This window comes from Anoplopoma fimbria, chromosome 4 (genome assembly GCF_027596085.1).
Source record: "Anoplopoma fimbria isolate UVic2021 breed Golden Eagle Sablefish chromosome 4, Afim_UVic_2022, whole genome shotgun sequence".
Lineage (NCBI taxonomy): Eukaryota > Metazoa > Chordata > Actinopteri > Perciformes > Anoplopomatidae > Anoplopoma > Anoplopoma fimbria.
In genome coordinates, this window is record NC_072452.1 from 5,362,105 (window position 1) to 5,434,193 (window position 72,089).

Genomic DNA, 72,089 nt, shown 5'->3' on the forward strand with positions numbered 1-72,089 from the left:
GATATAATATATAATGATATAATGATATAATATAATAAAACGAAAATTATATAATATATAATGATATAATATAATATGATATAATATATAATATAATGAAACAAAAATGATATAATATAATATATAATGATATAATTATAATATAATAATATCAAAAATGATAAGGACATCAAAATGGATCAGAGGCTGGTTGCCGTTGCTCTCGGTGCGCTTTATAGAGAAGCTGAAGAGGACGGGCCATATTAGCCTGTCTCTCTAGCTTTGTACGTTTGTCTAATCATCCTATGCTTTTTAACCTGTCTACTATCATTTATATGTAAACTTGACAGTTTACTTGGCACACCTAGGCATGATTAGGCATACCTAGGTTAAAAACTAATGCAGTTTAATATTGTATAAAGTCTTTATTTAATGTTTTAACCTTGCTGAAGTTAACATGTATATACAGGGCTGTTATATTAGACTACATTAGCTTTATCTAGGCCTACCTGATAAACTGGCAAGTTCAGGGGAGGTTTGATACTTTAGTTTAATATTGGAATGGATTAGCACACATTCCACATACAGACCTGCCATTTGTCTTCTTGGTACTCAACATAAAGAGGCTGATACTCAGTCTGACAGGCCTTGTACAGTTAGGCGCACAAACATCACAATACATCAATGCAAGAAGTAGCCTACCTGTACTTCATCTGTGCCACGATGTATGAACCTTGCATGGCTCCTGTCATCAGTGTATGAATGGGTGAAATGATTAGTAATGTAAAAGCACATCATTAGTCATTAACCATGGACAGACATCAACAGAAACAGGACATTTCATGTCTATAATACAGTAATCATGTAGGCTACTGTAACTTTTTGACTCAGAACCTGGGAAGATAGGTGTGCTCTTACACTGCCTATCAAGCAATGAAATAAATAGATTACATTAATAACAGTAAGCACCGGATCAAACAGGTCAGAGGTTAGAGGGAAACTTTATTCTGGTAGACTTCAACAATTGATAGACAATTCATATTTATAAAACAGTTTAATAAATATCAAATAGTAAAAACACATAAATAAGCAATAAATATAATACATAATAAAAATAACAATTAATAAACAATGTAAAGAAATTCTAAAAATATATATATTATTTTTTTTACAGGACCAAAGTCCCTTACAAAGGTATGCACAAGTGCATGACCATGTGCCTATCCTCGCCATGTTGCCCAGTTTTGTATTACTGAGAGAGCCTTCCTTAAATTCCTTGTGGCTAAAAACAGCCGTAACTGGAGTGAAAACAGAGCGGTACACTGAGTATAGCCATGCTAGTGTTATTTTCAGAAAACAACTTAGATGTTTTGGGGACCTCAGAGACCTATATTAACTTGTTGAAAAGGATTATAATACATTCAAACAATCAGTTTCACAGTGTAGTGATTAATACCCTATTTCAGGAGCTTAGGGACCCACCCACAGGCAAAGGGGTAGAGGCCGGTAGTGTGACTGCTGCCACCTGGCAGTGGTACAGTCAGATTGTTATTTCCAGGTCAGAAGTGGTTACAAAGTCCCTGGAAAAAACATAAACAAAGAGTGACACAGAGTGACACACTGCCTCTTCAATAAGATATGAATCATGATGGATGGAGACAGCACAAAACCTGTCTCCATCCCTTACCCAGTCATACAGGCAATGAGGGCCTGGGTTTCCTCAGTTGTCCCTTGAATAAAATATTGCTTTAATGTTAGTTTGATTGCACAATAATAGCAATTATAACAAGTGTGTACAATGGGGAATAAAGACAAGCAAAACAAATCGGTCAAAAGCACAAAGGCAGGGCTCTAACTTGGTGCAAAGTTAAAGTTGAACAATATATATGTAAAGTTATGAAACTTAACTTTGCCCTCTGCCAAACCAGTTTGCACGGGAACTAATAATATATGTAAACTAGAAATCCCCCAAACGAGTTATATCTCATGTTTAACTACAGAGACACCAGAGCGGCACATCTGGAAAGGCCTTGCCGAGATAAGGCTGTTGTCAACGGGGTACATGAGCATCACCGCCCGGTCATCTATCTGGAACTCTCATATCTATAAAACATCGGAGCTATTTTCAAACAGGCTCTATCTTGATAAATCGACCGCAGATTTGAAGTCTTAACAACTACATTCTCGCTTAAAAAAATCTTAAAACTAAATTCCGTTACACAACAACAGCAGTATTTAGAAAATGATAACTTACAATTGTGAGTTGTCTCCGCCATTGTTGTCTCTTTTTTGCTGGTGCGAAATGCATTCTGGGATACTTGGTTGTCCAAAGTCCACACAAGTCTCCTCCGATGCATCCCCGATAGGATGGAGCAGGAACATCTCCGGGCATTTGGCCTGTACCTGTACCTGTACTTGTACTTGGCTGGATGAACTTGTGTTTTGGAACAGAACTTGGGCCGCGCTAGATGACGTTTTTTGGTTCGCTCGTAGTATGACATTGTTGAAATGCTGCTATTAAGAGGTAAATGTCAGCACATTGATTAGCTGAACCTGTAAAGCCCTGTCACACTTTCATCGCTCTTTTCTCTTCCTAGTAGCGACAAGTCATGTGTGATGGAGTCACATGATTTGTCGCTACTAGGAAGAGAAAAGAGCGATGAAAGTGTGACAGGGCTTTACAGGTTCAGCTAATCGTGAATATGATGACTTTAGACTCAAAACTCTACTTTGACTTCTCCTCCAGGGACTCTGCACTTGGCCTTATGAGAGGGAACGACTTGATATCCTCCAAAGCCAGGAGATTAAATCATTTTGAAGGAAGCCAATTGCTTTGCAGGAGAGATGCATTTATTAGAGTAGAGCAACAGAAGATATCTCAGATTATCACATTAAAACATGTAAACACACAGGCAGCCGGCCTTTTGTTTCCAGCCAGCACTGACCGCTGGCTTTTGCATATTATAAAAGACAAATGTCCCTGGTGGCAGGTCATATCAGCTGTAGATAATTAACATTAATGCCTTTAATTACTTGCTTAAAGCCTAAAATGAAACTTTTGGCTGTTATCTGGTTAATGCTCTGATAGTGCTATGAGTGCCTGACTAACTGTAAGTGAAGTGAAATAGTGGACTATTCTGGGTCACCCCTAGTGCACACACCACCCTCTAACATCATGAGGGGACAATGTGTGAGACCAGCAGTGATGAGTCTTTTCAATGTGACTTTTGTCATCCGAGCTTGCCAGGAGTCATCAACTGTCAAGTGTCTCCAAGATCTCACAGCGATCTCAAGAGTTCAGATCTCAGTGGGGTGTGGACAGCATGTACTTACTCTCCTGTGGAGAGAAAAGGCAATAGAGGAGTCATGCTGATAAAAACATTTACACATTTAAACATTTCCTGATTGTGCTGCTTAATCAATGAACTCAATAATTGGGGACCTTATTGTAAAGAATTGTATATTTATCTGTATATCACAGAATTGGCGGAGCTTTGTTAGTGGCTACTCATACTGCAGTGAGGAAGAATAAGCAGCAAAAATAACGGGGGGACTTTTATTGTGAAGAAATGATAGGAACATGTGTGTATCCACCGTTTTACAACCGCACGGAATATTTATCCGATCGCCATCTGATCCGGCAGGTCGCACTGAAGTGTCCCGTGTGGACGGGTATGCGGACGCAGCTGAGATCTCATCTATATCATCTGATCACAAAGTGTCACTGCATGTAGCTGCTTGTTCAGATCATATCAATGGAAATATTCTAATCGTATTACTTTAGTAGTTCTCATTCAGGACCTCCTGTGTTTAGAACAGGTAGCCTGTGTAAGAAGGGCACAGATACACATGTATCATCTCCCGTCTACCTTCATATACATGAACAAGGGTGGAATTCTTTTTGCATGTAAACAAACAAACTCTTATCTTGAGGTGGTTAAACCCCAGACTGTGTTTTCACATTCATTTTGATATGATCTCGTCTATGTCATGCCACATTCTGCTGCGTCGTTGTTTGACGATTGATCTGTTTTCTCTCCAGGCGGGCCATATACGATACATTCGACAGATTCTGCCTCAAGTATCCCAACCTGCACTAGCCGTGTCGGGCTGAAGCCATGTCCTCCCTGGAACAGCACTAGGATCAGTGACTGGACATTCCTGTCTGGAAAACCTGAAGCTTCACTTTCTAATTCTTTGTATCAGATGATTCTAGAAAGTGACTTAAACTGGAAAAAATCATTTCCACCAGTATGTGGTTGTTAAACTAACACTCAGGCCTATGGTCTCACTTTAGGAAGTGGACTTTAACCCTGTAGCAGTGCACATTCTCCTATTTTCACTGGTCCGCTGTATTAATAATATTTTATGGACACACAGACACACCCTGTAATATTATATATGGCCTACCTACGACGTCACTGAAGGGAATCACAGGAAACAAAGCAGCTTGTCATCTGATCTGATTATCAGCCTCAGTGTTTACGGTTCACCCTCCTACAATGGTGAGCTACTGCTACTTGGTACCCAACATTTCTACTGCCTCTACTTCACACTAAAGGTGTGACAGGCTTTACTTATTTCTAAAGCAGTATTAATGGATGTTTACTGCACTTGGGAGCAGCAAGATTTTGTAAACTTTAAGCTCTCTTTTCCCCAACTCTTTAGAAAAATGTTTGCCTCTAACTGCTGGGTGCTCTTCTCTCTGTGTCTCTCTGCTGATCTCTGCTAAATTGGTTTATCAGAGTTTTTTCACTGAGTTGGTGATAATTATCTGTGGGTTTGTCACTAACAGCAACGCCTTTCAAATTAGACATAGTCCTTTTTATTCCCTTTTAGATACAAAATATAGCTTCATTTTTTCACAGTTTTTAGTTATTGGATTTTTACGAAGAGGTCACACAGAGACCAGTAATTGTGCGATGAAGGGCACGACTGAAACATATGGGCATGGGTAGCAGCATCTTGAATGGGAAATTATTTTAGGGCAATTACAGCCGGCTCCAGTTAAAGGAAATAATATCAAATAAAGTCTAAAACCTGACATAAGGCCAAAGAAAGGGAATGTTCTAAGAGCAGCTGGTAGACACTGAGAGGTTAAAAACATACAGAAGCTGCTCGTTTGCATGGGGGAAACTTTCCGTTCAACACCATTTCTGGTTACACTGGTTATGTTAGGATCAAAGCGGAGTGTACACTAAGAGAAAGAAAGAAGAAAAAAAAACAGTAAAATTCCTTGTTTGTGCACACACACTTGGCCAACAAAGCAGATTCTGAGTGCAATAGCTAGCGACTCAAGGGCCGTAGCAAACAAGAGTGTTGGTTCTGACTGAAGCTATGGGACAAATTTCTTACCCAAGCCAAATTTGTGCTGTATTTTAAAAGAAAAAGACCAATAAGACCAGGACAACAACAAACTAGTAGTTTTTTCTAACGTATTTTAAAGAAAAGTCACTAGAGACCTGAGATATGTAAGAGTTATTTTGATTTGCTGAATGCTAGACAGAAGTGATGACGAATAATGTTGTATTTTCCTGTGTGGCCTCATGGTGGTGCTGTTGTCTCACCGTTACTCTGAATAAATACAGTGATAAAAAAAAACTTTGTTTAAATTGGCTTGATGTCTGTAACGTTGGAGGACGAAAAATGACATAAGTATAAATAAATATATAAATGCATAAATGCTTAAATAAATGTTTGAGTACAGACGTTAATAAATAAAATAATAATTAAATGCTGAAATAAAATGAAATTGCATGTTCTCCCCGTGTCAGCGTGGGTTCTCTCCGGGTTCTCCGGCTTCCTCCCACGGTCCAAAGACATGTGCCTTAGGTTATTCGATGACTCTAAATTGCCCGTAGGTGTGGATGTGAGCCTGAGTGGTTGTCTGTCTATATATGTCAGCCCTGTGATAGGCTGGTTACCTGTCCAGGTGAACCCGGCCTTCACCCAATGACAGCTGAGATCGGCTCCAGCACCCCCGCGACCCTTAACTGGATAAGCAGGTTACGGAAGATGAATGAATGAATGAAATAAATACAGAAATAAATAAATGCTGTAATGAATAAAACATTTATATGAAATAAACATGGAAATGAATGTTTGGATAAATAAATAAAAGTTGATAATCAAACAGGATATAAAGAAATACTGTAAATATCCTACATTTATTAATATCTGTGTCTGTAGGCTAATGAGTTTTTTCTGGGAGGTTCTAACCTAAGACTAAAGCAGGACTGGTTACAGGAGGTTTATAGATCCGGGTCTACTACTCCTGCCTGGCTCAGCGGATATGGATGTGATGGAGGTTGACCAGCAGTGTTCCACAGTCTTCAACGCGACCCTGAGACGTTCATCTACATTTTACCCCCAGAAGTCATCGGGGCTCACCTGCTCTGGGGAGATATCGCAGGTGTTCTAGGATGGTACAGTACCTAATAAGGTAGTTTTATATATATACATTGTTACGGATTTAAAGTTCTAACTGGAGCCACAAACCACCAGGAAACAAGGTTGCAGTCACTTATGCCGTTTATTTTGCCAGGAAGTTATTTTGAAGGTTATTGCTGATCATGGTTCCATGTTCTACATGAAGAAAGAAAGAGATTACAACATCTTGCGCAAATCATAATCTTACAAACAAATTAGATTCTAAGATGATCCGTTCATCATCTGAAATGTGTCATAAATCCAATAATAGAAATAAATTGCTACTTACATTGAAGGTAATTCAAAAGACACATGGAACACAGACACTATCATGGTGAAGGTGTTTGGAGACAAAGAGGAGGAAGTCCTCACCTAGGCCTCTATTTATAACATGGGAGGTTCTACCATAAGTGAAGTGAACATCTCTTGGTGCCTCTTGTGGAGAGGAGGGCAATCGGCCTGCAGTTTCTAACACCAGTCATTCCCAAAATGGCAGACCTTCCTCCAGCCCGTCTTAGACTGTTTAAGCCCCCCTTCTGGTCCACAGGCATGGACTGTTTTGGGCCCTTCACTGCCAAAGTCGGCCGCCGCACAGAGAAAAGGTGGGGCATTCTCTTCAAATGCTTGACAACACGCTGCATTCATCTTGAGCTGCTTGACAGTATGGATACAGATACATTCTTAATGGCCTTCAGAAGATTCATCTCACGCAGAGGGAAACCCTTCGAATTACTCTCCGACTGTGGAACTAATTTCAGAGGAGGAGAAGCAGAGTTGCGAAGTGCCTTTGAGGCCATGGCACCAGACCTAAAAAAGCAACTGGCCAGCACACAAGTAAACTTTCAGTTCAATCCTCCATCTGCCCCACATTTTGGTGGAAGCTGGGAACGAGAGATAAAGTCAATTAAAATGGCCCTCAATGTTGCCTTAGGAAACCAATCAGCTGCAGAAACAGTCCTACACAGTCCTGATTGAAGTTGAAGGCATTCTGAACTCCAAACCTCTCGGATATATCTCCTCGGACCTTGCCGACCCAGACCCAGTCACACCAAACATGTTGCTGATGGGGCGGCCTGACTCATCTCTTCCTCAGGCAATCTACTGTGCAAGTGAACTCCTTGGCAGAAGAAGATGGCGTCACAGTCAGATCCTGGCTGATCATTTCTGGACAGCCTTCATTCGCTACTATCTTCCAAACCTACAAACCAGGCAAAAATGGATGACTGATAAGAAGAACCTGGTTTCAGGTCAGGTTGTGATGGTGGTTGATCCCCAATTTCCTTGAGCATCATGGCCTATTGGAAGGATAATTGAAACCCATCCTGGAAAGGATGGAAAGGTCCGCAGTGCTAAGGTCATTATGCATGGGCGTGAATACACACGCCCTGTTTCCAGATTAGTTCCACTCCCTGAAATAACTGATGAAGAACCTAAATGAAACGTATTTGTTGCACAAATCCGGGGGCGGCTGTTAGAAACTGCAGGCCGATTGCCCTCCTCTCCACAAGAGGCACCAAGAGATGTTCACTTCACTTATGGTAGAACCTCCCATGTTATAAATAGAGGCCTAGGTGAGGACTTCCTCCTCTTTGTCTCCAAACACCTTCACCATGATAGTGTCTGTGTTCCATGTGTCTTTTGAATTACCTTCAATGTAAGTAGCAATTTATTTCTATTATTGGATTTATGACACATTTCAGATGATGAACGGATCATCTTAGAATCTAATTTGTTTGTAAGATTATGATTTGCGCAAGATGTTGTAATCTCTTTCTTTCTTCATGTAGAACATGGAACCATGATCAGCAATAACCTTCAAAATAACTTCCTGGCAAAATAAACGGCACAAGTGACTGCAACCTTGTTTCCTGGTGGTTTGTGGCTCCAGTTAGAACTTTAAATCCATAACAAATGGTCCTTTGAGCCGGATACTGAGCCACACTCCACACATTGACCGAAATGGCTGATTCAGAGACTGATGGCATTATGCCTACAGATGAGGCCACTACTGAAGTTAAGGCTCCTTCTGTTAGGAGCATGGATGGATCCCAAGGTGTAATTGACTCAACCCACCTCTACATGGAAGAGGCCACCCCAGAATTGTCACAAACCACACCTAGGCCATCTCCACCTGCTAAAACCCTCACAAAGCCAATCAGTCATGAACCAGGGGCTAGACCTAAACGAGATCGGTGCCCCCCCTGACTACTATGGGATTCATATGTCACAGCGGAAGACAATTTCACGATCCCATGGTTCACGTAGTTCTTACAGTAAGAGGACTCATTACACTAATTCAGCCTCTAGTCTCCCTACACACTCTCGTGTTAGTAGGGGTTCCAGGAGCAGCCATGCTTCTAATTTGAGTGATCTCCAAGTCAGCATTCTCGAGGAGAAGGGAAGGAGGGATCAACTGGAGGAGCTTAGAAGACAAAGAAAAGAAGATACAGAGCTTGATGAGCAATGTATATATATTGATGAGAAAGCCAGAGCAGCCCAGCATAGACAAGAAGATGCACACAAGGAGAGAGAGAGAATTGTCAGACAGGTTGATATGAACCGACGCATTCGTATCAAAGAACAAGAGCTTGAGTCGGCCCAGCTAGTTTCGAGTTTTATTAGACAGAATCTCTCCGAAGACGAAGGCCTTGCTGGAGCCTCTGCTCCTATTCCCTCATCTCATCATGGGAATGGAGCTACCACTTCCTTTTTGATCTGCCTCCCTCCAGGATATTCACTCCTGCCCCCCAAACTTGATGTATGCTGACTCTCATTCTCATTCTGCTTTAACTCCCGGAGGACTACTTGGAGCCTCTCAGACACTTCCTATGCCCCAAACAATACAGCAGAGCTTAGGGCCTGTCCAGGCTCACTCTTTGCCCCCTGTAGCCACTGCTCAAGCGCCACTGTTACCTATTTCCCATGTGTCTGCCCAGACTTTACACTCCTTCAGTCACCATACACCTGCCAAGGTAATACCTTCTTCCCTGCCTTTTCACCGTGTACCTGCATCTCCGGTCACTGTCCAAGCCCCTAGTTATGTAGCATCGATGCCTGGCCATGGACAGCCCACTTTCACTGGTACTCTTCCTCCAATGCAAGTCATGTAGTCAGCTGCAAATATGACTTGACCTCAAAAATTCTAACAAAAGGTTTCTCAGTGGTTTACAGTAGTATCAGATGTACTTAAAAACATACTAAAAGTTTACCAAAGTTTGACTCCAAGAAAGGCCCCATTTTCAAAATGGCCGCCGTCAGGTCCTTTAAAATGACTTTGTACACTTGCATTGTTGATCCCATCAGCTCCCTTCTGGAGAACCTCAACCACATCAGAGCCATCGCTTAAGTTTTTACTGCAAATGGGGCAAGTTTCTTGATTTATGTGACTCATGGTCAAAATTGCATTTGGAGTGTACTCTTTGAAACTAATTCAACAATGCCATCCTCTCTTAACACACTGGCCCTTTTCATGTGTTGGAAATCTGTCCAATGTTCTTTTGACACGCCCATAAAATGACACTAAGCATTTGTCTGAGAATAAGACATGTGTGCTGTAATACAGTATAATTAGTATTTTGTTATTTTATTGCCTGTTTTTTTCTGAATGCTTGTTTGATGGACTGAGTGTTTTTTACATTGAATGTCAAGTCTGTGTTTTAGCAAAGAAAGGTAAATGTCTAAAAACACGTACTGAGTAGGAGTTACATGACATAGGCTAAATCGTTTACATCTCTGGTTCACCCCAAACAAACATGTTTTCCAAGACTGGGCCTGTCCCAAGGAGAAATAGTATTACCTTGTGACCTAAACAGCATGCACATTTAAACATTCACAATCGTGAAAGCAAGGACATATAGAAGACGGCTAGCCAATTGCTATTAAATCCGGTTAGCATCATTAGCATTGGTTAAAAACTCTTCCATTCAAGTTGACTGATCACCTCAATACCAATGTTTTCCAAGAAAGAAAAACTATTACCATGAAACTTAAACAGCATGCACATTTAAACATTCACAATCGTGAAAGCAAGGACATCACATAGCTATAGAAGACGGCTAGCTAAATTGCTATTAAATCCGGTTAGCATCATTAGCATTTGTTTAAAACTCTTGCGTTCAAGTTGACTGATCATCTCAATATCAATGTTTTCCCAGACTTAAAAGTCTTGCACATGCCCCCCCCCCCCCCCCCCAAAAAAAAAAAACATTAAGGTAGGCCTATGTATCGAACTGTGGGTCAAACATTGTGATACAAACCAAATTGTGAGATTGGTGTACCGTTACAGCCCTAGTAATCTCATAAAATCATGTATTCCATAGGTATATAATTATGCCAGGGCAATTTAAACAAGTCCAATGAATTCCTAGACCCAAAAAACATGGGATTAGACACCAAGATTACTTTGCTAGGTAAAAAAAATGAAGCAGTTAGGATATTTCAAGGACTTCCTGCCCATCTTGGACGCCATCTTGAAATTTACAACTTTCTAGTGGTCAAACTTTGGTAAACTTTTAGTATGTTACTAAGGACACCTAATACTACAAGAAATAGCTGAGAAACCTTTTGTTAGAATTTTTTTGAGGTTAGGTGTTTTTTTTTTTCATATATGCAGCCGCCTAATGTCATCCCAGCAGCCACAATCTGTTTACCCACATTCTCAAGCACCCAATGTCATGGATCTGTTCATAGCCTCAGCTTATGGAATCCCAAGACCTTCACTTCCTGTGTTTAAGACTGGCCGAGAAAATGATTTTGCCCTCCTTAAAATGGCTCTGGATAACCTCCTTGACAATCATCCCCATCTAACTGAGCAATATAAATACCAGGTTCTCTTAGAGCAGCTTAAGCACCCAGGAGCAAACAAATTGGCTAGATCCAGCATGCATGAAAGAACACCATATTCCACTGCTCTCCTAGCACTTCAGGAGAAATATGGTCAGCCAAGGCTTCTTGTTCAGAGTGAGATTGGAGCAATATTGAACTCCCCCATTATCCACATTGGTGATGTAGAAGCCTTTGCCCCGGGTATCGAACCACCGACCCTCTGATTGGAGAACTACCTTGCTCTCCACTACACCACAGCCACATCATCAAACCAGATTGGTTGTTGGAGAAATGGCAAGCATGGGAGTTTGAGTTGCAGATTCTCCCTGACATTCACTTTCCTCGCTGTTATCTGCCCCCCTCTACTCATACAGCCACCTATGAATCCCATCTGCATGTATTCTGTGATGCCTCCGAACGTGTGTACGGCGCTGTTGCCTACCTTCTGACCAAAGACAAACATGACCACACCCATGTCAGTTTCATCATGGCCAGGTCTCGTGTTGCCCCTAAACGCCAGCTGTCTATCCCCCGACTTGAACTATGTGCAGCCCTATCTGGTGCCCAGTTGACTAACCTACTCAAGACTGAACTCACTATTCCATTACAATCAGTGACCCTCTGGACAGATTCTACAACAGTCCTGTCATGGCTAACATCCGACTCTTGTCGTTACAAGGTGTTTGTTGGTACAAGAGTAGCTGAGATACAGAATCTGACTAGCACAAAGAGTTGGAAATATGTTGATTCCAAGAATAATCCAGCTGATGACCTGACACGGGAAAAACCCTCCTAGAGCTTTCTCAGCAACACAGATGGAGTCAAGGCCCTCCATTCCTTCTGCTGAACACAAACTATTGGCCAGCCAATCCATGTGTGCCAGCTGAACCAGAGCCTGTTGAGGAACTAAGAAAATCTATGTTCTGTGGTGCAGTGATGTCAAACGATGCAAGCCTCCCTGATCTGAACAAGTACAGCAGCTGGGATGATCTGATAAAGGAAACAAAGAATGTGCTCCATGGGGCGGCTGATCACAACTCAAACATAGCCCAGTTTTATGTAAACTCAGAAAAGCATCTTCTGCAACAGGCCCAATCAGAGTGTTTCCCTGAGGAATATAATTCCTTTAAGACTGACAAACCCATACCAAAAAGTAGCAAACTCCTCCCCCTGTCTCCTGAATATGACCCGGATCTCGGCCTCATCAGAGTGGGAGGTCGACTTCAAAGAGCGGAGACCCTTAACCATGATCACATCCATCCAATTATTTTGGATCCAAAACATCCAATAACCAAACTCATTATCAAGGATTACGATGAGAAACTGCTCCACCCAGGCCCTGAGCGTGTCTTGGGGGAAATCAGACGCAGGTACTGGATCCTGCGTGGTCGCCAAGCCATTCGCCAGCATCAACATCAAATGTGTCATAAATCCAATAATAGAAATAAATTGCTACTTATATTGAAGGTAATTCAAAAGACACATGGAACACAGACACTGTCATGGTGAAGGTGTTTGGAGACAAAGAGTAGGAAGTCCTCACCTAGGCCTCTATTTATAACATGGGAGGTTCTACCATAAGTGAAGTGAACATCTCTTGGTGCCTCTTGTGGAGAGGAGGGCAATCGGCCTGCAGTTTCTAACAACATATAAAACTACCTTATTAGGTACTGTTCTAGGATGGTACAGTACCTAATAAGGTTGTTTGAGTGCTTTCGTCTGTTTAAATCTACTAAATGTTTAATGATTGTAACTCTGACCTTGTGTGTTATGTTCTGCTCTTTAAGAACAACTATGACAGAATCCTTTTGTCCCATCCCACCGGGAGAACAGATTTATTAAAACATTGACATTACGACTCTCTGCCGCCTCACTCGTGAGTCACACATTAAACAAGTCCGTGTTGCACCATAAACTTAAACAATAGTTCCTATTGTTACATTGTTGACCTCGTCTCCATCATCATTACTTTTCATATATTGTTTGTGATATAATAAATTCATATACTGAAGCATTCATATGTTGAAACCACTTTCTACAGACTGAATCATAAACGTTCTGTTATCCTGGTTAGCTTGTTGTCATATTGTTTATCGTGTTAAGTGTAGATGTGTTCAACTTAACGTAGAGCTAACGTTAGTAAGTTCATAGTAAAAATAAAATGACTGAATAAATTCACACAATGCTGGCAGGAGTGTCCATAATCAAAGGTAACATAATCATTCATTCACACATTTATCAGCGTACTTGATCTCTTCTACACCATCTTTACCGACCTTGAGAGAGAAGGCCTTCTCAACCCTGAAAAGGATATGTATCTCTATGCTCTGCACTGGTGCTTTGTACCCCATATACAGAAACACCTTCAGTTTCTCCAGCATGGCTGGAACTGCCACCGACTACGCACTGAGGGAAACCAGTCCCTCTACATCTGTGGACTCATCATGATCATGAGGCACAGCAGCACCCAATACAGGTTAGAATTTATTCAGTCATTTTATTGTTACTATGAACTTACTACATGGGACATTGTCAACATTAAACCTACTTTATCCAACATTACACACATTTTAATTGTAAATAATACAGGGAAGGTCCATTCCAAAGTGCATGTATAAGAAGCATGATGTAACTAATGGAGAGGTCTGTAAATGTGATGTATATCTTAAATTCTGCATATCATGGGCACTTTCAAAACTTCAATAAGGTGTTGCAACAATTTTGTTATCAAACGAGGAGCAGTGTTTTACAGAGAACATTTTACATCGTAGCTCTCTGCTCCCTATATTAACTCATTACGAACGTCTTCTTAGACCACGTCTCACCGAACTCTTTAAAGACACACTGCACACACACAGTTTCTGTCTCCACACTGTGTTAGCTCTCCCGCTTAGCTTCTTTCTGTTCAGTATTTTGACACAGTGTGGGTAGACAGCTTTCCCGTTAGTGGAGTGTATGTTCATCACCTTACCCTTTGTTCCAGTCAGTAAGGGTCCAGAGAACCCGTTCAGGTCTGGAACAAAGCCCAGCTCTGGAAAGGGGTCGGTAGAATCGGGCCTTTCCTCTCCTCTGCCGTACTCCTGCAGCATGTTGACCAGCGGCTCCTCTAACAGCCAGTGCAGCGAGAGAGCAGGTTCCAGTCTCCTGGCCCCGTTCACCAGTCCATTAAAACAGTTCCAGACCTTAAAAAGTGAGGTAGTCCACACAGTTTAAAAGGGTTAAAATCCATTAAAAAGAGTGCGGTGTCTACTCCCAGACCAGCTGCCTTCCTTAAAATACAGTTTGTTGTGTCTCTCCAGACCACATCTGTTGGACCTGTGAGGTATCTCTGGATGAACTGGAACCTGAAGGTTGCCACCCTGCTGTCGATGTGGACCAGACCCTGTCCCCCCTCCTCCTTCGGTAGAAACAACACACTCTGGAGGACCCAGTGCAGTCTGTCCCAGAAGAAGTCCACCAGTATGGACTGTAGTCTGTTAGTGAGGCCTTTAGGTGGCTCCATACAGGCCAGCCTGAACCACAGAGCAGAAGCCACCAGATTGTTAATGGTCAGAGTCCTGCCTCTGTAGGACATCTGTGGCTTCAGACACTTCCATCTTGCCAGTCTCCCTGCCGTCTTTTCGACCACTTCCTCCCAGTTATTCTATACTATGTTCTTGTTTCCTAAGAAAACACCAAGATATTTAAAACCATCTTTTTTCTATGTCAACCCCCTGGTAGACTGGGTAGCCCCCCCCCAGCACTGCCAGTGCTTCACTCTTTGCCCAGTTCACCTTAGCAAATGAAACGGATCCAAAGTCTTTGACGATCATGCCTTAAAATTTACATCACATAATAAAGCTGTGTTAAAATGCCAGTATGCGCTTTTAGGTTTTAAGTTATTGATTAAAACGTTGCACAGAACCAGAGCGTGATCAGTAAAACCAACAGGCACCATGCTGTACTTTTTAAAAATGCTAAAATGGTGTTTAAAGCAATAAAAGCTGTCTAGTCTAGCAGGGAACTAAAACTCCCTCTAGCGTGAGTCCAGGTATACTGCCTCTTGTCCCCGTTGGTTCTCCTCCACACATCCACTAACTGGTGGTGCTGCAGCCTCAGAGTCCTCTGAGATGCTGGGTGTGGCTCCAGGTGGTTTCTGTCAACACAATCATCTTCAGTGCAGTTAAAATCTCCTCCTAAAAATAACAAGTCCTCCACATTCACTCTGCTTAGAACGCTGCTTAGAACCTTTAAGAACCTACTCGGTCAGGTCCAGAAACCGGAGCGTAAACGTTCATAAAAGCAAAGTTAAAATGCTCAACCATGACCCTCCCCATCAGCAGTCTGCCCTCCACCACCTGCTCCACCTCCACCACCTGCTCCACCTCCAAGGCCTCCGGTGAGAAGCTCTTTGAAAAGAGGATTCCCACCCCCCCACTGGTGGTGCTCCTGTGGCTCAGCACCTCCTCCCCCCCCTCGTCTGGTTGGCCGTGTCACTGTGTGTTTCCTGCACAAACATGAGGTCACTCTTTTTGATTTCCATCAGCTGAACAGCAGAGACTCTTCTTTTCATCCCTCGCTCCGTTAATGTTCAGCGTGCTGATGTTTAAAAGACTCATGTTTAAAAAGATAAAAAACAAACATTATTACTGGGTGTCTAGGCTGAGAGACTCTATTCTTCATCATAGTCATCATCGTTACTGTTGTTCCTCCCGTTCACTAAAGCCTCCTCTGCCTTTGCTGCTCATGAGCAGCCGGGCAGAGTTAGAGAGACTCTCCTTATCAGAGAAGTAGTCCTCTACTTTAACTCCCTTCATGGTTTTGGTTTTTTGTAGGAAACCTTGGATTTTTCCCACACTGTAATTCTTGGTTCTCTTCTGGCTGTTGGCCAGACAATCAGAGGATTCACTGTCAGCAGCAGCTGAGTCCTCCTCCATACTGGACCCAGACTCTGCTGCTCCTCTTCCTCCTCCATACTGGACCCAGACTCTGCTGCTCCTCTTCCTCCTCCATACTGGACCCAGACTCTGCTGCGCCTCTTCCTCCTCCATACTGGACCCAGACTCTGCTGCTCCTCTTCCTCCTCCATACTGGACCCAGACTCTGCTGCTCCTCGTCCTCCTCTCATTGTCCTTGTCGTTCCTCTCTTTGCCTGAGAACCCCCACCAGTGCTCAGTTTTCCTTTTCAGACGGGGGACTTTGAGCTCCTCCTCTTCCTCCTCCTCTTCCTCGTCCTCCTCACTACCTGTCATCAACACATCATTTACAATTGTTTCCTTTTCACAATTTTCCTTTTGTTTCACTGTTTCCTGCCTCATACCTGTCTCCACCTGTCCCCCTTTACTCACCTGACTTTCTTTCTGGATTTTATCACCCACCTCATTAAACTGCTGGACCTCACCTGTCTCCTCCTGTCCTCCCTCACCTGTCCCCTCCTGTCCTCCCTCACTCACCTGGCCTACCTGTCTGACCTCACCTGTCCCCTCCTGTCCTCCCTCACCTGTCTGTCTGACCTCACCTGTCCCCTCCTGTCCTCCCTCACCTACCTGTCTGACCTCACCTGTCTCCTCCTGTCCTCTCTCACTCACCTGGCCTACCTGTTGGCCCCCTGCTGGTGGCGGCTGGTTTTTTTCAGGACATGCTCTGGCTAGATGTCCCTCTTTTCCACATTTGAAACACTTCATGTTTCCAGAAGTGACAAAAATAATATAGTCAAAATCATCTATTTTCAGTTTGAGCAGCAGATTGAGATCCTCGTTCCTGTTGTTGAGGATCATGTGAACCTGTCTCCTGTGAGAGACGACATGTTTTAACAGAGGAGACCTCCATCCTGAGGAGACTTTCCTGATGGAGACACTACTTTACCGTGTCTGGATCCCTGATCAGAGTCTCATCTCTGATGAATGGGGGACGTTGGATAAAGTGACTCTAACAGCCGGTGTAGCGAGCGGCAGAACCGGAACGAGCGTCTGGTTCACCACGATCCCGTTCACTACACCGTGTTAACCTTATCCACGCTGTCAACAAATATCACCACTGCGTTATTATATATCAATATATAGATATATAAATATCAACAAATATCACCACTGCGTTATTATATATCAATATACATATATATATATATATATATATATATATATATATATATATAAAAATATCAATAAATATCACTGCATAATCACATAACAACGACACCTTTATAGTCAGGTCCACAGGCACCTGCCCGATTGCCTTGATCGCGTTCTGTATCCTGGCAACCAAATCCTCCGAGGAGATCCCTGTCCATGGGTTCACCCTGACGCCCAGATAGCTCACTGACTCGTCAGGTCCAATCATGTGGAGAGCTGCACCGTCCAACATTTCTCACAGTCATTAACCGAATATGACTTCTCCGCCCGCTTGATGAAGAACCCATGGCACTTATTAGGCTGGACATTCATGCCTGTAAGCTTGCAGAAGTCCTCCAGGATGGCTAAGTTAACGTTCATGCCTTCCCAGGACTCAATAACACCAAATCGTCTGCAAATGCTAGAGCTGTAGTGGACTTGCTGCCTGCCGCAAAGCCCTGGCCCTCGCATTCGAGTGTCTGTACCAGTGGGTCCAGAGCAAGGTTGAAGAGGAGAGGGGATATGGAATCGCCCTGTTTCACTCCCACCTTCATTGCGATGTTTGCCGTTTCTCCTTCCATACATCGCACCCTGGTCTCACATTCTTCGTACGAGTTTCTGACCAACTCCAGCATGTGTTGGTCTAACCCTTTTCGTTTCAGAGCACTCAGGATGTGTTCATGCGAAACGGTATCAAACGCCTTTGCAAAGTCAACAAACACAACCCAGAGGGAGCACTTTTCTGCCTTGCTCAGTTTCATGAAGCCGTCTAGTAGCGCTAGATTCTCAGAGCAGCCAGGGGAGGATATGAAGCCCCTCTGTCGCGGATTAATAGGACATGCGGCCGCCATCCTACCTGTCAGAATTCGCGAGAAAAGCCTCAAGACCACGGACCCGATAGTGATGGGACGCCACTGATTTAGGTCTCCATGCCGAGCCGTATCCGCGGTCTTGGGTATGAGTGTTGTTCGACACTTTTTGAAGGCACCTGGCAGGGTCCCTGAGACCAACCATGTGGAATACATGTGAGCCAGCTTCTCCCCTTTGGGATCCCATTCTCGTAACACTTTCTTAGTGATGCCGTCGGGTCCTGGGGAGGTTCGGTCCTTTGTTGCTCGGAGTTTGTTTGTGACTTCAGAGGTCGTGATCAGGTAGTAGAATAGCTTGTTGTCAACGCGACCGTAGCCGTCGAAGTGACCCAATCCAGAGAACGGCTTGACGTCACCCCATCTGCTTTTGAATGTTGTTGTGATCTCATCCAAGGGGACGGGACATGATGACCCCGCTTGTCCATCTAGGACAAATGACGCCAATTTTGACTTGTTTTGCCGATACAGTCTATATAGGAACTTCCTCATGATCCTTCTTCTCTTGTTTCTTGGAGAGGGCGTCCGACAGCATTTTGGCGCCTCGATGAACAGCCTCCAGCCACCCGGCCTAGTCTCTTAATCAATTTTGAGGCTGCAGACGCGATTGCTTCCTGTGAGCAGTCGTCCTCAGTGACAGGTGGGAATGAAGTACCTCCAGACCCCCCGTTAGCCCCCGTCACCGCAGTGCGTAGTGTTTCATCAAGAATGCTCTTGACCAGCCTCTGCGGTGTTGGCGGCGTAGCAGGAGCAACTGACGTCCTGGCCTTTGTTGCGCTTGATTTGGATTTTGTCTGGAGGAGGCTTCTCTGTCTTTGGATGGTTTTATGCAAAAGCCTGCACTTGGATCTAACCTGGTCCTTTGTTTTCCCCGTGCCAAGAGCAGAGGCCATTAGTCCACATTCCGGAGCTGATGGCATGCTTTGACATATGGTAGTCAGCTTGTTGACTTCCTCCGCCGACCATAAACGTTTCTCAGAGCCACCACGCGGGCGAACGCCCAGAGCCGCCTTTTCCCTCACATAGTCGCCCAGGTGAGCCTGTCGCTTGTGTATGGACAACCCAGAGCCGAATTGAGTACTCTGTGGCAGTGTTCACATTTGACACTGTCCTTAGACACCGGAGGGGGAGTATTTTCCCCTTTGCACTTGGGTAAGTGGCATGAGATCTGGTGTCGTTTCGGTCAGGTTGTCCTGCATTTGCAACAGGCCCACTGCACATCCTTAACCCCGTGGGCTCTCTCAAGATGGCTCGCGAGACCAGAGGCCAGGATAAACACTTTTCCACAGACGCTACATGGTTCAAAGTCGGGTAGGTGTATTACCATTGCTGTACCCCCAGGACTATTTATATCCGCTGAGTTGATTCATCATTTCCCTTAGATCTCTCCACTTGGCTACACCCGTCACACCTTTCCTTAGATTGGCATGGGGATGAACAAGGGACTTGCACATCGAGCCGACCATCCATTCTCCGAGAACTTGACCGTGTGCGCTTCTTGGGGCTTTCACATTCATCCGGGGAGTCGCAGCCCTTCCTTCTGGTCCATACAGAGGGCCTCTCCACCCTTGTACCGGCCCTGGGCATGGGGCTTGAGGACGCACGTTTCTCCTTAACCAACAGGTGGTCAGGGTAGGCAGTTTGACTTGGCTTGCTCCTGGCCCTCTCCCTGGAGCTAAGTTTGGTCTCACTGGACCGAGGGGAGTTGGACTTATTTTGGAGCTGAGCCGCCTCAGTCTCCCTCTCCCCCTCGGGGATTGAGAGCTGGTGTCGCCGCCTGAAAAGGAACATGGGAGAGCGCCCAGTGTTCCCGGAGCTGGTTAGACTTACCCCCTGTGAGCTACACACTCGAGCGTTCAAATTAAGTGGAGAGCTAGTTCTGTAGGGTGACCTAATGGCTCCCACAGACACCTGCTCAGGACCCCGCCAGCATCTCAGAGTGATAGACAGACGCCGTAAGTGCCAGGCCGCAGAGAGTGTAAGCCTCCGAGACCCAGACCCACATTTTAGTATCTCTTTTAGATACAGCTGAGTGACAGCGACGTAGGACGGCTGGGACAGACGGAGCATCTCGATCTCGCTACCAATCGGCCGACCCGGGAGGAACGCAGGGGAAGGGTCCGAAACCCCCTGCGAAAGCCCTCCCTGCCTGGAGTCAAACCCGCTGGCCAGAGGAACCGCCCGCCAGAACACCGGCATAAAGCCGGCCAGCGGGGCCCTCCGATGGCGGGTCACGTTTGCGTGTCGGTCGCTGTTAACTTTTAACTTCCACTGTTAACTACCACTGTTAACTTTTAACTGCCACTGTTAACTACCACTGCTAACTACCACTGCTAACTTTTAACTGCCACTGTTAACTACCACTGTTAACTACCACTGCTAACTACCACTGCTAACTACCAACATTCCAAATGAGAAGGTGCATTAGAAAGAAGCTAACAGAAGAGAAGCTAACATTAGAAAGAAGCTAACAGAAGAGAAGCTAATATTAGAAAGAAGCTAACAGAAGAGGGACAGTAACTAAAATTCTATGAAGACAACACATTATAGAGGATCCTTGTTGGTAATATCCCTGGTAAGAGATAAGATAAGATAAGATAAGATAATCCTTTATTAGTCCCGCAGCGGGTAAACAGCAGCATAGAGTTAAAACCCCAGGTAGTTTCATTTTTATTGTATTGGTTTGTATTGGTGGGCTAGAAAAGCTAGAAAAGCTAACATAGTAGCCTAGCTCCTCTTGAGGTAAACAAGTGGTTGCCATGGAAACCGAGCTGCAGTCAGCTGAGCTCAACACAGTTCACAGAGCAGAGAGCAGGGAGGTTGAGTACCCTGCTAAATGTAAAACTGTAACAGCTGAGGAGAAACACAAGGACAACACCCTGCGGGAAAACCCAGAGGTCCTCTTCACGGACTACATCCAGCAAAATGAAAAAAGAAAGAAGAACAACCTCATCTTCTTCACTGAGTCCATTTACATCTGGAAGGAGATTCTGTGCAATACTTATCTATATGTATCCAGTGAGGGCATCGGCTCAGGGGGCAGATTAAAGATCTGTAAAGATGAGCACCTTGACAAGGACGACCCTCTGCTCACCATCACATACTACACCAAAGGAAAGGTCATGGTCCAAGGAAATGTAGCCAACCTGGAGTCCTTTGAAGAGGCATTTCCCCTGCTGAGAGCTGAGGTAGACACCAAGAGGACCAGCGTCCCCTCTGACAGTGAGGATGATGAGAGCCCAGCAGAGACACAAACACCTTGGCCATCTCTGCCCCTCCCACACCTGCCAACTACTCCAATAGGCTGAAGGAGAGTCTGGCCCTGCTGGAGCGGACTTTACTGAATTCAAAGAGCTCACCCAGGCCAGACTGAGTGACTCTGCAGCAGCTTAAAAAGGACAACCAGACCATGGCATCAGACCTAAGAGGGAGTCTAAAGGAGCTGAAACAGGAGAACAGTGCTCTCCGTGCCCAGTTGGCCAAAGTGAAGGAGGATGCTGAAAAGAGAGAAAAAAGTTTCACCTGGCAACTCCAACACATGAAAGACCAACTCTCAGCATAGTCTGTGTCTCAAGTATAGAGACACAGACTATGCCTGCCTGTGTCCCAAGCCCCTGCCTTGTCTCTGCCCCACCCTCTCTGCCCTGCACCCAGCCCACCAACACCCAGCTATGCAACACTCTGGCACCTCCGGATTCATCCACACAGCCAGCAGCCAGCAGCCAGCTCTGTCCAGCTCAGCTTCCCTCCACCCAGCCTGAGGAGCAAGCCCCAGAAGTGGTCCTGCTGACTGACTCTAATGGAAAATACCTGGACACAGACAGACTTTTTCCTGGTCAGAGGGTGCTGTTTAAACATTGCAGCACCACAGGACAGGCCATGAAGCTGTTGAAAAAGGAGACCCTTAGCAACCCTCAATGCCTGGTGATCCACACAGGTACAAATGACCTGCACACCCTCCATAAGGACACTGCTGAGGCAGTGAGGAGGATGGTGGAACAGGCCAGTGAGGAGTTCCCCAACGCCTGCATCATCATCTCCACCCTGCTGCCCAGGACAGACACGCCGCCACATGTCATCCATGACATCAACATGGAGATCAGAAGAGGATGTGCTGCCCTTCCTAATGTGCACCTGGCCCACCACCCGACTATCGGCACCTGGGACCTCTATGATGGACTCCATCTACACAGAGAGGCCGTGAGAATTTTTGCAAAGACCCTGAAAGACACGGCCCTGGGACGCAGTCCTTTCATCCCCTCCTCTACTAGGAGCTTTAGAGGCCGGCCCAGACCTCCTACCCACCACCAACCCAGGTTCATCCCTCAACCAGAAAGGAGACACAGCCGCTCAGCCTGGGCCACCACTGCTCAGCGCCCCCTGTGCACTCCCACCCTCTACACAACCATCACCCCACCACTGTGAAGGACAGGCAGGGGAGGACCCCCACCACAGGCCCTAGCCCCAGACCCCCTCCAGAGCATCAGCAGGACAGCTACGGAACAGCCCCTGGCCCCAAACTACCTCCACATCAGCAGCAGAGTTATGCTGCAGCTGTTGCCAAGCCTGTTGCCACAGCCCCTCACCCTGCTACTTCAGAGCTGGGAGACATTACAGAGATGCTGCACATCCTGTGTAATCGCCTCCTATTGAACTGTAAAAGTACACATCAGCAAAGAGTCACACAGCAATAGATGAAAATTCTGATGACATTTTATTATTATTACTGTTCCACTGTAGCTCACCCGCTTGATTTGATTATACTTTCTATGAATGTAATTTAATACTCTTTACTTATGGAAGGGTAATCTTCACAACTGTCTCACCAAATAGGTTCATGTTTTTTTTATGAATTTAAATGCGTTCTTTTCAAATAAGCTGCTGGAACATTCAGGGCCTCTGCTCCTCAACCTTTGGGCTGAAGAGCACGAACCCTGAATTCCTAAAATCTATTGAAAATGTTGATATTCTTGTGTTAACAGAAACATGGTGTCAGAATGATGCGCTCACTCACTGTCCTTCAGGATATCATGAAGTCATGGTGCCCTCTATAAAGGCCAAAACAATACGCAAGGGCAGAACTTCTGGGGGGATCTTGGTCTGGTATAGAGGAGAGCTGACCAATCACATTTCACCAGTAAAACAAGGGAAGTCACACGTATGGCTAAAGCTTGATAAAAGTATTGGACTAGCTGACAGAGACATACATCTATGTGCTGCCTACATTCCTCCAGCAGAGTCTCCTTACTATGAGGAGGACGTCTTTGATACTCTCCGCACAGAGATCAGCCATTTCCAGGCCCAAGGAAATGTGCTGCTGTGTGGAGACCTAAATGCAAGGACTGGATGTGAGCCTGACTTCCTAGATCCACAGGGCAACAGCCATGTGTTTGGTCAAGCCCCTCTCTACATCACACCAACCATCATCAACTGGAACAACCTTGACTGTCAAATAAATCAAAGTGGCAGGGAGGTAGATTATTATTATTAATCACATTACTATCCCTATTTTCATAACTATAATTCTACTGTAATAATTGCTGCTGTTATTATAAGTAGTCTTATTATATGAATCATTTATGTCATATACATTGAATGTGTTGTATCTCTGTTATGCTGTTCATTCTGTACACATGACATCTATTGCATTCTGTCCATCCTGGGAGAAGGATCCCTCCTCTGTCGTTCTCCCATAGGTTTCTTCCTTTTTTCTCCCTGTTAAAGGGGTTTTTTAGGGGAGTTTTTCCCATGTGCACAGATTGTAAAGCCCTCTGAGGCAAATTTGTAATTTGTGATTCTGGGCTATACAAAATAAACTGAATTGAATTGAATAGTGCACCTCTGTCGGGCCTTAGGCCTGTACATAGTTAATGGTAGGTTCAGAGGGGACTCTTTAGGGAGATTCACATACTCCTCAGCTCTTGGCTGTAGTGTAGTCGACTATGCTCTCACTGACATGGACCCCTCCACTATCAGTGCGTTCACTATCAGGCAGCAATCCCCTCTCTCAGACCACAACCAAGTAAATGTCTACTTTAAAACCTCGAATCAACTCAAACCCCCCAAAAAGGAGTCCAATAAGCTGTACAAACTCAACCCAACATACAGATGGGCTCAAGACAGTGGTGACAAATTCTTCATGGCGCTAAATTCCCCTGATCTAATTAGTAAAATATTGGAATTCAGGGGAAATCAGTACGACACGACCAAAGTTGGTGTTAACATGGCCACTGCTGACGTCGATACACTATTTCACGAGGCAGCTATTAAAGCCAACCTTGCCATAGTGAAGAGACAGTATAAGAAAACGCGAAATAATGAAAAATGGTTTGACAATGAATGTAAAAGTATCAGAAAAGATCTGCGAAAAATATCGAACTTAAAACATCGCCAACCAAACAACCAAGACTTACGAATTAGATTTAGCGAAACTCTCAAAAGATATAAATACACAATTAGGAACAAAAAACAAAATTATACAAATGAAAGATTGGAGGAAATTGAAAGCTCCATCCATCAAAACCAATTCTGGGATATGTTGAATAACTTGAGCACAACAAAACCACAGGCATTACCCATTCAAGATGGTGACATTTGGAAATCACACTTTCAAAATCTCTATAAAGACATTCCACCAAATTCTTAATTCAAACCACAAAATTATTAGAGAAAAACTCCAAACATTAGAATTGACAATTAAAAACAATCAAGAATTGATGGAAAAAATAAAATTTATCAAAACGAAAAAAGCTTGTGGTCCAGACAGCATTAAAAATGAAATGCTTAAAAACAGCACTCCTGAAATGCAGGGTGCAGTGCTCAAGTTGTTTAACATAGTACTATGTTCAGGCTGTTTTCCTGACATCTGGTGTCAAGGGCTTATTTCTCCAATTTATAAATGTGGAGACAAATTGGACCCCAATAACTACCGTGGCATCTGCATTAGCAGTTGCCTGGGGAAGTTATTTTGCAGTATTATAAATAACAGAATCTTAGATTATCTTGACCAACACAACATCCTTAGTAAAACTCAAATTGGCTTTCTTCCAAAACACCGTACCACCGATCATGTTTATACCCTTCACACGCTCATTCAGAAACATTTACACCAAACAAATGGAAAAATATTTGCTTGTTTTATTGATTTTAAGAAAGCATTTGATTCAATTTGGCATAAAGGACTATGTTACAGACTTCTGCAATCTGGTATTGGAGTCAAAGTCTATGACATTATAAAATCAATGTATTTGAACAATAAGTGTGGTGTACAAATAGGAGAAAAATGCACTGATTTCTTCACCCAGAGAAGAGGCGTTCGTCAAGGCTGCAATCTGAGTCTGACACTTTTCAACATATATAAATGAACTAGCAGTGCAGTTGGACCAGAGTGCAGCCCCGGGCCTCTGTCTCCTAGACAGAGAGGTGAAGTCTCTGTTCTATGCAGATGACCTGGTTCTGTTGTCTCCCACAGAACAGGGACTCCAACAACAGCTAGACCTACTGGAGGATTACTGTCAGAACTGGGCCCTGGCAGTAAATCTAAAGAAGACAAACATCATGATCTTCCAAAAAAGGCCCAGATGTCAGGAAAACAGACACCATTTTACTCTAGGAAGTACCACCATAGAACACACCACTATCTTGGTCTGACTATTACAGCCTCAGGGAGTTTCAGCCTGGCAGTGAATGCACTAAAAGAAAAGGCCAGAAGAGCCCTCTATGCAATTAAAAGAACATTTTATAATATCCAAATTCCAATCAAAATCTGGTGTAAAATTTTTGATAATGTGATCAAGCCCATTGCACTGTATGGTAATGAAGTATGGGGTCCACTCAGTCACCATAGCTATACTAGATGGGACAAACACCCCACAGAAGCCCTACATGCAGAATTCTGCAGAATGATCCTCAACATTCAAAGAAAAACACCAACAAATGCGTGTAGGGCAGAATTAGGCAGATATCCCCTGATAATAAACATTCACAAACGAGCACTACATTTTTGGAATCACCTACAATCAAATTCTCAAGACACCCTCCATTTTAAAGCCTTCCAAAGCCAAGAGCTGAACCCAGAAAAGAGTCCCCTGAGTCAGTTGGTGTTGAGACTAACTGCTCCTACACAGCAACACCCTGACCAGTCTCACACCAACACTGCTTTCCAAATACCAATTAGAATAAACCAAATTATAAAGCAAAGCAAAGAAACATATTTGGAACATTGGAAAAAAGAAACTGAAAGTCAAAGTAGATTAGAATGTTATCTGGCCCTAAAAAGAGATTATGAATTGGCAGAATATCTCTTTTCTGTCAGGGGTAGAAAGCAGAGACAGATCCTGACAGTACAGGCTCAGTGACCACCAACTGGCAATCGAAAAAGGCAGACAGAAGAAATCTTGGCAACCAAAAGAAAACAGAATATGTGGTCACTGTTCGACAGGTGAGGTTGAGACAGAGATGCACTTCCTCCTAAAATGTGAGAAATATACCCAAACAAGACAAACATACTTAAACCAGCTCAGCTCCCAAGTCTCTGCTTTCAGAGAACTGGATGACGGTTCTAAACTAAGAATCCTACTAGGAGAAGGAAATACAGCACATCTTGTCGCACGATATGTTCTATCTTGCCACAACCTGAGGGACAGTGAGTGACCAACACACACACACATGCACGCATGCACACACACATGCAAACACACAAACCAATCCTTTTCTGTTAAAAAAGACACCATGTATTACAGTCTTTTACCAACACACACACACACACACACACACACACACACACACACACACACACACACACACACACACACACACACACACACAGAACAGGTGTTTACTGTTCTCCCCGATTTTATTGTGTGTCAAGAAACACAACTGTGTTTTCTTTTAACTCATTTACTGTAGTTATTTACTCTGTTATATTATTTTTATTACCTATCTATTCATATGAATTGTATATTTTTATGTTGTTATCTCTTAATGCTTTGGCAATACTGTCTTTGCAACATTCATGCCAATAAAGCATATTGAATTGAATTGAATTGAATTGAGAGGGAGAGAGAGAGAGAGAGAGAGAGAGAGAGAGAGAGAGAGACAGAGAGAGAGAGAGAGAGGAGGGAGAGGGAGAGAGACAGAGAGAGGGAGAGGGAGAGAGACAGAGAGAGAGAGAGAGAGGGAGAGAGAGGGAGAGAGAGAGAGAGAGAGAGAGAGAGAGGGTAGAGAGAGGATCCTGATCAGCTGTGAACCCTCATGACCTCCGTGGTATTAACCTTCCTTCTGTCCGGGACTAGAACGAGTCATGTGATACACACACCGTGTCTTCAGGTGTGAGAACATATATGTGCGCTCGCTGCCCTACATGTGGTGATCACGGGTCGAACTGACCCACCGCCGTGTTCACACCGGTCTGACCGGTCCCCCCCCCCTCTTGTCCTCGGGTGAAAGTGAGCCGTCTCCGTGTTCTTGTATACAACGTGAAGACAACGGGAGGGTTAAGTATTTACAACTTAGAAGTTTTATTCTGACATGCTTAAAGAATTCAGTGCAACAACCTACAATGTCCACACTGGAGATATTTACTACAAAAACTTGTTTCAGCAAAGGGCTGGTTACTCAATGATGTAATATAATGGTGGAAAACCATAAAGACAACTCTGAGAGTAAGAGACAGGAGTGGATACAAGTATTACAAGAGGACATTTTAGTGGAAGAATGGGGTATATGTTCAAAGGTACATACACAAACCATTAAGACTGAGATTAATACAATATAATTGGATAATGAGAACGTACATCAACTCTGTGAAGTTAAACAAATTTGATCCTAATACTCCTGACCGATGCTATAAGTGCAATATTCATCAAGGTACTTCATATCACTGTCTGTGGGAATGTGAGGAGATTCAAAGATTTTGGAGTTCGGTGATACAAAATATCTCTCAAATGACCTCTTCTCCAATACCTCCAAGTCCTACACTCTGTATATTAAGCATGTTGTTCTCTTTCTAATAGAGAAAGAAAAATGGTTGACCTACAGTATGTCTACTACAATCGCTCTGTGTTGGAGGAATGTTCGTTGCCCCTCTCTAGGCCACTGGCTGAAAAACTTAACTTAACTTAGTTTGGCTCTTGAGAAACTAATATATATAGTTAGGAAGAAAGCTTCTCAGTTTTACAATATATATTATATATATGTATATTAATGGTGACATTGAAGAGGCATTGGAAATGTGAAGTGACTAATCTGCTGTGAGGAAGGTGTGCTGTACTCTGCTCCATGTTTGTGACTGTATTTTATTTTATTTACATTATTTTCATTTATTCATTTATTTCAACTAAATTAGTATTTTCATTGTAAATCTTTGTCCTTCTTGAATTTATGTTTTAATTTATAATTTAGCATTACATTTTCTTCTAAGTTTATATAACCCTCTTTGTATACATTTTCTGTATGTTGCCAGGCAGTGCATTTCTTCTTGCTCTGTGCATAATTTATGGAGTCTTTAATTCCATCTGTTCCATAAACTTCAAAGCATGACTTTAAAAACCGGGTGTTAATGTGTTCATGATATCCTACATTGTGTACTATCCTCATGACTCTTTTTTGTGGTATCCCTAATGAGTTCCATGTACTTTTGTACGTGTCACCCCCTTATATAAGATTCAGCAGATTTTGTGGTCTAATATCACACCCAGAAATGTGTTATAAAATACTTTGTCTATATATTAACCAAACAGCTTTTGTTCAAATTTGATTTATGTCAAACCACCCTATTAAGTTACTCATTTCCATTGCAATCGCCTCTAAAAGCTGCTGCACATTCTCCCCAGAGCAAAAAATACTAGTGTCGTCCGCACATGAAACAAATTCCATTTTCTATGATACTCAGCATTTATCATTTATGTATAAAAAGAACCATTTTGAGCATAATATTGAAATAGCTCTTCTAAGCCTAATCCCTCTGATACCATACCTTTTCAATTTATCAAGTGATATACTGTGATCAATGTTTATAAAAGTTTTGTTTTAATATCTATAAATATTCCAACTGCACACTTTTTTTGCTTATACGATTAGCAACTTCCTCTATAACATTAATTAGTGCCAAAGATGTTGATCTGTTTGATCTGAAAAGTAAAGCTAAATCAGAAGTTCCTTAAACCTCTAGTCTTACTAATGGCCAGCAGGGGGCGACTCCTCTGTTGTAAAAAAGGTCAGATTGTATAGAAGTCAGAAGTCATCAGGCGGTCTGATGTCCATAGGGAGGTTATTCCAGAGGAAGCGGGTATGATAGGAAAAGACTTCCTTCTGTCAGTACCTTCCCTTCCCAAGTCCCTTGGTTGAGATAGTTAAGATACAATTATAAATCATTCCACTTGGTACACGTTTGGAATAAAGCTGTTCACCTTTGTTCACAGCTGCAAAATACTATGAGGGCCTGATTAGACTGAAAATGTGTTATGCTTTTTACTTTTTTACTCAAGTATTGTACTTAAGTACAATTTTGAAGTTCTTGTACTTAACTTAAGTTTTTCCATCTAATGTTACTTTATACTTTTACTCCACAACATCAAAGCAGGACTCCACTACATGTATATACTATATATCCATCCATCCATCCATTTTCCGTAACCTGCTTATCCAGTTAAGGGTCGCAGGGGTGCTGGAGCCGATCTCAGCTGTCAATGGGTGAAGGCAGGGTTCACCCTGGACAGGTCGCCAGTCTGTCGCAGGGCTGACATATAGAGACAAACAACCACTCACACTCACATCCACACCTACGGGCAATTTAGAGTCTTCAATTAACCTAACCTGCATGTCTTTGGACTGTGGGAGGAAGCCGGAGAACCCGGAGAGAACCCACGCTGACACGGGGAGAACATGCAAACTCCACACAGAAGGTTGTCCAGCCCGGGAATTGAACCCAGGCCCCTCTTGCTGTGAGGCGACAGTGCTAACCACTACACCACCGTGCAGCCCTATACTATATATACTGTAGTTAATTATTACAAATATAATTTATTATTATAGGTATAATTAATTGTAGTCCCTTATTTACCAGCTTCAACATTCAAGTGATATGCACATTAATGCATCCATAATAGTATTCCAGTAATATGAAGATATATTATTCTGAAATGGGACATTCTGCATAATTAGTACCTTTCCTTTTGATACTGTGAGTGTATTCAATTCAATTCAATTCAATTCAGTTTATTTTGTATAGCCCAGAATCACAAATTACACATTTGCCTCAGAGGGCTTTACAATCTGTACACATGAGACATCCTCTGTCCTTAGACCCTCACCTCCTCTGTCCCGGAACCCTCACATCGGCACAAGAATTAACCTCTGGGAGAGCGACAGAGGAGGGATCCTTCTCCAGGATGGAAAGAATGCAATAGATGTCATGTGTACAGAATGAACAGCATAACAGAGATACAACACCTTCAATGTATATGACATAAATGATTCATATAATCACAGTAGTAAGCAGAGTAACGAAGGAAAAAAAATAAAAATAATTAAGACTACTTATAATAACAGCAGCAATGATTATAGTAGAATTATAATTATGAAATAGGGAATAGTAATAGTAATGTGACTAGTAATAATAATGGTAGTAGCAGTCGGTGTCAGCCGGGCCATAGCAGGATGCACGACCACAGTCCAGGTACAGCCACGATTTATAGAAGCCTGTGAGGCGAGAAAGCACAAAGACTCCAGGGTAGAAGCAAAGTCAATAAGCGTAATAGTACAGGGAATAATAATAGTAATGTGACTAATAATGATAGTGGTAGTAGTAGTGGGTGTCAGCAGGGCCTCAGCAGGTGGCACGATGACAATCCAGATATAACCCTGATTGATGGGAACCTGCGAGGCGAGAAAGCACAAGGACTCCGGGGAAGAAGCAAAATCAGTAATGTGCATAAATAGGAGATTAATACATAAAGAAGGAGGGAGAGAAGAGGAGAGAGGAGCTCAGTGTATCCTAGGTAGTCCCCCGGCTGTCTAGGCATATAGCAGCATATCTAGGAGCTGGACCAAGGCGAACCTGAACCAGCCCTAACTATAAACCTGAACCAGCCCTAAATATAAGCGCTATCAAAAAGGAAGGTCTTAAGCCTTCTCTTAAAAGTGGTGAGTGTGTCTGCTCCCCGGACTGAAACTGGAACCTGGTTCCACAGAAGAGGAGCCTGATAACTGAAGGCTGAATGATCTCTTTTCTTAGTTTTTGTTAGAACACGTGCTGCAGCATTCTGGATCAACTGTAAAGATCTAAGAGACTTATTAGAGCAGAGTCTAAGGTTAGATATAGGTCTATAGTTAGATATAGGTCTATAGTTAGATATAGTCTATAGTTAGATATAGGTCTATAGTTAGATATAGTCTATAGTTAGATATAGGTCTAAGGTTAGATATAGGTCTATAGTTAGATATAGTCTATAGTTAGATATAGGTCTATAGTTAGATATAGGTCTATAGTTAGATATAGTCTACAGTTAGATATAGGTCTAAGGTTAGATATAGTCTATAGTTAGATATAGGTCTATAGTTAGATATAGTCTATAGTTAGATATAGGTCTATAGTTAGATATAGTCTATAGTTAGATATAGGTCTATAGTTAGATATAGTCTATAGTTAGATATAGGTCTAAGGTTAGATATAGGTCTATAGTTAGATATAGGTCTATAGTTAGATATAGGTCTAAGGTTAGATATAGGTCTATAGTTAGATATAGTCTATAGTTAGATATAGGTCTATAGTTAGATATAGTCTATAGTTAGATATAGGTCTAAGGTTAGATATAGGTCTATAGTTAGATATAGGTCTATAGTTAGATATAGGTCTAAGGTTAGATATAGGTCTATAGTTAGATATAGGTCTAAGGTTAGATATAGGTCTATAGTTAGATATAGGTCTAAGGTTAGATATAGGTCTAAGGTTAGATATAGGTCTATAGTTAGATATAGGTCTAAGGTTAGATATAGGTCCAAGGTTAGATATAGGTCTATAGTTAGATATAGGTCTAAGGTTAGATTTAGGTCTAAGGTTAGATATAGGTCTATAGTTAGATATAATTCAATTCAATTCAATTCAGTTTATTTTGTATAGCCCAGAATCACATCCTTTGTCCTTAGGGCTTTACAATCTGTGCACATACATCCTCTGTCCCGGAACCCTCACATCGGCAGGAAAAACTCAAAAAACCCTTTAACAGAAAAAACCTATGGGAGAACGACAGAGGAGGGATCCTTCTCCCAGGATGGACAGAATGCAATAGATGTCATGTGTACAGAATGAACAGCATAACAGAGATACAATACATTCAATGTATATGACATAAATGATTCATATAATAAGACTATATAATAACAGTAGTTATTACAGAATTATAGTAAGGGATAGTAATGTGAAAAATAATAATCGAAGCTGGGTGTCAGTCGGCTCAAGCAGGAGGCACGAAGGTACCACAGCAGGAATGATTATAGTAGCAATTATAATTAAAGAAATAATGGTACAGGTAATAGTAATAGTAATGTGACTAGTAATAATAATGGTGGTAGCAGTCGGTGTCAGCAGGGCCATAGCAGGATGCACATCCACAGTCCAGGTACAGCCACGATTTATAGAAGCCTGTGAGGCGAGAAAGCACAAAGTAGCAGGGTAAAGCAAAGTCAATAAGCATAATAGTACAGGGAATAATAATAGTAATGTGACTAATAATGATAGTGGTAGTAGTAGTGGGTGTCAGCAGGGCCTCAGCAGGTGGCACGATGACAGTCCAGATATAACCCTGATTGATGGGAACCTGCGAGGCGAGAAAGCACAAGAACTCCGGGGAAGAAGCAAAATCAGTAATGTGCATAAATAGGAGATTAATACATAAAGAAGGAGGGAGAGAAGAGGAGAGAGGAGCTCAGTGTATCCTAGGTAGTCCCCGGCTGTCTGGGCATATAGCAGCATATCTAGGAGCTGGACCAAGGCGAACCTGAACCAGCCCTAACTATAAACCTGAACCAGCTCTAACTATAAGCAAAAAAGGAAGGTCTTAAGCCTGCTCTTGAAAGTGGTGAGTGTGTCTGCCCCCGGACTGAAACTGGAACCTGGTTCCACAGAAGAGGAGCCTGATAACTGAAGGCTCTGAATCCCATCCTACTTTTATATACTCTTTGTTAGAACCCTGCATTGATTGCGCAGCTCTCTCAACTGTAAATGGAACTAAGAGTTCCTTAAGATAAGAGTCTAAGTTAGATTTAGGTCTATAGTTAGATATAGGTCTATGATTTAATATAGGTCTATAGTTAGATATAGTCTATACTTAGATATGATCTATAGTTAGATATAGTTTTTGTTAGAACACGTGCTAGCATTCTGGATTAACTGTATAGATCTAAGAGATATTAGAGCAGCTATAATTAGATTATAGTATATAGTTAGATATAAATGCATAACTAGTTTTTCTGCATACTTAGATATAGGTTTGCTATTTTAGAATAGTCTAAAGTTAAATATAGGCTGTTCTTGAGATCTAGTTTTATATAAGAGTTAAAAGGATCCTGGTCAAAGATAACTCCAAGGTTCTTAGATATAGGATGCTAGAGCAAGATATAGAGAAACTATATCGTTAGATATAGGTTCTATAGTTAGATATAGGCCTAGTAGATAAAGGTCTATAGTTAGATAACATCTATAGTTAGATATAGGTTTTTAGTTAGATATGCTTAAGTTTAGATATATTAGTTTCTATAGTTAATATAGATATATAGGTATCATCTGCATAACAATGAAAGTTTACTGAGGTTAGATATATTCCCCAAGGTTAGATATAGGTAAATAAAATAGGTCCAGAACAGACCCCTGTGGAACTCCGTGATAACCCTGGTTTTCATAGTTAGATATAGGTTACATATACAAACTGAGATCGGTCTATAAATAGATAAACCAGCTATAGTTAATGATATAAGTCTATAGTTAGATATAGGTTTAAGGTTAGATATAGGTCTCAAATGCAGATAAGGTCTATAATACAAGTTAGAGATAAGTCCTTTGTCTGAAGCTATTAGAAGGTATAGGTAATTTAGATATGCCGTCTTCTGTGCTATGATTCAGTCTAAATCCTACTGATATAGGTCTATAGTTAGATATAGTCACAGAGCTGATTTGCTACTGTTTCTATAGGATCTTAGAGATATACGGTCTAAGGTTAGATATAGGTCTATAGTTAGATATAGGATCTAGAGTAGGTTTCTTAAGAAGAGGTTTAATTATAGCTAGTTTGAAGGCCTGTGGTTAGATATAGTCTAAAGACAGATTGATAATTTCTAATTAGATTGCTAATTAAAGGTAAAACTTCCTTAAGCAGCCTATAGTTAGATATAGGTCTAAGAGACAGGTGGAAGGTTTAGACTCAGAAATAGTATATATATATATATAGGGCTATAGTTAGATATAGGTCTAAGGTTAGATATAGATTATATAGGTCTATAGTTAGATATAGGTCTATAGTTAGATATAGGTTTATAGTTAGATATAGGTCTAAGGTTAGATATAGTCTATAGTTAGATATAGTCTATAGTTAGATATAGGTCTATAGTTAGATATAGTCTAAAGTTAGATATAGTCTATAGTTAGATATAGTTAGATATAGGTCTAAGGTTAGATATAGTCTATAGTTAGATATAGGTCTATAGTTAGATATAGTCTATAGTTAGATATAGTCCATAGTTAGATATAGTCTATAGTTAGATATAGTCTATAGTTAGATATAGTCTATAGTTAGATATAGTCTATAGTTAGATATAGGTCTATAGTTAGATATAGGTCTATAGTTAGATATAGGTCTATAGTTAGATATAGGTCTATAGTTAGATATAGTCTATAGTTAGATATAGGTCTATAGTTAGATATAGGTCTATAGATAGATATAGTCTATAGTTAGATATAGTCTATAGTTAGATATATAGGTCTATAGTTAGCCAACACCTCTGGATCAAGAGTAGGTTTCTTAAGAAGAGGTTTAATTACAGCTAGTTTGAAGGCCTGTGGTACATGGCCCGTTAGTAAAGACAGATTGACCATTTCTAATAAAGAATTGCTAATTAAAGGTGAAACTTCCTTAAGCAGCCTAGTCGGAATCTGGTCTAAGAGACAGGTGGAAGGTTTAGACTTAGAAATAGTTAAAGTCGATTATAAATAAATATATTTGCGTGTATATGTTTATCCACTCTTGTACTTGTGTTAGAGTAATACTTTGACTTTGGGCTCAGAACACCTCCTCCTCCACTCCACAGCTCCATCCTTCCAGGCTTTTATTTTGTAGCTTGTGTGAGGTGGAGCCGGATGTGACGTCACCCTGCTGTGTCCACCAGCTGATCCGTCGTCTCCAGATCCGTGTTGTACCGACGTGTTGTCCGGTACCGACGTGTTGTACCGACGTGTTGTCCGGTACCGACGTGTTGTACCGACGTGCTGTCCGGTACCGACGTGTTGTCCGGTACCGACGTGTTGTACCGACGTGCTGTCCGGTACCGACGTGTTGTCCGGTACCGACGTGCTGTCGGTAGTCCGTGTTAACGGGTCGGTAGCTCCGTGCTGTCGGTAGCTCGGTACCGACGTGTTGTACCGACGTGTTGTCCGGTACCGACGTGCTGTCCGGTTTGTGTTGACAGCCAGGCCTACCCTAACCCTAAGCTAACGAGCTAACGAGCTAGCTGTCGCCGTTACTCGCGGAGGTGACGGAAGTGAACGGTCAGGAACACCTTCCACACCGGGAGCGCGCGGCGCAGGCCCGACGTCTGCTGCCGTCCCCGTGGTGAACCGGCACCGGGAGGAGGAGGAGGAGGAGGCCCATGTAGGAGCAGCGGGACGGACGCACGCCTGGCTCGGGCAGCAGCTCCTCCAGCTGTAAGATGTGGCTGAAGATGTTCTTCCTGCTGCTCTACTTCATACTGCTCTTCATGCTGGCCAGGATCTTTGAGGCCGTGGTCTGGTACGAGACCGGGATGTTCGCCACCCAGCTGGTGGACCCGGTCTCCCTCAGCTACAAGAAGCTGAAGACCATCCTGGAGTGCCGGGGCCTGGGCTACTCCGGACTGGCTGAGAAGAAGGACGTCAGCGAGCTGGTCGAGAAATCAGGTAAAGGTCCGCTTCACTCTGGTACCGAGCAGGGCCAGAGTCCTCCATACGGGTACTTATGCTGGTGTTACACTGGTGTTACACTGGAGATACACTGGTGCTACACTGGTGTTACACCGGTGATGCACTGGTGTTACACTGGTGATACACTGGTGATACACTGGAGATACACTGGTGTTACACTGGAGATACACTGGTGATACACTGGAGATACACTGGTGTTACACCGGAGTTACACTGGAGATACACTGGTGCTACATTGGTGTTACACCGGTGATGCACTGGTGTTACACTGGTGATACACTGGTGATACACTGGTGATACACTGGAGATACACTGGTGTTACACTGGAGATACACTGGTGTTACACTGGTGATACACTGGTGATACACTGGAGATACACTGGTGTTACACCGGAGATACACTGGTGCTACATTGGTGTTACACTGGTGTTACATTGGTGATACACTGGAGATACACTGGTGCTACATTGGTGTTACACTGGTGTTACATTGGAGATACACTGGTGTTACACTGGAGATACACCGGTGTTACACTGGTGTTACATTGGTGATACACCGGTGTTACACTGGTGTTACACTGGTAATACACTGGTGATACACATGGAATGCTTACCAAACACCTCCATACCTCCTCTACTTTAAATTTGTGTTTTTCCCTGTGCATATGCAAATGCATTGGACACAAGATATCTCTTACTTCACTGATAGTCCTTTCTCAGTGTACGTGCTTCTGGTTTCCACATCACTCGTGGGTATTTTGCATACTGGACTACGATTGGCTCCAGACCAGATGTGGTTTTATAAACTCTGCTGGTACATCCAGGTGTTTAAACCAGATTCAAGATGACAGTAACTTTAGTGTCTCTGTGACCCCTCTAGATCGTTAACGTGACGACAAACTGCACACATATTTCTGCACAGTGAAGATCAAGCATCCATGTTATGATGTGGAGGTGGATAAATTACTTATTGTGTGACCGGATGTCCACAGTAACTGGTTTACATTTCTACCTGCTGTACTCTGGGGACTTTATGATGATTGGCATTATGGATATTATTTAATACATAAATAAATGGTCAATTCAAGTCCCCGCCATCCAAATTGATGAATTACATACAATTTTCAAAGAGATTAAAGGTGAAAATGCCTCTTAATACTATTATTATTATTATTATTATTATTATTATTATTATTATTATTATTATTATTATTATTATTACCTTCCACTAGTATTCGTTATACTTGGACTCAAAGAAGAAATGTATGCATTAGCTAACAGTTGTTTGGGGCTCTTTTTCTTTATTCCCCACAGGAGAGTTGACTCAGGGCGAGCTGTACTCAGCCATCAAGAAAGAGAAGGAGCAGACGGAGGCAGGAGACGCCATCACAACTCACTTCAGTGGAGAGATGCACTTCTATGAATTAGTGGAGGACACTAAAGACGGGATATGGCTGGTTCAGGTAAACGCACTTAATAACTGTATATTAAAAAAATTCCGTAGTGTTGCCTGATTAAGTGATGTAGTAAATGATTTCCGCTGCATACAGCAGGAATATCACATCGTCTCTATTTACACACTCTTCATTTCTCAACCTTCGTCTTGTTCAACACGGCCCATTCATCTCCCTGTATGCTGTCTCGTTATTGACCATCTTTTTTATTTATTGAATCTGTCTCTCATAAATTCACAAGCTTTATGGAAGTGCAATACTATGCTACTGCAGATGTAAATGTCCAAAGACATTGCAGTCGGAATGCTCTGAGCCAGACCGCCTCCACATCTGGAGGTAGTCTGGTTCACATGCTGACAGGAAGTCAGCCATTCACAATTTCATGAGCACTGCTTATGCGCAAATTTCTCTTCAGTTATTAACAGTATATTTAGTCAATATATTTCTATTAGGCAGGTCAGTGGGGTCGCAGCCCACCTGGTTGCAGCTTAGGAAATGGAACAAAGCTTTATTCTGTGATGCTGCCAAGATGTGGCCGTGGTTTCAGCCCAGCACAGGGTCCATGTCATTAACATTTCTTTTGTAAAGAAACTCTATTTTGTTGCCTTGTTTTTAAGTACATGTCTTTATCAGAGAGAAAATGTTGAGGTACATTGAAATTTGCACCTAAGAAAATGCTGTTTACTTTCCAGATCCATTATGAATGTCACACACACACACACACACACACACACACACACACACACACACACACACACACACACACACACACACACACACACACACACACACACACACAAGTTAAACCAACTTTAAGAGATACACATCCGATTGTCAGACTGAAACACTGTGATGACAGATCCTCTGTACTGCTAACATGAGTCTGATGCATTAATGCCATTAGTTACCTGGCTGGGGTCCTGTTTGATCTTCAAAGTTCTTTAATAGTACGTTGCATCTTCATCTCACATATGTACATGTTAATTTTTAGCACTTATTAGATGAAGACAGTATTCAGGACTCATAAAATACTTTAACCCAGCAGGTCATACTAACAAGCAGAGTGCAGGGACAAACAGGAGTACATCTTATTTCCCTTAATCTATAGTTGAGTCTGAGATTACGCGTTCATGTGAATTCGCTGGCCTACAGAATGCTGCATAACTTCTCTTTTTGCTTTCTTCATTGCAGTGATTTTGTCAGTTTTTAATGTAATACTTTACTATCAATATTATATGTTTTCCTTTGTGGCCGCAACTATCAGAGTTTTGTCCTGTCACGTTTCTTCTTCTTCACTATGAACTGACATGGTGAGTGCAGGATTTCTCAGTTCTGTGTTTCAAATGAGTGAATTAAACCTGACTTGACCTTCTTTGCTCTTATTAGCTCCAACCCAGTTAAATGTAAGAGACTGATCCTGGTTCAGTTTGTTAGAGTTTTTCACAGTAAGCCCTTCTTTTCTGTTGCAGTTCTATGTAACCCCCCTTTGATCACAATGTGTTCAGTAGGAGACAGCAGGAATGCTCATCCTCCCCCCACTATATTTCAGGTGTTCCACTACCCGTCCTCTACTCGGTCAAACAGGAGTCACAGCATTCTGTGGCAACAAGAAGTTCCATCCCACGTTCTGCCTCCAGGACCACACAGGCCAAAATAACAAAGCCTCACTGTAATATTTAGTTTGATCAGGATAAAGCTAGTTGACAAGATCAAATGGGTGAGGCGTGTTAATGATTAACCACTTTTTGTCCTCAGAAGTTCTAAAAAGAAGAAGAGGAGTTTAGGGTCAGAAGGGTTCACAGATGTGTTAAGCATCAGCTGTCTGACCTGTCATGTCCCTGTGTGTAACTGCAGGTCATTGCCCAGGACCGGGAAGCCCTGCTCAGTCAGTCCAACTGGGGGAAGATGGTGCAGAAAGTGTCTCAGTTTGGGATCAGAACTGGAACCTTTAACTGCTCTAATGACTACAGGTGGGAAGCAGGGCCTTCTTCAAATGCACCAACACTTCTCATTCCTATCAGGGCACATGACTAATGACGCTCACTTGGACTCTGAACTTAGACGTCTTCTTGTTCTGTTGGACATCTTTGTTTTTCCACTACTTCTGTATGTTTTTACTTCCTATTGCCGACGAGCCTTATAGGCCGATGTTGCTGGTGTTTTGCTGTCTTAAATACCAGGCTCTAGACTAGCTTTTCTCACCACCGTCCCAAAAAGTAGTTTCAACCGCCCTGAAGTCAGTCAAAGCCGTCAACCATGTTCAATGTTATCCTTTCAATTTGTTATTGTCATCTGAAGTGGTTATTTGCATAAAGGACTATTGGTATGGTGATTGTCATCAGTGTTCCTATCAGTTTCAGTATGGGCGGTAAGCTGGTGAAGCTGAAGTCACACGTCATGTCTCCCTCTCTGTAAGGAGAGTGATGTCATACTGACATGCTGGTTCTGTGTCGTGTCCACCAGGTCATGCATCAAGCGTGGCTGGCAGCGCTCCACCCTCGTCATGTCCGTTCCTCAGACGTCAGCGTCAAAGGGCAAGGTCATGCTGAAGGAGTACGACGGGCGACGCATCGAAACGGAGCACATCTTCCGCTGGATGACCTCACACGTGGCTCATCGAATCAAAACCCTGCGTCGCTCCGAGCAGCTGGCGGAGGAGTGGCGCTCCGACCCGGCCCACCCGGTGAAGATGTTTCTGTTCGCCCATCTGGCCCAGCCGCCCGCCTTCTTCTCCGCGCTGTCTGTCAAGTTCACCGGCAGGATCGAGTTCATCTTCGTGGATGTACGTCACTGGGACGACCACAGCATCCTATCGGAGATCGATGTGACACAGAGCCCCGCCTACATTCTCAAGACGCCCGAGGGCATCTATCGCTATGGCAACAGGTGAAGGTTGAACATGGGAATTATAATGGATTATTGTTTTTACAAACAAATACAAATGTCCTTAATCTGTCTGTCTTTTCCTCCCCCTCACACCTCTTTTCCTCTCAATCCCTCTTCCTCTTTTTCCTCCCCTCCTCACCTTCATTAATCACCCTCATTCTCCCTCTTCTCCTTCCTTTCCTCCTGTCCACCTGTCCTTCACTCTTCCACTTCTGCTCTACTCCTCCTCTCCTTTCCTCCTCTCATCCACTACCCCTCCGCTCATTCTCTCCTCTCCTTCTTTCCCCTCCTCTTATTCTCTCCCCTCCTCTTCTTCTCTCCTCTCATCCACTTCACCTGTCTCCTCCTCTCCTCTCCCCTCTTCTCCTTGTCTCTCCCCCCCCTCCCTCCTCTTCCTCTCCTCCTCTCCTGTCTTTAGTACCGGGGAGTTCTTGTCCCTGGCTGCCATGGATACTTTCCTGCGTTCGATCCAGCCGGAGGTCAATGATCTGTTTGTCCTCAGTCTGGTTCTGATCAACTTGCTGGCCTGGATGGACCTCTTCATCACACAGGTCACTTCCTGTTTTTTTTACCGGACACAGTGGTGAAAATTAACAAAGTGCTTTTACTCAAATATCATTTTTTAAAGTTTACAATTATTTTCCATTTAATGTGACTTTATACTTTTACTCCACTACATTTAAAAAGGGAGATATTGCACCTTAAGAAACAGCTTATGAAATGTGGTGTAATTTTAAAAGATGAAATACTTAAAAGTATATTAACTAATAAAGTTTAGCTCCATCGGCACCATCTTTGACATTAAAATGTTGCCTACACACTGCATTACCAATAACGGGTGTATTCAGTAATATACTCTAAAAAGAGTCGTTGTGCACAATGAGTAAGATGTGAAGTGAATGTAAGACTTTTTGTAAAAGTTTGTCTACACTGTGGTACTGCTTATTTTGTTATAGTAGCTGTAAACTTGGGTAACCATTGATCAGATTATTTTATACAGTGCTGGAGAGAGAGGGTGAAATACAGTTAGTTCTGTAATTATTGTCCAGTTTGATTTAAACATGTCTCATTTTCATGGACAGGGGGCAACCGTGAAGAGATTTGTAGTTCTGATCCGAACACTTGGAACCTACAACTCCATACTGCTGGTGTCCTGGCTTCCTGTTCTGGTAGGAAATCATCCGTACCACACAGTTCTCACAACTGAATTCATCCACTAATTCTTCCTCTGTTGAACAAAGGGGCTACAATACAATACCCATTCTTACCAAGGGTCTCACATTACACTGCTGTCAGCATCAATAGCTAGCAAAGACAGGGATATATATATATATTTTTAATGTGTGTATGTATATACAGTGGGTACGGAAAGTATTCAGACCCCTTTAAATTTTTCACCCTTTGTTTCATTGCAGCCATTTGCTAAAATCGAAAAAGTTAATTTTTTTTTCGCATTAATGTACACTCAGCAACCCATCTTGACAGAAAAAAACAGAAATGTAGAATTTTTGCAAATTTATTAAAAAAGAAAAACTGAAATATCACATGGTCATAAGTATTCAGACCATTTGCTCAGTATTGAGTAGAAGCACCCTTTTGAGCTAGTACAGCCATGAGTCAACAAGTGTCTCACACCTGGATTTGGGGATCCTCTGCCATTCTTCCTTGCAGATCCTCTCCAGTTCTGTCAGGTTGGATGGTGAACACAGCCATTTTCAGGTCTCTCCAGAGATGCTCAATTGGGTTTAGGTCAGGGCTCTGGCTGGGCCAGTCAAGAATGGTCACAGACTTGTTCCGAAGCCACTCCTTTGTTATTTTAGCTGTGTGCTTCGGGTCATTGTCTTGTTGGAAGGTGAACCTTCGGCCCAGTCTGAGGTCCTGAGCACTCTGGAGGAGGTTTTCTTCCAGGATATCTCTGTACTTGGCCGCATTCATCTTTCCTTCAATTGCAACCAGTCGTCCTGTCCCTGCAGCTGAAAAACACCCCCATAGCATGATGCTGCCACCACCATGTTTCACTGTTGGGATTGTATTGGGCAGGTGATGAGCAGTGCCTGGTTTTCTCCACACATACCGCTTAGAATTAACGCCAAAAAGTTCAATCTTGGTCTCATCAGACCAGAGAATCTTATTTCTCATAGTTTGGGAGTCCTCCATGTGTTTTTTGGCAAACTCTATGCGGGCTTTCATATGTCTTGCACTGAGGAGAGGCTTCCGTCGGGCCACTCTGCCATAAAGCCCCGACTGGTGGAGGGCTGCAGTGATAGTTGACTTTGTGGAACTTTCTCCCATCTCCCTACTGCATCTCTGGAGCTCAGCCACAGTGATCTTTGGGTTCTTCTTTACCTCTCTCACCAAGGCTCTTCTCCCACGATTGCTCAGTTTGGCTGGACGGCCAGGTCTAGGAAGAGTTCTGGTCATCCCATACTTCTTCCATTTAAGGATTATGGAGGCCACTGTGCTCTTAGGAACCTTGAGTGCTGCAGAAATTCTTTTGTAACCTTGGCCAGATCTGTGCCTTGCCACAATTCTGTCTCTGAGCTCCTTGGGCAGTTCCTTCGACCTCATGATTCTCATTTGTTCTGACATGCACTGTGAGCTGTAAGGTCTTATATAGACAGGTGTGTGCCTTTCCTAATCAAGTCCAATCAGTTTAATTAAACACAGCTGGACTCCAATGAAGGAGTAGAACCATCTCAAAGAGGATCAGAAGAAATGGACAGCATGTGAGTTAAATATGAGTGTCACAGCAAAGGGTCTGAATACTTATGACCATGTGATATTTCAGTTTTTCTTTTTCAATAAATTTGCAAAAATTTCTACATTTCTGTTTTTTTCTGTCAAGATGGGTTGCTGAGTGTACATTAATGCGAAAAAAAATGAACTTTTTCGATTTTAGCAAATGGCTGCAATGAAACAAAGAGTGAAAAATTTAAAGGGGTCTGAATACTTTCCGTACCCACTGTATATACATACATACATACATACATACATACATACATACATACATACATACATACATACATACATACATACATACATTGGTAATTGTCCAACTATACTTAAGACTTGTTACCAAATAGACATATACATGCTTGCTTCCACCAACATGACAATGATTTTAGTGAACGTAAATGGCCTGAATCTAATGAATGCTAATGTCAACATGGAGCAGAATGTGTTTCCAGCACCTTGTTGAAACCATGTCGTCAAGAAAGCAGGCTGTTCTGAGGGAAAACAGGGGTCCTCCCCACTAATAGAAAGATAGACCTAATAAAGTGGCCCCTGACTGTTTAAAGCCACAGACTTACCTCTTGTTGAATTGACCACTAATCACTGATGGATCCCCCCTCTAGGCTCTCCTCCAGCTGCCCTATCTGGACACTCTGTACGGTTACAGTCTGAAGCTGCTCCGGTATGCCGACACCACCACATTGGCCAGCCTGGTGAGAGCTGACTGGACCTTCTACTCATCCCACCCGGCCCTCTTCCTGTCCACCTACCTGGCCCACGGCCTGCTGGTCGACTACTTTGAGAAGAAACGCCGCTGCGGCATCAGGACCCAAGAGGACAACACCACCAACCTGGAGTGGCTGGCCAGCCTGTGGGACTGGTACACTTCCTACCTGCTCGTCCCAATCGCCTCGCTGCAGCAGGTCCCGTCAGACCACTCCGACTGGGAGGATGACCACCACTTCATATTAGAGCGTTTGGCTTTCCCCGATCTCTGGCTTCGCCCTTTGATAAACATGGACTATATTAAAGCCCTGCCCACCTGGAGGTTCAGAGTTGTCGGTGAGGACACGGGGAGGGGAGGGGGAGTGGTGGGAGGCTGGAGGAGGAGACAGATAGTTCACATTCAGACACAGAGAGCAGGGAGCAGATGGAGTCCCCTCCACACAAGAGGTCATTGTGCGACCAGGACGGCAACGGGCAGCTGTCTGCCCGCAACGACACGGACGCCGACAGTAGCTGTCCGTCCTTCTGCTGTCGCCATGGGAACAGAGGCTCATCCTCCGCCGACGGGCCACTGACAGATTGGTCGACGTGGCCCTGTGGCGTGCTGCAGTGCTCCGAGTGCGTGGTGTGTCTGGAGAACTTCGTGGAGGAGGAGCTGCTGATGGGTCTGCCCTGTGGCCACGCCTTCCACCAGCACTGCATCGCCGTGTGGCTGGCAGCGGGCAGACACTGCTGCCCGGTGTGCCGCTGGCCCAGCTACAAGAAGAAACAGCAGAGGGCTGCTCAGAGCTCTGCTGAAAACACACTGCAGGACTGAAGGTAGATACCCCCCCCCTGTTCACTGGGCACTGAGCTCGGTGTCCATGGAGACCGTGTCCGATGTCATCACAGCTTGATTGGGTAGAAGTTTTGAGCAGGGGGAGGAGTTCAGGAGAGAACATAGCCAGTAGGTGTGATCTGGACCGCTGTAGTCATCAGTCAGCTTGCTTCCATTACTGTTGAAGGTGAAATGCTGGCCGTTATGGCAAACGGATGAGAACTATGGTTTCTGCATAGGGAGGATATTGGTTGGGACAGTAACCATTGGTGAAGCCAACTTCGTAGTGCAATAAAAACATCTTTCTGGTTTTGCCTTTTTTCACCCAGAAACCATCCGTGAGATTTCTTCCACACGGTGTTGTGATTTCAGGCTGGACAAGAAGCTAATTTTTATCTAATACTTACCACCTGCATCCAAACACAACTGTACACATGTACACTAACTGCTCCATCCTGTATCACCACTGACTGCAAATACAAACACCTCCATGCCGTATGTGTTTGTTGTTGCAGAACTGGATAGTCTTCTCTATCAAACGCTCCCATTGGTCAACACAGGAAGATGTACATCAATCAGTCAGTCAGCACAACGATACGATTCAGTGAATGAATGAATGAATCGGGTGTGTAATATCACACTCAAGTCCCTCTGCTCCTAAAGGTGTTGACATGGCCCCACCGTCAACTCCTCACTATTTTCATTTTTACATGACTCAAGTATTTATTTTGATTATCCACAGAGAATGTGCTTAAAAACAAGTTTCCAGCTGGCCACTATCAAAAGATTCTACCTTTTAATTCTGCCCTATCACATCTCATAGTTTGGGTCTCTAGTGCATTTTACAACGCAGTACTGGAGCTCTGATTTGTTTTCAGCTGAGGATACAGCTTGGTGGTCTGAGTGAGGATGGAGAACTGAACCATGTGAGGCATTCAGCAACATGTCTGGATCACCAACATTCTGCTCTGATGAGCTGCAGAAGTACAACATTAAAACCCAATAATCCCATGATTTGATGTGCACTAAACACGCACTACACAGAGGGGTGCAAATGCAAACGTGTGCACAATGGTGCAGCACTTTGCAAAGACGTTAGAGGCTGCTCACATGCAGGCTGACCCGCTGCCGTCAAGTTTCTGCTGGCATCATTTGCCTTCATCACATTAGTCTTTGGTTTAAGATGTTCTATCAAAGATCAACAGAAAAGTTTCACGTATATGAGAATCCTGAAGGTTGTAGAAGTCTGAGTGGTGGAGCCTCTGCCAAGAACTGTCATCGAGGCATCGGGCACAGCAAAATGTTTTTGACACGTTTTAAAATGTACACTATGAAATCATGTTCTAGTGTCAGAGATGACACTAGAACCTCCACCAACATGTGACTTTGCATGTGACTTTGATCAGGGGCCACAAGCCATGTTCAGCAGCTGTCAGGATCCAAAGCTAAACCAACCCAGTTAAAGCTGCACTAACCAATACTTTATATTAACATTGGGTCTCATTACTGTAATGTATAAAGTGATGCTGGTAGTTTATCCCTGCTGTTCCCCCTCAGCCTCTGTTAGCTTGTCATTTAAATTGAAACTCTCCTAAAGCTTCTAATCAATCTTGTTTCCAGTAGCGGCAGTTTGTACACTACCGGCCCATCAGCTAACAGCAGACAGACACGGTAGGAGACCAGCTGATGAACATAGGGGAGCATGTAGCAGCTAAAGACACAGATATTTCCCTGAGGAGCTGGTGGAGGCCAAACCTGAGCTAAAAGGAGAGTGAATATTGGACACAAACACAGCTCCGATGGGACGGTCCTGTTGCTCTGTGTCTGCTGTTAGTGGATTCACCTTATCAACTTTATGGGATGATGATATGTCAGATGTTGTGTTGAGAGTTTGCCTAAATAATAAATAAATAAATAAATGAATGCACCTTTAACAACACAGTGGTATTATTTAATCAATTATGTATCATGACTGACCTTAAACAATGCTGCAGGTTTATTTAATTGAATATAGTTTTCAACACTACACTACAGTTGTATTTTCTTTAATCAGGGCAAATGGATTTATATATTTATGTTCTCTGTGAGCTAACAGGACACAGTGCATGTCATGGTGCCTCTACCAGGGCGGAGTTCGTGAGACAACCTGATATCAATCTAACACGGCTCGTAAGGACGTGAGCTTCAGGGACGTTAGGGAGCAAAAAAGATTCTGAGTGGAAGAAAAGACTGCTCAGTGTCTGTGCTTTTATTTTTCCTTCATGAATCTCCATGTCGACTGCCAGGAGCTGAGCTACTGTCAGGATTCTGCCGATGCCTTGCTCATGGGCAACTTGTTGTGCAGTAATCAAAGAGCCTTTGTCAGTTGTCATCAAGTGTCGTGATAAGATAAGATAATCCTTTATTAGTCCCGCAGCGGGGAAATTTGCGATCATGCACCACGCGGATGTTCAGCAGTTAAGGCAATATACATATTTTCCCTAAACGTCTCAAGAAAAGAAACAAAGCTCTTATTGTATAACTGTAACATTAAAACTATGCGTCTCAATTTATTAAAGATAATATCTGGATATTTTGACATTTGGAATTTGTCCAAATGTCAAAAAATATTTGTAATTCAGCAACTTTTAAGGTTGCTTAACCATAATATCTCCGCTTCCCCTGTCCTCTTTCTGCGTGTGAAGGTGAAGGAATAGAAAAATGAGAGCTTTGTGTTGGGAGTTGTTTTGTCATCACTGGGTGGTGAGGGTCTGTGAAGAGGAGAGGGTCAGACAGAGGATCAGGCTGGAACTACCACTGAATAACAGAGTGTCATTTCATTTGACAATGCCATCAGGACAACAGAAATCTATCAACGCAGACCACAGCTTGTAGGCTACAGTAGAGAACACATTGTAAACCTGAGGCCACCAGACTCACAGAGTATAACCAGATAGATGAAAAAAGGGACTCTTGAATTATGAAACCCTTTGATGCGCTCTGATTGGCCCGGGATGATTGACCGGCTGCCCTGGGCCTCCAGCTGCCCAGTAAACCCCATGTTCACAGTGTAGCAGATGCGATGGTGATATGATCCATTGTCATTATATTTGAGAATCTGCAGCACTAAATCACAATATCAACTGCCTTCATGTGTGCTTTATTACTCAAGAGGTTATCAATCAAAATCTAGTTTTGAGACCTTCGTTATCTCAACTAATATTGTTTTATTATTAGTTTGTGTGTGTGAGACGCCATTTAGAATCCCTGTATTGTTGAATTAAAGCTGATTCTAAACCTGTGCATATTTTCCTGGTTTCTTGTCCTGAACTATAAAAGCATTTTGTTTTTAAACATAAATTTGGTAGACATGATAATTGCTAAAAGATTCCTCAGCTTTCAACTCTACAGATAGTTGTACTATCTTTTGGTAGGCATAATATTTATATTTAATTGATATTAAAATGCACAGCTTGCATTAAGTCTAATAAAATATTTGGAAATAAATATACAGATTATATTAACATTTACATTTTAAAACCAACATCTTCAGAGCTGATGTAAAGGAAAATGTAAAGGAAAAAAATACTTTATTTCATCAGCCTACCACACCTTTCTTTGCCACACAACTCATTATGAAGAGTTTGGTGCAGTCTTTGATTTCTGATAAAATATAGTGCAGTTAGATTTAACTGCCAGGAGGAGATATGTAAATAATCACAGGACTGTAGTAAAAACACAGTACATAATCACTGTACAACAACCACCATAAGACTTTACAACATTAAAACACATCATTAATGCTTGATGGGTACATGTTGGGTTGGTGAATGTTATGATTTATTTTATCTATGATTTAGAAAATAGACTTATGACAGAGAAATTGTCTGTGCTCTGTTTGTTTTAGGAAATCCTGCGATTGTTGGTAATACATAGCCTTTATTTTAAGAATACTGGACATTGTGTCATTGTTTGCAAGAGTCTGCTCATCCTCTCCTGTTACGCACCGGAGCTGCGGTTCATGTGAAGGAAAACGGAACATCAGAACACCTGTGAGCCGGCCAACGCCAAGGTATGTGTAGCACTACCTCCAGCAAAAGAACGGCCATTGTGACAGGTGATATGGACTACTCTGTTTAAAAAAAAAAAGAGGAGTGTGAAATTGACAGAAAAACTACTTTTATCAATAATTATCAACCTGTGCAATAAAGAAAGAAAGGTGAAATTTCAAACAGCACACAATCTCAAAGAGGTTTTGTTGATTTGATGGGTGATAAAAGTTATGTAAAAGAGGTAAAAGGTACATTTGAAAAATGTAATTCTCTCTTCTCAGTGCCAATGACTTTATGCTGATGTAAACAAATGGTTGTCTTGCAATGAAAGTTGCCTTAATGCTGAATTTGTCAATATTCATAATAATGGGGTTAATGTGGAGCCTCGACAGAATTACAAATGTTGAATCAAATGTTCCAACAAATGCTCAGGTTGAAAAAGTATCGTCTCAAAAAGCAGCGAGTCTACAACGTCATCTGCACAGCTTCAGGCAGAGGCAGAAACGTTTTGCACTCATGAAATGTTCTGCAGCACTACAGAAAAAAACATCTTTTGGAGGAGCAAGCCTAGCAACTAAGGAAAAAGGAGCAACTGGCAATTGACACTGAAATAGCAGCATCTACAACAAAACTAGCGGTGTTTTAAAACAAGGAGCAGCTTTCAATCATCATGCTGAACAATATTACCCACAACAAAAATAATCATCTCAGCAGAATTATTCATTGTCTGCCAACGCTCGATCAACAGTGGAAAAAACTATGGAAGTGGACAAATATGAAAATACAAATGCAGCTACTGAGGGAAGGACAGAGGATGTCGCATGTGCACAGATTGTAAAGCCCTCTGAGGCAAATTTGTAATTTGTGATTCTGGGCTATACAAAATAAACTGAATTGAATTGAATTGAAGCTACTCAGCAAACTTCAATTGGCAAACATCTGATGAAATAAAATCTCATTGATCAGATTTATTTCCTGATGGTCAGCAAGCAACACATTCCCAATGCAATCGTAAACCTGGAGATCACTGCAGTCTGTTACAAAGACAAAATGAAGTAACAGCACTCCTTGTACAGACACAGAACTCGCTGTTTCTATCACACTGAGAAATTCCTCTTTTCAATGGAGATCCTCTACAATTTAGATCATTCATCAGAGCGTTTGAATATTGTGTGGAAGCTAAAACAAACAACAGACGAGACTCTTTGTATTATCTGGAGAAAGATCTTGTATGGAGCTGCCAGCATATGGCTCCAGAAAGAGGTTATGCTGTGGCCAAAGACCTTCTTGGAAAACATTTTGGAAATGAATTAAAGGTCACAGCTGCCTATGTGGACAAAATCATTGAATGGCCTGCTGTTAAGGCAGAAGATGTTAAAGGGCTACAGGAGTATGCATTGCTTTGACAGGAGTGTTACAACTGTAGTGTATTTTATCATATTCTGCTATACCTTGTTGTAATGTTCCTGTTTGCATCCTACCTGACAGGCCGATCCTACCAGGTGACCTGGAGGGGGCTTCTGTTATTCGCTTGGCATGACTTCTCTTACCATTGTTATGCCGATGACACCCAGCTGGTCTTGTCATTTCCTCCCGGTGACACCCAGTGGAGGCACGCATTGCTGCGTGCTTGGCTGACATCTCGAAGTGGATGGCGACACACCACCTGAAGCTCAACCTGGACAAAACCGAGCTACTGACTTCCTCCCGGGGAAGGGTTGCCCGCACCGAGACCTGTCCATCACCATTGATGATGCCGATGCAGACGCCAACTCGGACTGTGAGGAATCTGGGTGTGACCCTGGACGACCAACTGTCGTTCTCAGCAAACATTGCATCGGTCAAACGCTCCTGCAGATTCCTGCTCTACAACATCAGGAGGATTCTCCCCTTCCTCACTGAGGAGACGGCGCAGGTGCTCATCCAGGCTCTGGTCATCTCCCGCCTGGACTACTGCAACTCACTACTTGCCGGAGCCCCGGCGTCGGCCATCAGACCTCTGGAGCTCGTCCAGAAAGCTGCAGCACGTCTGGTGTTCAATCCATGCCTTTTTGCCCCTCCCTTTCTTCATGTGTTCAATACTTTTTCCTGTGTCATTCCATTGTATTACACATAACTTAATTTCTGAACTTATTTGTTTTGTTTTCTTTGTATGTATGGATTACTTGGGTTGTTACCGACATCTGGTGAAGATTTCATGTCAATAGCACCTTTAGAAATATATTTACTGAGAATAATGGTGACGTGTTCAATACTTATTTTACCCACTGTATATACTTTTGCATTTTATATTTCATGTGTACATAATAGTTAATGTTGATCCTTTGTTGCTCTTGGATCTCCTTGTATTTGTGTTATTTGTCTGTTTCTTTGTATTAGTGAGAGGAAGAAACCGGAGTCAAATTCCTTGTATGATTATGCATATGTCTTTTGTCTATATGCATAAACACTCCCCCCTCCCTTTTGCCCAGCCAGGAACTAAAACAAAAGGTTAACAGGGGTCAAAGAGAACCAGAACCACACTATGTATTCCTGCAATAATTTCTTGTATCCCTGTATAATACTGCACAAGTCTGTGAAACCTTCAATAACCCCAAGTACTTTTCATTTGATTTCAGGATAGCACATCTTTTTCCCATAATTGTGGAGTGGAAAACAGAGTTAAAATCATTGTCAGATATTTCAGATTGGATTCATCATGTGACCATACTGCCCTCCAGTGGTCACTTGGGAATAACACATATCTGACATGCATAACCTCTGTTAATTCTGTATACCAAATGTATGTAACTGAAATCCATCTCTGCATCCGTACAAGTGTGTAAGGTCTATTGAGCTCATAGTGCAGAAAAGTATGTGAGTTATTTGTTTAAAATGTTAGATTAGTTAAACTACCAAACCAGAACACACCGAAACTAGGAAACAAAGGAATCCGAAATCTTGGCAAAAACAAAGCCATAAAATCAAGCCACACCCTGGGACCCAACACCTATCCTGAACAGATAAAACCAGGAGATTTCCTTTGTTCGCTCTCTTATTCCTCTTGTCCTCTTGTGTTTTTCGTTGTTCGTTTATGTTAGGTGTACGTTTTTAGTCTGACGGAGATCCTAACACGTGACCGTTATTTTATTTTTAGAAACAGCAGTTTTGTCAGTATTTTTCCTCCTCAAACTCCTTGAAGCATCTTAGAATTATTCTTCTAAGCAAGCCTTATTTTATTTTAGTGGACATCTGTTGATCTCGTGAGATATCAACTTTAATTATTATCGTTTAGGCCAAACGAGATTAGTTGGAGAATATCAACGAATAGCCTGTGTTATCAAACTATTCAGAGCTATATCCCTCTCCAAACACCGGACCGGATCCAACGCCCGTCTTGAAGCAAGACACAAAGAATTCAGAGACTTTTGCCTGCTGACTGAATGAGAACCCCGGAGACAGCGGAGAGCCAGCTGAGAGCCACAGGTCTGTGAACCCTCAACTCCACCCTCTTCACCTCCGACAGACCGGAGAGTCCGACAGCAGAGCTGAAACCACCAGGACCGCTGAAGCAACGGCAGAGACCCGCAAAAGGCATCTGGACCCCTCGGCACAAAGTAGGAACATCTCAACTGTACTATGATCCAGAGTTGGGGTTGGAGATATAGAAGCTCTGAATAATAATATAGATTGACCGGGTAGTGTAGGGATCAGAGAAAGAGGAGCCCGCAACTTTCCTTCACTATTTGATATAATATTGCCTGTTTATTTGATACCCATTCATTCATGTTTTGTATTCTTCTTTAATTAATAATCCTGTCGTATGTTCATATAATTACCTTTTTAATAAATTACTCATTTATCGCCAAGCCGTTGTCTGTCATATTGATTCAAAAGGTGGGAACTGTAAGGTCACTGAAATCAGGACTTGCGCCTGAGATATTGAGACTGGATAATTTGTTACCAAATTATTGATCATATTTATATTTGTTTCTTCTATTCAGAAGTGGTGCCCCGCAATTTTTATGTAAGCAATATTTTTATTTGAACGTAGTCATTAACAACGCTACAATATATAAATATAGCCAGCCTCTGTGTGCCCTTTGACCTCATCCAGATGTGAGGTCACATTTACCTGTGGTCAGCAGGATTGCAATATATACAGGTGACTTTTTTTTGGTCACTATATCCACAACAAAAGCAAACATCCCAAAAAAATCTCTCAATGCAAAAGAATGTCCCCTGTTACAGCACCATTACATATACATTTCATATACACTATTAGTCATGCAATAACATAAATGCAGCATTGTCCTGTTGTAGTTGTTGGGGTGGAGCTCATTCGTAACCATTTATTTTAGGCTTTGGCTGGAAAACTATACATTTTTAATTATGGAACAATCAGCTTAGTATTCTATATATTAATGCTTTGAAAGCGTGCAGAAAGTAATGATGAATGCTGTCACAGAATTGAAACCAACCAGCAGTCCAAAACTAATGTTAGTCAATTAATCCACTAGTACTATCTTACAGGTGTACTTAAAACAGAACATCATCCTTTTATAAACACTTCTTATATTCTGTATTAATAAAAAATGATGCTTATATGTAAAGTAAAAGTTTCAAAAATCATAAACAATTGGACACAAGTATGAGTGTGTAAGGCCAATAGCAGCACTTTGAGGGATTTGGCCAATAAACAAACAAATTATTATTTTTACAGAGACTTTGTCAAAGTGTGAAATACACGTGAAACTAGCTTGTCCTGAGACGTTCAGACTATAAATGGTACGTTACTGCACTACGTGCAGAGGAAAAACCCTTTTATGACTACTACTAGTAAATATTGTTAATTATATCTGTGATTGTGGTTCCTCTCGATGCAATCTTAAATGGGACATATAATATAAATAATCAGTCTTCAGTACTTGTGCACAATAATTTGAGTATCTGGAGGGCCTTCCGACCCACATCAGTGACTCCCTTTTTAATGTCACAGAGAGGCACGTTAGAATGCACCACCCTTCATCTGAGTATCTCCACCCACGGATTGAGAACTACCGGGGCGGCTGTGGCGTAGTGGAGAGCAAGGTAGTTCTCCAGAGTGGTTCGATACCCGGCTTCGGCAGTCGATGTGTCCTTGGGCAAGACACTTAACCCCAAGTTGCTCCCGAAGTCTTTCCATCGGTGTGGACTGGATGTTGCATGAATGTTAGTTAGAGTCTGATGGTGGCACCTTGATGGTAGCCTGTCATCAGTGTGTGAATGGGTGAATGATATGTAATATACTACTGACTGTAAGTCGCTTTGGATAAAAGCGTCTGCTAAATGACTGTAATGTAATGTAATGTACCTTTGCATTTTTCTCTTGCAAGCCAATCAGAGCAGACTGGGCTTTTTCAAGAGGGGGGTCTTAAAGAGACCGATGCTTCACCAGAGCGTTTTAGACAGAGGGAGAATATGGGTAAATTCAGACAGACTTTTGAGCATTAAAGGATACAAGGTTTATTTGTATTTGTCATTGTACGACAGGGTTGCACAACGAAATTGAGATTGTAGTCCCGATTTGCTACACAAGAAAACAAAAAAACGCTATCATATGTGGAGGGTGGAGGATGATTTAAGGAGTTTTAAAGCCAGAGGAAAGAAGCTGTTCTGAAGTCTGCTGGGTCGACAGCTGATACGTACGTCTGTATCTCTTCCAGCTGGTATGAACAGGTTGTCTGGGTGGGTATCGTCTAAAGCTTTCCACACGTTCTAACAGAAACCAAAAGTCTGAGCCTGAAAATGAGCACAATATGTCCTTATAACACTCAGCCTTATCTCAACATTCCGACATTAAAACATATTTATATTTTCCAATGTCCAGCAAGGGTAATGAAAAAAAGTTTTTTCTTAAAAATGTTTTTATTAACCCCCCAACATACATAAATTAATATCTACATAATAAAGCAAAAATAATACATACAGATTAAGAAATAAATAAGAATAGGAATTTATGAAAAGTAACACAAAAATGATAAAATACAACAAAAAGGGACGAAGTTAGACACAGAACAAAGAGTATGAAGCAAACAAGACATAATTTATAGTGCACAAGATCTTTTCCAATTACATATAAACAAGTCAATAAAAACAGATTTCTTTAAACAATAACTAGAGTAACAGCTAGATAGAAAAATTAACAGCAGGCTCCCAGGTGTCCTCCCATTCTTTGCCACTGTGAAAAAGAGCACACATGGCAATGATTAATACATTTGATTGATCTGATTGGTTGAGATTCAAGTTAAACCTTTGCCTATTGAAACCGGATAAAGATCTAATTAGCATGTATGAGTCTGATTTAATTCTTTGCCATTATTGTTACTTTGTTATGTGACATTTAAGACGTCATCCTGTTTTGCCGATTCACTGTACAGAATGAAGCTATAATATGGTATACATTTCTCTAAATATAATTTTGATCAGTTGTTGGCATTTGAACTTGTAATGAAGTGGAAAAAAATATAGGTACTAAAATAAACACAACCAGCCCTTTTTGACTGTCGGACCGGTCTGTATATACAGAAGTTACATATACTTCTTAGAACTCAGATGGATCTGGCAGTGCTGTTCATCATGACGGGTCAACAAATCCATAGTCATCACTACTGTTATCTAGCCAGCTAAAACCAACATTTAGAAAAAAAAAAAAAATGTACAGCGTGGCATGTAAAACCACTGTCGACATCAGTTCTGTCCCAAAAAGGATGTGTGTTTAATCAATCCTATACTAAACGATCCTATCCTATCATATTATGTAGCTAAAAAGGAAACAGGAAACTTCCAACTTTCCCTTTAAGTACAGGACCATAGTTGCAGGATTCTTTTTGGAGCTCTTGAGTTTGGGGTAAAAATACTAAACTCGATTAGAGTTGACTTAACCACAGAGCTGCAGGCTCGCTTGTGATGAAAATTGCTGCTGACCATTTCTTTTTTTCACATACTGCAGGTTGGAACCAGATATATAGTCAACATGTAAAGAACAGTCTCTTACCAAGCTGAACAAGACTTCCAGTGAACTCTGACCTCCTCTATTCCCTGTAGAGCAAAGCAAGGACACTATTTCAAATGGCACTCCAAACAGGTCATTAAAGGGCTGAGCTGACACATGTATCAAGCTGATGCACAATTTGTCCCCACAATGAATCAGGACTGAAAATGTCCATTTAGGCCATTAACTAGTAGGAATCGAGTTTCCTTTCTTTGCCTACATTTTGTGAGTTTTATTTTATTTTTATTTAACAGACAAAAATAACGACCAGCTTAATAGCTAAATGATGGAAAGTGAAGACACCTTTCTGAGTCTTGGTTTTCAGCCCAACATTTACGATAACAATGAGAGGGAACCTAAATACATGGAGGTGACTCAGCACAGATTCATAAAGAGGTGTCACATTGAAGGGTCATCTCCAAAGGACTGAAGGAAGCCAGCAGGGAGTTTACTACGGACCATCAAAGTCCTTCAAAATACGGACCACAGTTGTGGGGTTGTTGCAAACATTCACAAGAAATCTTTCTTTTATGTAGACCTCAAATGAAGCCCCCACTCAAAAGAAATGAATAAACTCAGATAAAACACATTTACATGCATCTGCTCTCACCTTGTTTGACCTCCTCTCTATTATTTTCTCAAAAAGAAAAGCTTCTGCCACGAGTGCTTTTTGCAGCCTGAAAATAAACGACAAATGAGATGGTTTGCTTGGAATATTTAGAAATAATTCATTATAAATAGTCAATTAATAATGTTTTTTCATGGGCATAAGCATGTGACCGTTAGATAACTAGTGACAGGGGTGATGGGGAATATATCATTTAACAAATAAAACAACCTGTGTGTTTATTTCTTTTTCTTTTTCCCAGCAATTCCTTCTTCGTCCTCATCAGGCCTTTGACAGGAGGAGAGGTGAGGGGAGGATTAGACGGGGGAAGGAAAGAGAGAGAGGGGGTTGCTGGAGGAGATGAGAGAGAGAGAGAGGGTTGTATGAGGGGAGAGAGATTGAGTAGTAGGAGGTGAAGGGAGAGAGTGGGTGGCGAGAGGAGGTGAAGGGAGAGGGGGGTTTGCTGGAGGAGAGGAGGGGAGAGACAGGGTCGTAGGAGGTGAGGAGAGACGGGGAGAGTTAAAAGGAGGAGGTGAAGAAAGAGAGGGGGTTGGTAGAGGAGTTGTAGGGAGAGAAGGGTTTGTCTGAGGAGAAGAGGAGAGAGAGGGGGTCATAAGAGGCTGGTGGGGGACGGGGACCAGGTTTAGGATGGGGAGGGACTCCTCCAGAGAGGAGGAGGTGGCTGCTGATGCTGCTGGTGTTGCTTCATCAGATGGAGCTGTAGTCGTGGCAAGTAGCTCACTGTAATCTGAGAGATGAAGAATAATAAGAAAATGTAGACTTAATGTTCTTTGTATCCGAGTAGAACATCCCACAATACAGTTCATTTTTAACACAGTAGTGTCATATTTCATCAGCAATCTACTGCTCAATTCTAAGTAACAAAAAAGTCTTTATAAACTACATGTGGAGGCACAGATGAGTTCTTACTCCTAATAAAGTATTCATAAAGGGCAGTCATTCTCTTGATGATCTCCCTCACAGGTCCCTCTGGTATGGGCCCGATGCCTGTGATGACCTCTGCTGAGCAGCCTCCTCTCCTCTCTCTGCCCATAAACAGCAGAGGCTTGAAGTCCAACTCGTGCAGTTTCTTCACCTAGGAAATAGACATTAACAGAGAGTGAACCAGTTATCAGGGATTGGCTCCATAGACCTCTAAAGTATGTCGTCATTTTTTTAACCACACAAGGTCCCTGCTGTTCACTCACTCTACAACAATAGGGGAAATAGACTTTGTCTGTGGGTCACACAGGCTCTATACCTTTAACAAGGTATTTTAATATACATTTCTCTCGATGATAAGGCAGGAGATTTTGAATTTCATAGTGGCCTTTTAAAGAACAAACAAAACTAGCTTAGCATTCCAGCAAAGGGTTCCGAAATCCCCAGGGAATATGCAATCGCAACATCGGCTTCTTTGCAATAAGCAATTTGTTTTTTAGAATTTGGAAAGTTACAAAACATACAATCCTTTGGAGAAACGCAAAAAAAACTTAATTATCAAGGACACAATGATATAAAAAGTGATGAATGGAAAACGTTGTTCATATACCATGAATGAGGAATAATAAGGAACTGCAGGTTCCAGTTTTTTTTTCTAAATGAGGACAACCCTGAAGAGGTCTTGTGTATCATCTCTCTGGACATCAGATCATCAGATTAATTGAATCTGGAACCATCTGAGAAGTCTGTGAATCGTTATAATCGTTTCAGAACATACAATCATCCTGTGCCGGATCATCAGAAGAGTGCAAATAAACAAAACTAGGTGTCAAGATAGGAAGACTATAAGATGTGATGCTAATAATAAGAACTGCTGTACCAGCATAGCGGTTGTTTGTGTGTTGTTTGAAGTTTAGCTCCGCCTACATCCATGACAATATTAAGGAACACCAATGTAATTTACACACCTCAGTATACAGAGGATAGTATACAGACAGAACAATGACAAAAGAGCCAGGGGGTAGAGCACACTAGACAAAGATCCAAGGCTTCATATCAGCAGTCAACCCAATGGATGATGTGATGACGACTATGTCCACTTTTTATTCACAGCCTGATTAGAAGTTAATAACAGCATTATGCATGCTAATTTTCATTGATCTGGAAACCAGACAAACAAGCTTTGGGGGCCAGGGACCCTTAATGTATAATCCAGGCATGTAAAGACCTGAACAAAGAGAGAACAGCCACACTTACAGATATACGGGCTGAATCCACCACTCTGCCTGCGTTGCGGTGCTCCTTCACTTTCCCCCCCCAGTCTCCAGAGCGCAAGCTCTCCTCCTTCAACTTAATCCGCTCCTTTATAGAGAGGCTCGCGAAACATGACTGGCATGTCTTCCGGTTCGCTGCATTCATGCCATGACAGTGGAGGCAGGCCTTGGTTTTGGGTTTGGTCATCTTCTGTAGATATAAACGCATGAAAATTGTATTAGCCATACAGGGTAAAATAAGAGTAAAACATATATAACTCTGATTCCTATATTTCACTCATTAAGGGTATTGCAGTGAAGCAAGCACTACAGCATCAGTTATATAGTGAGATTTGAACTTATGCTACTGATGTGTGGTGGTTGGATAGACTCTTAGGAAGAAACAGCAGGATGGAGACGGAGAACTTCCTTAAGCGGCACTGTACCGTTCTACACTTCCTTGATCCTAACTCACATGTGACTGAACTAACCAATCAGAAGCTAGGAGGACTTAGACCTTTAGTCAATATGTTAATAGTTAACTGGGGAAACTAAAGATGCAGCAATTGCAATTGTCTTGGCCAATTCAGATTTCCAATTCCATAAAGTTGGATCTGCCGAATTCTGACTTTCTTACTAAGACCTATAAATGACAGCGAGACAACAGACTCACTTTTTTCACCAGTGTCCCAAAAAATGTATTCAACCAGCCCAAGTCAGTGGAAACACACAAAAAAAATCTAAATTCTGTCCTTATAATTTGTTATTGCATATTTATTTGGTTATTTGTTTAAAACACACAATTCAAATGATTAGGATATAATTATTATAATATCCAAATCATTGGCTGCAGGGGTTGCTGAAAAAAGAATGCAGCGGCCTGCAGCATTACATTACATTACATTACAGTCATTTAGCAGACGCTTTTATCCAAAGCGACTTACAATCAGTAGTATATTACATATCATTCACCCATTCACACACTGATGACAGGCTACCATGCAAGGTGCCACCATCAGACTCTTACATTCATGCAACATCCAGTCCACACCGATGGCAAGCCTTCGGGAGCAACTTGGGGTTAAGTGTCTTGCCCAAGGACACATCGACTGCCGAGGCCGGGTATCGAACCACCGACCCTCTGATTGGAGAACTACCTTGCTCTCCACTACGCCACAGCCGCAAAAAGTAGAAACAGAATCAACTTTTGGGGAAACAGAGCCCGTCACATTGCCATGTACTGTACAATCACTTAACTAGCAGGTCGATGAGAGAGTAGAGTTAACATCCCTGCCTCCCGCTGCTATGGGAGGGGCAAAAAACAGCTTTGGAACCGGAATGTTTTAAAAACTATGAGAGTAAAAACACTTACCACAACTGCCCGGAGTTGTTGTAACAGCTGGCTACATGGATGCTCGCTGGAGTAACTCTGAGGAGAATTCAGTAGCTTGTTTCCTTCACGAGCTCCAGCACGCCCTCTGTTCTTGTCTATCTGCTGTGAAATGAATGAAGCTGAAAATCAGGAAAAGGCTCTGATGGAAAACAACAATTGTAAACTACTTTTGCTATATGGCGGGGTTAAACTATACAACATAACATCAAATAAACAAGTCATTGGTGGCTAGGGCTGCACCTAACAATGCTGTTTTTACCCTAACCCTAACCCATCATTGACCCAAAATATACATAAAAATATACATTTTTTTATTCAATCATCTTCTCTTAAAAACAAACAAATACACATTTCTTTCCATGAACTGGATAATCAGTATTTTACTTAAGTACTTAAAATAGTTATGACTTGGATTTATTTCATCTCTGAAGTTATACGCAGTTAAGATAATCAAATGTTTTTTGCATCAGTGTGGGGTGAGGGAAATAAATGAATACAACAGTCTGCGTTGTTAGTTTAAGCCATATTCTCACTCATAGTTAAAGTAAACCCATTAAAGAGAAGACATCAAACAGCTGAAAACACTGTTACCGTGGTGTAACATTATGTGACTATAATTACTGCTTTTCAGAAATGACTTTCAACATGAAGCGATGAAGAAATAAAAGAAGTGACTACTGCAAACAAAAACAGTCAATCCTAATGATTGAGACAATCACAGTGCTGTCTGCTGCTGATGTCTTTACAAAGTGCCCCAGGATGCTTTCGCAGTTGGAAGTGTTGCTTAAAGGCTATCATACTGCTGTGATAACACGTTCCGTTTGCAGAGTTTACAGAGAACCACATTGTTGGGTCTCAGTCTAGAATACTTCCATGCTTTAGAGCAGGGGTGTCAACTCAGTTGCTGAGAGGGCCAAAATTCAAAACTGGGACAACGTCGAGGGCAAAGTTTTGTGCTTGTTCACATGTCCATGATTTTTGTAGGTACGTGACGCTCATTCATGTACAGCGGAGTGACCTTTCAGCCTGCTAAAAAATAGTTTTTCAAATTTAGATTTTCTTTTGGGGCGGCCTACACAAATAGATCTGCCTCCACACAACATTGTTTTCCTTTGTAGAAGTCTGGAAATAAAGTTTTAAGAGAAAACTGAAACAAAACTTCCCAGAATAGTGCATTGGCATGCAGCTAAATATAGAATTGTTCAGATATTGATATGGGTATCGGAACAACTATGCCTCTAGGATCATGGTCGAGGTTTTTAGCTGCAACTTCCTCTGTGGGGGGAACTCACGCTTTGTCATTCTTGCAACACACGTCATTCAAATCAATGTGTTTCTATAATCAATTGCTCGATAAGGTCAACGAATTGCCCCAGCCCTAATAGTGACACTCCCACACCGCCGCACGACCCAGTTGCAAAGGGCAGGTGTTGCGAGCCAAAGCAACTTGGGTTAAGGCTGTCATCTCATTCACCAGGCTGCTGAAGAAGTGTCGTTGTTAACTGATCAATGAGTGTTCTGTTGAATCTCTCAATCACACCGTGACTCTGAGGATGACGATGACTGGGTCATGTTTTCTGGATGCTGAGCAGTTGGCGAGTGTTTCACTAGTACAGACTCAAATTTGTGTCTTGGATCTGCGTGCTGCATTTCTGGAACACCATGCTAACAAGCTTTTTTGAGACCGCTGTGGTGTGCTGGTCTCGGAATGGCAGAGGGGTTGACATACTTCTACACATCATTTTCAAAGACGAGTGAGGAGCACGCTGCTACGTCTTGTGATGAAGAGCTCAAGTGTGTCAGCTGTGACCTTTTGGAATGACTCAGCAGAAACGATTGCAGTTCTCCCGTGAGGTGTGGGACTCTGTCTTGCGTGACATGGAGTACATTGCTTACACCATATCCGTCACGTGATAGAATGTCCAGAAGCATGGTTGCTGAGCAGGTTTCAGGACTTTATCTACAGACAGATGACCAGCTACTGGATTTCCATGCGGTATCTGTAGAGCAGTGTCTTTGAAGGCATGAGGGACAACAACTCAATGCAGTTCAATCCACTCAGTGGCTGGATTGAAAAGTTGGCACCAGAGCAACCGATTTTAAATGTCTGTGGTACTTTTGCCAAAGTGCTTTCCCAGCATTTGTGCCTTTTTTGATGCGTCAGTATGCTGTTTTCTGACATTTAGCCTTCCAGCTAATGACCTCTGACATCGAGGACTCTTGAAGCCGCTCCTTTCAGATTGAACTCAGGGAGTCGAAGCATGAATGTGGAGGAGACAGACAGTGTAGCTCACTGTAAGACCGGACCAGGAGACTGTGGTTTTGTCAGGTAACAGGAAACTGACTTTGGATCAGTATTGCAGGAGCAGTGGTGATGTACAGAACTGACAGGACTGGAGTGTCTCTTGTCAGGGCGTAGACCGACAGAAGGTGTGCAGGAGTCCCTGTGCTCCGTAGACCTGGTGTAAGCAAGTTGGGACATGGCATCTGCATTGAGGTGATAGTGGCCATCTTTGTGAACTAGAGTCCACCCAAGAAGATGAGGTCCAAGAGTCCAGCGTGTATCAGGCAGAGAGGGAGCATCTGGAACTTCATCATAGCTTCTGTGTTTGGCTCAGACTTCAAGGTGTTATCAAAGATGGTAGTGAGATACTTATACTCGTCCACAACATCCACCTTCCCGCTGTCTATGACCACTGGGACTGTCCTTAGAGGCGTGTCCTTAGAGGCGTGTCCCTCGTAGCGATGTTTAACTCCAGCAGTGCATTCTCACGCCACTCTATGAAAGGACGGTAGGGATGAATGTCTTACAGTCATTTCCAGTATCCGTTAATGTGTTCATCACAATAAAGTTGCAGCTGGTAAAGGTAGAGCTAATCTTAATTAATTTATAAACCTAATAATTCAGCTGTATACTACTTAATAATACATCATAGTTCATGAGTTGATTAATATTTTGTTTTAAGAATCTGAATCTGCAAAGTAGCCAAATTGAAGTCCAACATTTTACCCTAAAATGGAAATGTTTCAAAAAATTGAAGGTAATACATTTTTTTTATATTTCTCCATGATTCCAGACAATTACTTATGTATTTGAATTCATGACATCTCTGAACACACCCATACTGAAAATCAAAGATTTTTACTTTATTAATTCCCAAGCTCAGGTCCCACATTTGTAATTTGTGTTTTTTATTTTATTTTGGATTAATCCTGTTCTCCTTCATCTGCCAGTCTGCTCCGTCAAACCAGCTGCTTGTCAGCAGCTTAACTATATCCCCTACCTCCACTCCCCTCAGCCTCTCCAGTCCTCTTCACCTCTCACCTGCTACGCCAGCCCTCTTCTTTTTTTGCCACTTATCCAGACAATATTTGGCTTACAAACTACCTACAGAGAACTTTTCACCCACATCAAAGTGCGGCCCCACATTGGGCGCTAACATTTTTTGGGGCGGCTGTGGCACATGAGGTAGAGCGCTTGACTCACAACCACAAGGTTGGTGGTTCGAACCCCTCTACAGGCAACATGTTGAGTTGTCCTTGAGCGAGACACCTAACCCCAAAATTGCTCCCCGGGCGCTTCATTGCAGCCCACTGCTCCTCCGGGATGGGTCAAATGCAGAGAACCGAATTTCCCCATTGTGGGACTAATAAAGGCTTAATTATTATTATTATTATTATAAAAGGCTTCTTCTGGTTGTCTGGAAGGGGACTCTGACATAGGATTAACAGTCGACAATACTGCCAAAAAGAAGAACCTCCGTCATGCCGGCTTTGCTTTTTCACACTGACCCAAACAGAGTGAAGGTAGGGGATGTAGTTGATCCACTCATAAGCAGCTGGTTGATGAAGGGGTATTGGACCTGGGGCACAAGAGCAGGATTAATCCGTGGTCAAAAAACGACAAATGTGGGGCTTCCAGTGAGAAAAGCTCTAAATTAATAAAATAAAAATGTTTCATTTTCATAATGTATGTAGTCAGAGATGTCCTGCACACAAATGTACGAGTGGTTGGAATAATGGAGACATTTATTTTTATAGCACCTCAAATATTCAAAAATATACCTTTGTCATGGTATACATGTGGGACTTGTGCTTTATGGGATCTTTAAATTGATACAGTAACAATTTATTTGTTATCTGGCTTTGATCACAGTCTGATCCAGGGGGTCGCTAGCCTCGGTGTGCTTCTTCAGTGTCTTATTGGGTGAGACACATCAGTTACAACCTTGGTCAAATAAATCGTCGGCTTTACAACACCCAGCACCGGCCTCGGTTACCAGTGCAGGCTCATCATTAGCCGGATCAGTAGCTCTCTTGGGCAAGGTGGAAGCCTTTGCCAACTTCTCAGTAGTCTTAATTTTGTCCCTTACCCTGCGCCATACATCAAAGTAGAGATGCACCAATCAATCGGCTGCTGATCAAATCCGTCCGGTTATCGCCCGATCAGTTACATATTTCTTATTAATTGCTAGACAAATTTAGACATGTGTACCTCAACCACATTAGTATTTTGGGTTGCCACACAGCAGGACAGACAGCAACGTCACAGCCACAAACACACACACACATCATGGGTGCTTTGAGCGGCCAAAAAAGACGAAGGAGGAACCATATTTCAGCAATCATTTCTCACATTTGATATATCAAGTAAGACAAAATGATATTGCATTATATATTTAATACAATCAGAAATAAATTATAATAGATCTCTCACGTCATCCCTTTTGATGCATGCATTAACAACTTAACTATATTATCATATTACAGAGAGGTTTATGACACAAAAAAAGGAAAAGAGCAGCAGCACCAAAGGAAGGAGAATTTGAGCGTGGACTGAATTGTCTCTTGCAATAATTTTGATCAGTTACAGCAAAGTAATACCATAATGCACAGCAGACAACAGGGCAGATGGATTATTTTCTTGAAATATTATGACTTTATAAAACTTTAGTTTCTACTTTATTCACATAATATTACAACTTTTCAATTATATGTGGCACCTGGCACCTGAATTTAGTGTTTTCCTTTTCATAAGAAAATACATCAACACTGCTGTATAATCACACTGACCTCTTCAGAACTACACTGTATACACTGCTGTATAATCACACTGACCTCTTCAGAACTACACTGTATACACTGCTGTATAATCACACTGACCTCTTCAGAACTACACTGTATACACTGCTGTATAATCACACTGACCTCTTCAGAACTACACTGTATACACTGCTGTATAATCACACTGACCTCTTCAGAACTACACTGTATACACTGCTGTATAATCACACTGACCTCTTCAGAACTACACTGTATACACTGCTGTATAATCACACTGACCTCTTCAGAACTACACTGTATACACTGCTGTATAATCACACTGACCTCTTCAGAACTACACTGTATAATCACACTGACCTCTTCAGAACTACACTGTAGACACTGCTGTATAATCACACTGACCTCTTCAGAACTACACTGTATACACTGCTGTATAATCACACTGACCTCTTCAGAACTACACTGTATACACTGCTGTATAATCACACTGACCTCTTCAGAACTACACTGTTGTATAATCACACTGACCTCTTCAGAACTACACTGTATACACTGCTGTATAATCACACTGACCTCTTCAGAACTACACTGTATACACTGCTGTATAATCACACTGACCTCTTCAGAACTACACTGTATACACTGCTGTATAATCACACTGACCTCTTCAGAACTACACTGTATACACTGCTGTATAATCACACTGACCTCTTCAGAACCGTAGCAGACTGCAGCAGGTGAACACAGTCTTCTCATCTTCAGACATGGTGGAAGGTTCTGTTTCAAATGTCACAAAAATCATGAAAATTGGTAAAAGCTGCAGAAATCCTTCACATCTCCTGAAAACACAGAGCAGGGACACAGAGCAGGGACACCACAGAGCAGGACACAGAGCAGGGACACCACAGAGCAGGGACACCACAGAGCAGGACACAGAGCAGGGACACCACAGAGCAGGGACAGGGACACAGAGCAGGGACACCACAGAGCAGGGACACACAGACAGAGCAGGGGACACAGAGCAGGGACACCACAGAGCAGGGACACAGGACACAGAGAGCAGGGACACCACAGAGGACACAGAGCAGGACACAGAGCAGGACACAGAGCAGGACACAGAGCAGGGACACCACAGAGCAGGACACAGACAGGGACACCACAGAGCAGGGACACCACAGAGCAGGGACCCCACAGAGCAGGGACACCACAGAGCAGGGACTGGACCCCGGCAGGCGGGCAGGTTCTCCGGTGGTTCTCTCCGGTGGTTCTCGGTGGTTCTCTCCGGTGGTTCTCGGTGGTTCTCTTTGGTGGTTCTCCGGTGGTTCTCGGTGGTTCTCTCCGGTGGTTCTCGGTGGTTCTCTCCGGTGGGTTCTCCGGGTCCAGCGCGTCGCCGTTCTCCAGACTGCTCTACACAACACTTCCTTGTTTCTGCACACGTGACAGAAGTAACCAATCAGAAGCGAGCATGCCTGAGCCTGAGGTGGTGTATCAGTCGATGGTGAAAGCATGGAGACAGTGTGGTGACTAGTGAGGGATAAGCTTATGATGGATAATGTGTCAGAAAGCTCTGGCCAGCAACAAATGCAGAAAAGTGTTTATCATTTTAGCAGTGGGACCTGGTTGGATAAGGATCTTCAGCAGTGGGACCTGGTTGGATAAGGATCTTCAGCAGTGGGACCTGGTTGGATAAGGATCTCCAGCAGTGGGACCTGGTTGGATAAGGATCTCCAGCAGTGGGACCTGGTTTGATAAGGATCTTCAGCAGTGGGACCTGGTTGGATAAGGATCTTCAGCAGTGGGACCTGGTTGGATAAGGATCTCCAGCAGTGGGACCTGGTTGGATAAGGATCTTCAGCAGTGGGACCTGGTTGGATAAGGATCTTCAGCAGTGGGACCTGGTTGGATAAGGATCTCCAGCAGTGGGACCTGGTAATTAGCAATTCTTTATTAGAAATGATCAATCTGTCTTTACTAACGGGCCATGTACCACAGGCCTTCAAACTAGCTGTAATTAAACCTCTTCTTAAGAAACCCACTCTTGATCCAGAGGTGTTGGCTAACTATAGACCTATATCTAACTATAGACCTATATCTAACTATAGACTATATCTATCTATAGACCTATATCTAACTATAGACCTATATCTAACTATAGACTATATCTAACTATAGACCTATATCTAACTATAGACCTATATCTAACTATAGACCTATATCTAACTATAGACTATATCTAACTATAGACTATATCTAACTATAGACCTATATCTAACTATAGACCTATATCTAACCATAGACCTATATCTAACCTTAGACCTATATCTAACTATAGACCTATATCTAACTATAGACCTATATCTAACTATAGACCTATATCTAACCATAGACCTATATCTAACCTTAGACCTATATCTAACTATAGACCTATATCTAACCTTAGACCTATATCTAACCTTAGACCTATATCTAACCTTAGACCTATATCTAACTATAGACCTATATCTAACCTTAGACCTATATCTAACCTTAGACCTATATCTAACTATAGACCTATATCTAACCTTCCGTTCCTCTCTAAGATCCTTGAGAAAGCAGTAGCAAATCAGCTGTGTGACTTTCTGCATAACAATAGTTTATTTGAGGATTTTCAGTCAGGATTTAGAGTGAATCATAGCACAGAAATGGCAGTGGTTAAAACTACCAATGACCTTCTAATAGCTTCAGACAAAGGACTTGTCTCTGTACTTGTATTGTTAGACCTTAGTGCTGCATTCGATGCCATTGACCATCAGATCTTATTACAGAGATTGGAGCATCTAATAGGCATTAAAGGAACCGCACTTAGCTGGTTTAAGTCGTATTTATCAGACCAATCACAGTTTGTATATGTAAACAATGAAACCTCGATGAAAACCAAGGTCAGTCACGAAGTTCCACAAGGGTCTGTTCTTGGACCAATTTTATTCACCTTATATATGCTTCCCTTAGGGAATATTATCAGAAAACACTCAATACACTTTCATTGTTATGCAGATGATACCCAGTTATATCTATCGATTAAGCCAGACGAAACTAACCAGTTCTCTAAACTTCAAGCATGTCTTACGGACATAAAAACCTGGATGACCTGTAACTTCTTGATGTTAAACTCCGAAAAAGCGGAAGTTATTCTACTAGGCCCAGATCACCTTCGAAATCAATTATCTAACGATATAGTTTCTCTAGATGGCATTGCTCTTGCATCCAGCACTACCGTTAAGAACCTCGGAGTTATCTTTGATCAGGATCTGTCTTTTAACTCTTATATAAAACAGATCTCAAGGACAGCCTTTTTTCATTTATGTAACATTTCGAAAATCAGGCAAATCCTGTCTCAAAGCGATGCAGAAAAACTAGTTCATGCATTTGTTACCTCTAGACTAGATTACTGTAACTCCTTATTATCAGGCTGCTCTAATAAGTCTCTTAGATCTTTACAGTTGATCCAGAATGCTGCAGCACGTGTTCTAACAAAAACTAAGAAAAGAGATCATATTACTCCAGTATTAGCTTCTCTGCACTGGCTCCCTGTTAAATCAAGAATAGAATTTAAAATCCTTCTCCTCACCTACAAAGCTCTAACTGGCCAGGCATCGTCTTATCTTAGAGTTCTATATTACCCAACTAGAGAGCTGCACTCAATCAATGCAGGGTTACTTGTGGTTCCTAGAGTATATAAAAGTAGGATGGGAGCCAGAGCCTTCAGTTATCAGGCTCCTCTTCTGTGGAACCAGGTTCCAGTTTCAGTCCGGGGAGCAGACACACTCACCACTTTTAAGAGAAGGCTTAAGACCTTCCTTTTTGATAGCGCTTATATTTAGGGCTGGTTCAGGTTTATAGTTAGGGCTGGTTCAGGTTCGCCTTGGTCCAGCTCCTAGATATGCTGCTATATGCCTAGACAGCCGGGAGACTACCTAGGATACACTGAGCTCCTCTCTCCTCTTCTCTCCCTCCTTCTTTATGTATTAATCTCCTATTTATGCACATTACTGATTTTGCTTTTTCCCCAGAGTCCTTGTGCTTTCTCTCCTCGCAGGTTCCCAGGAATCGGGGTTATATCTGGATTGTCATCGTGCCACCTGCTGAGGCCCTGCTGACACCCACTGCTACTACAACTATCATTATTAGTCACATTACTATTATTATTCCCTGTACTATTACGCTTATTGACTTTGCTTCTACCCTGGAGTCTTTGTGCTTTCTTGCAGGCTTCTATAAATCGTGGCTGTACCTGGACTGTGGTCGTGCATCCTGCTATGGCCCTGCTGACACCGACTGCTACTACCATTATTATTCTTAGTAACATTACTATTACTATTACCCGTACCATTATGCATATTAGCTTTGCTTCCACCCTGAAGCCCTTTTTGCTTTCTCGCTTTGCAGGTTTCCATGAATCGTTGTGGTACCTGGACCGTAGGTGCCTCCTGCTGTGAGCCGACTGACACCCACTGCTACTTCCATTATTATTATTGGTCACATTACTATTACTATTCCCTATTTGGAGAAGGATCCCTCCTCTGTCGCTCTCCCAGAGGTTTATTCTTGTGCCGATGTGAGGGTTCCGGGACAGAGGAGGTGAGGGTCTAAGGACAGAGGATGTGAGGATGTAAGGACAGAGGAGGTGAGGGTGTAAGGACAGAGGATGTGAGGGTCTAAGGACAGAGGATGTGAGGGTCTAAGGACAGAGGATGTGAGGATGTAAGGACAGAGGATGTGAGGGTCTAAGGACAGAGGATGTGAGGGTCTAAGGACAGACGATGTGAGGGACTAAGGACAGAGGATGTCTCATGTGTACAGATTGTAAAGCCCTCTGAGGCAAATTTGTGATTCTGGGCTATACAAAATAAACTGAATTGAATTGTTTCTGAATTCACCATTGTCAAGAAAATAATTTAAGTCGAAATTCACCTCAAAAAAGGGCTGGAAATAAATAGAACAGTTAACAATTTTACATTGGCTATTGAATGCGGAAATATATATGAACATTTCTAAATCTAAGGGCGAAAGCACAGTTTGTAGGGAAACAGGAACCGGCAGACATCCCACCGGTCACTGTAGTCCGTGTCTGGAGGATGAGAGAGTAGATAACGGCCTGCTGCCATGCTGGAAACAAGAAAAACACAGAACGGGTTTCATCAGGTCAGGGTTGAATGCGTGATTGACAGGGTTAGAAAACAACCGGACCGCTTACAAGGCTGCATACAGAGAGCAGTGGTCCAGACGTCCGCTAGGAGGCAGTAACACAACATGAAGGATGCCAGCTGCCCAAAAACTAACAAAGAAGAAGAAGCAGCAGCAACAGCTAAGTTGCCACCAGAATCAGACTATAGCTAGTCTAACGTGAAACGGACATGGTGAGCAAAGCCTTATTCTATCGTTCGTCAACAGGAGATAATATTGTCAAGAAATATAGGATATACAGTATATATATATATAATCTACCACTACTTGCTTGTGAGTAATTACAATGTATGTATAATGTAATTATATAGCATTTATGGTCGCGACGGAAAGCTGCGTTTCGGCTGAGCGACTGGCCTTAATTTCTCTCTGTGATGTATTTAAAAAAGAGACTAGATTAAAACAAAAAAGGCTCAAAACATGCCACTGTATATGTAATGGTTCTACAATATATGAAGGTGTCACGTAATGAATGAAACTACGGAAAAAATGTCACGATACTCTACATGCACCTGTGAGATGCACCTGCAGTCAGTCGCCGGCCGAAATTGACGTTTTAAACGTTATTTCTATTTAAATGTTTTTTTTTTTTTAAAGATACATCTGTATTATGAATCTGACTGACTGGCTAGCTAACCTTTCTCGCAATTTTAAGGTCAATGCTCTGTAGCCAGCACTTTCAGCCGGAGGATTTTGACCGGACAGGCCAAAATGTCAGGCTCAGGGATGGAACTAAACCATCTGTGTTCAGTTTCTCAACACATCTCAAAAGATTATTAATTAATTAATTAATTATTAATTACTCTGTGCTATCTGCATTTCAGATCTTCCATTAGCTTCCATTATGACTCTGAAGAACAAAGGAGGGCTGATGATTCCTTCAGAGGGGACAGTGAAGGTGGTCAGGTCAGCAGAGCGGTTCATTCGCCAGCGTGCATCAGGGCAAGCTGTCAGTGTGTCTGTGGTCAAGCAGTTTGTCCGGGCTGACATCTGGACAGATGATGTGTTTCTCCTCAAGGAGCACATTCAGGACACACAATTTGGCATTGAAAACCACCACTTTGCACTGTTGTCCTTGGTTGTGTCTGTATTTCACAAGATCAGGCTGCACCACATTGCAAAACTGAGCACGCTGCAATTACAGACTGGCAACAGTCGAAAAAAGCTCAGCAAGACAATACTTTTTAAAGGGTTCTAGCCTAGATTCAATTATTATATTATATCATATATTGTGTGAAATTATATATTGTGTCAATTGCACTGCATAGATGTGAAAATGTTATGAGAATGATTGTATATTATGTCAAATTGTACAAATGTACAAATATATATATATATATTATATAATATGAATATATACCTATACTTAAAATATATTATATTGTTTCACATATTATATATATCATATATATGTTATTCCATTGCACATTATACTGAGTCATTATATTATATATATGCTATGTTATTTATATTACAGTTCAACTATTGAGATGTGTATGTATATATTGAGATGTGTATATTTTTACTGCTATAGAAATATATAGCTTTTTTTGGTAATGTTGATTTGTGAAATAAATGTGTATTGCCAATTGCACTG

General features: G+C 42.3%; 2 protein-coding genes and 1 long non-coding RNA gene across 3 annotated transcripts in view; 2 read left to right on the forward strand and 1 right to left on the reverse strand.

Annotated features, from left to right (window-relative positions):
* Positions 1–5,933, forward strand: part of abhd18 (abhydrolase domain containing 18) — a 19,103-nt gene extending 13,170 nt beyond the window's left edge. The window contains exon 14 of the mRNA XM_054597842.1: positions 4,022–5,933. Coding sequence (XP_054453817.1) covers positions 4,022–4,079 — 58 coding nt within the window. The 3' untranslated portion in view covers positions 4,080–5,933. The remainder of the gene's footprint in view (positions 1–4,021) is intronic.
* A 29,864-nt stretch (positions 5,934–35,797) lies between these two features.
* On the forward strand, positions 35,798–47,318 carry LOC129089945 (E3 ubiquitin-protein ligase RNF103-like). Its single transcript, XM_054597378.1, is given in 9 exon segments — positions 35,798–36,329; positions 37,666–37,814; positions 39,660–39,775; positions 40,269–40,691; positions 41,110–41,242; positions 41,774–41,860; positions 44,048–44,494; positions 44,497–44,969; positions 46,588–47,318. Coding segments are annotated over 8 exon segments (2,052 nt in total). The 5' UTR covers positions 35,798–36,103; the 3' UTR covers positions 44,968–44,969; positions 46,588–47,318.
* Positions 47,319–54,543: 7,225 nt separating this feature from the next.
* LOC129090165 (uncharacterized) lies at positions 54,544–56,655 on the reverse strand. Its single transcript, XR_008531182.1, has 3 exons — positions 56,621–56,655; positions 56,014–56,057; positions 54,544–55,197 (listed from the first exon to the last, which is right to left on the reverse strand). It is a non-coding gene; the product is annotated as an uncharacterized LOC129090165 (long non-coding RNA).
* Positions 56,656–72,089: the final 15,434 nt, after the last annotated feature.